At 37.8% G+C, this 72089-nt stretch overlaps 1 protein-coding gene, 1 pseudogene and 1 gene segment (V, D, J or C); 2 read left to right on the forward strand and 1 right to left on the reverse strand.

The window, feature by feature from the left end:
- Positions 1-24273: 24273 nt before the first annotated feature.
- Positions 24274-25494, reverse strand: LOC106000444 (annotated as a pseudogene).
- A 1121-nt stretch (positions 25495-26615) lies between these two features.
- Positions 26616-31393, forward strand: LOC106000421. The segment is given in 3 exon segments: positions 26616-26664; positions 26841-27228; positions 31162-31393. Coding segments are annotated over 3 exon segments (669 nt in total).
- A 33846-nt stretch (positions 31394-65239) lies between these two features.
- Positions 65240-72089, forward strand: part of LOC106000422 — a 10424-nt gene continuing 3574 nt past the window's right edge. The window contains exons 1-3 of the mRNA XM_013035689.1: positions 65240-65345; positions 65479-65863; positions 68101-68164. Coding sequence (XP_012891143.1) covers positions 65240-65345; positions 65479-65863; positions 68101-68164 — 555 coding nt within the window. The remainder of the gene's footprint in view (positions 65346-65478; positions 65864-68100; positions 68165-72089) is intronic.

The raw sequence follows: 72089 nt of genomic DNA on the forward strand, positions 1-72089 counted from the left end.
ACTATAAATAAGCTCATATTACACTTGCATTCCTATATAGCAACTAGAAAACCAGACAAAATAGAAGAAAGAATTATTTTTAGACACTGGACAAAAGAGAGAACAAGATTTTTATCCAGGAGAAAAAGAGAAACATAGTCTACCATAAAACTGGGCTTTCTGCCTAAAGAAAAGTTCCAAACCCCAACACACAGAAGAGAACCTAAAGAGAAGAGAACACTAACAGGCAATATAAGTCAGGAATAAAATCTGGAGTCAGGGAAGGCTGAAGTAGCTACCAACTGAAAGTCAGAAAACTTGAGAGGATGAAGCTATATAAGTAAAATGTTCCAAGAACCTACAAATGTGCCCTTGTGTCTTTATCTGAATAATACCCTGTTTAAGCACTAGGTAATGCCACACAGCTGGGAGAGGAACTACATGAGTAGTTAGCACCACAATCCCCAGAGCTCAAGCTAGGCTGAAACATCTGTTTTCCAGACAACCAAAGTGAACAGACTTCATTGAACACCTAAGGACTAAGAGTGAATTCAGAAGAATCAAGACTCAGCAGTAAAGATAAACTAGCCCTTATGAGTGAAGGCTACACTAGACTCACTCTAAATAAGCCTAACAGGAAGAAGGAGTGGTGATATTGTCCCAAAAGAAATGTACTACTCTGTATGGTATTTTCACAATAAAAAATGTATAAAATAAGAAAAAAGAAAAAAGAAAAAAAGGTACTCTATACCTGGCTTTCGTAACTGTAACCCCTGTCTTTATAGTAACAGTTAAAAAAATTAATTATGAATCTGAGCTCTCTCTCTCTCTCTATATATATATCTATATCTATCTATCTATATAGATAGATAGATATAGATATAGATATATCATACCTCTTTCTAGCTACTCAGGGGGCCAAGATCTAAAGTTCACAATGGAAGGTCAGACAGGCCAGAAAAGTTTGTGAGACTCTTACACCATTATTTAACTATCAAAAGCAGGAGGCATGGGTCAATTACCAGCTTTGGGAGAAAGGGGGCAAGGTAGATTGTTAAGCCCTGAGTTCTAGCCCCAGTGCCAGAACACAGACATTAGAAAAGAGAGACGGAGACAGAGAGAGAGCGCATGCAAGGAGGCTAGCTAGCTGGATGCCAGTAACCCTATTTACTCAGTAGGCTGAAATCTGAAGATCACAATTTGAAGACAGTCCAGGAAGACAGTCTAGCCCAATCAGATTTATCACTCCAATTAACCACCAAAAAAAAGTAGAAGTAATCATCACCACAGAAGCAGAGCTGTGGCTCAAGTGGTAAAGTGTTAGACTTGACCAAAAAGTTTTAGGGACAGCACCCAGGCCTGAGTTCAAACTGCAGGGCCAGCACATACACGCGTGCGCGTGCGTGTGCACACAAACACACATACACACACACACGCACACACACACACACACACATGAAGCAGAAAAAACATCCTTAAAGAAACATAATAAAAAGAGGAGGGCCAAAAAGATAAATTAGATGAGGTCAGGGACTTGGACACCATGCCTTGTCAGGCTTATGAAAAGGGATAAAGAAATTTTTTTTCTGTGTGTGTTTGTGTGTGTGTGTCTGTGTGTGTATCAGTGTGTGTCAGCCCTGGGGTGAACTCAAGGCACATGCTCTGTCCCTGAGCTGTTGTGCTGAAGGCTAGCTGTCTTCCACTGGAGCCATAGCTCCATTTCCACCGTATGTGTGTGTGTGTTTGTGTGTGTGTGTGTGTGTGTGTGTGTGTATGTGTGTGTAATTTGAGGCAAATCTCACTGATATTCCTGCCCAATCTCCTTTCAAACCATGATCCCAAAATCTCAGCCTCCTGAGTAGCTAGGACTATAGGCAGTGTCCAGCTTAATGTGGAATTTAATGGGAAATGATGGTAGAAGAGTGATATGCTTTGATCTGTAGTTTTGAAGATGCTCCTTGCCCTCATCAGAAAGATGTATGTCATTATTTATTCTTGAGCAGTGTAAATGTGTGAAGTCTGGACTTGTGGACCTAGAAAGGTACAAGGTTTTAAATATGAGGAAAATGGAAGTTTTCAAAAGTAAAGAGAATCGGCTTACCTAAAAATCCAAATATGTGTCTGGGTAGAATTTGTTGGGACAGAAAGAGAGCAGAGGAGAGAAAGAAGAAAAAAGAACAACAAAAAAGGGTAACAGGAGAGGATAGAAGAGAATCCATATTTTCCACCTCTTTGGTAGTTTCAGAAAAGCCATCTTCCTAAACCTTCCCCAGAAATTTTTGTTTTGTTTTTGTTTTTGTCAGTTGAGGGAATTGAACCCAGGATGGTTATTTAGAGATATGTCTCAGATTTGTCTGTCTGGGCTGGCTTCAAATCTGAATACTTAGATCTCAGGTAGTTAGAATTGTAGGCTTGAGCCATTCAAGCACTGGCCCCTTATCCTTCTCTTTTAACTAGTGGCTGCTACCCCATATCTGTGGCTTGAACTCATGGCCTGGGCATTACTCTTGAGTTTTGTGTTCAAGCTAGGACTCTGCTACTTGAGCCAAATCTCCACTTCTAGGCTATTTTTCTTCAGTGTGTATGTGTGTGTGTGTGTGTGTGTGCGCGCGCGCGCACACGTGTGCTTCATTGAAGGTAAGTCTCACAAGTGAAAAGCTATTTAAATAGAACAGTAAGGACTCAGAAGGGGGCTCAGTGATGGAGTGTTTGCCTTGCATGCTTGAGGACCTGAGTTCAATTTCCCAGCACCACATAAGCAAAAAGAAAAAAAGCCAGAAATGGCGCTGTGGCTCAAGTGGTAGAGCGCTAGCCTTGAGCTGAAGATCTGAGGGACAGTGCTCAGGCCCAGAGTTCAGACCCCACGACTGGACCCCCTCCAAAATAAATAAATGAATAAATAAATAAATACAGTAAAACAAATGTAGTTAAACCATTGAGTCAGAATAATAGCTCATAAGACCATAGAATTTAAGCAAATAAAGGGAGTACAATGATAACCAGCATCTAAATCAGGAAACTAATACCACTGGAGCACATCAGACCTAATTAGTGATTTAGGTGCCACCAAAGACCTCATCAAACTTCTAAATCTATATCAACAAGCATTTTCGTCCATGCTTGCATTGCTCTGGTCCCTTCTCATTATGCCATCTGAATCTCCTGGAGAATTTTAGGTGCTCAACTGATATATGAGGATAAACAGATATATGAGGATAATCACCAGGGTGCCTTTGTACCTTATGTTTTAATATTGCCACATAAAAATAGGACATTGGAAAAGTGTGTCAAATATTGAAATAATGCCTTCCTATCTTTTATCTGTTTTGTCTCAGAGTTATGGATGCTCAAAAAATACATAAAAAGAAATACGTTGTAAAAAAAAAAAGAAATACCTTGCTCTGATGTCATATTTTTTCCTACTTTTCAACAAAAGTACATTATCATATTAATTATAACATATTATGTATAATATACATAATATTTTGCACTTCAATTAAATAAGTCTTGTTATGTTCTTCTATATTTTAATACTATCCAATACATTATCATATTAATTATAACATATTATATATAATATACATAATATTTTGTACTTCAATTAAATAAGTCTTGTTATGTTCTTCTATATTTTAATACTATCCAATTATCAAATAGGAGACATTACTAAATATAAAATACTTGTTATTTCATATTATAACATTAATGGATCTTTTTCCCTTAGCAATCAGATTCATTTCTCTCAGTCTTATACAAATTAGCATCACTTTGCTAATTTCTAAGCAAAGCTCTGGTTAGTATCAAACAAGTTTTAATATAGAATTTCCAAGAATGATAAGTTGTACTCATAAACTGACATGTTGAATTGAAAACACTATGGAAAACTATTTATAGATTTTTTAAAAAATATATTACATTAAGCCAAAAACTCAATCAGAAAGCTTAAGCAGCCATAGCGCTAACCCCTAGATGGCACTGTTTCCATGGTTTCTGGGCTAATGTATATTGGGTCTAGATTGTGGCTGGCCACTTTGCAAATCCTTCTGTTTGACCTTACAGAAAGGAGAAGCAGAATCAGAATGGAGAAATACCTGAAGACCTCATTGGTAGTTTTCTGGCTTTGTTTTTGTGGTAAGTTAATGAGCAGTGGTTGCCAGGTTGGATGAACATGCCCACAGAATATTTCTTAAGATCTAGATTAAAGGCGTAGTACACTGTGGTGGAAGTAAGCAACATTACTTACTAGGAACTAGCAACATTATTTACTAGGGATTCACTGTGGGCTGTAAAGAAAGTATGCCAATTAGAAAATATTAAGATGATCGGAGAACTTATCTCTTGAATCTCATGTTCCTTTCTGAATAGGAGTGAGTGGCAAAACCAAGGTGGAGCAGAGTCCATGGATCCAGAAAGTCCTGGAGGGAGAGAACTGCACTCTTCAGTGCAATTATACTGTGAGCCCTTTTAACAACTTAAGGTGGTACAAACAGGACACAGAGAAAGGCCCAGTTTCCCTGATAAGAATGAATTATACAGAGAGTAAAAAGTCAAATGGAAGGTACACAGCAACTTTGCATTCAGAGTCTAAGCAGAGCTACCTGCACATCACAGCCTCCCAGCTCAGCGACACTGCTTCTTACATCTGTGTGGTGGGCACACCATGCTCCCCAGACACCTGCAACCAGTACCCAAACCTGCCCTTGGCGGCTGTCAAGGAGGCTTAGAGCTGGAGCAGGGGCATTGCATTTTATGCTTATTGTTTTTATTATGGCTGAAAGTAATAGCAGCTCTTTCATAGAGTTTGAGGGTGAACCTGGAAGTCTACCTCATCTAAAATATCCTCAGTCAGCATGTAAAGTTAACCAGTGATTCTGACTGTTCCTGTAAGATTGTCATGCTTCATTATTGCTGCTGAAATAGACAGGTATTTAGGTAGGATGGGAGGGAAAAAAATTCAGTCTGAAGTCCAACTACAAACAGAAAGTGGAAAGTTCAGGCAGCTGAATGCAATGTCTTGATGAATATTTCCTCTGACTATTTACTCGGGCGTTATCTCCTGGCTATTGAGATTCTCAACAAGCACATTGTAGAAAGAGAGACATGTTCCACCAATTTAGTCAGTGTAAAGGTCTTGAACACTCTTCTGTCATATTCTGTAACTGTTCCAGAGGAGATCTTTATGCTCAGACAACTTGGCAGTGTGACACTGGTAGGTGCAGCTTTCTAAAGGCAGCACAAGGCTGTCCTGAGCTCTTCAGCTACCAGTCTAAAAAAATCACTTGTGAGATAGGCAGCCAACACACAATTGTAATACTGGTTTGCACAAACTAGCTATAAGGTTCTTTATAGGAACAATTACAACATTTAAATATGATTCAAAAATCAGGTGTTTAGGTGAAAGGTAGACACCACCTAACAAAAAAATGAAACATGCATTAAAAATGATCATCTCTAAGTGGTGGGAATGTGATTTTTTAAGCTTATCATTTATTTCACAGATTCTATTTCAGTCCAAAGAAAGGTCACTTAAAAACAAAACCCTTATCTTAAAAAAATTTGAAGCACTGCATCTAACTGCAAGTCATAGAAATATAAATAAACTTAAATGTGGCTACATATTCTAGGATATCATTTAATTCATTTTGACTGTACGCACAGATTGTTGTAAGGTAAATCTCAGTTGCAAATCCAGTTGTGAGAAAACAAAGAAGCCACCTCTTGACAGATTGTATTGAGACTCTTTATTAGAAAGCTGGCATCTACAGGTTTTGATTTTTACTTTCCTCAGCAGATTTGCATAATTACTAATTCATTCAAAAATATAAATTTACATATGTATAAAAGTAGGCATACTAATGGATCTCCTCTGTAATAGTCTTCATTATAAAGACGTGACCCAGCTGTCTGCAGGATAGCGTTCATTATCAACAGCATTTCTCAAGAGAGAAACACTTCTATCATTTCCTGCAACACCTTGAAAACAATTTCACCTTTGACCTTAATTTGTGGCTAGCAAATAGAAGGCAAAAAGCAAATATATCTGGGTGACGGTGGCTTATGTGCATAATGCTTGTTACTAAGGAAGCTGAGGTCTGAGGATTTCCGTTCAAACAGCTCAAGCAGGAAAGTCTGTCTTTATTTTCAATAAAGCACAAAAAAGCTGGAAGTGGAGCTGTGCCTGCAGAGATAGAGTACTAGCCTTGAGCAAAAAAAGGTCAGGTACAATGCCCAAGCCCTGAGTTCAAGCCCCAAGACCAGCACGCGCATGCGTGCACACACACACACACACACACACACACACACACGTACACACACACACACAATAAATAAATAATAAATACATAAATAAATAAATAAGATGGGAAAGTCTTGGACATCCCAGCCTCCTAACATGCAGATTCACTCTGCTTCTTCTGTGCATTGTGTTTCAGTGTTCCTCAAACACACCCAAGGCTAAATCTCATCTCTGCCATTCTTATCCTGTCCTTTCGGGTAAAAGTGACAAGTCTTTTGTATTTATGAAGAAAATTTCCTTTAAAATCACATATTAAAATCCTACAAGATAACACATCATCTTGGTAGGTGAAGAACTTGAATTTAAGTTGAATTAAATTTCCTTTTGCAACTAATTAATTTCATAGTGCATATAGCTCTACTCCTGGACTTGTTGCTGACAACAACTGCTCTTCCTCTCTATGGGGAGACCTCTGAGTCCAGTAAACAAGTTTCACCACTATACCCTGGCAAAAGCTTACAAGTATCTGGTATATATGAACATGCTTGTTTCTCTTATGTATATATAATATATGAATATATATTCATATGACTATAATAAATATCATATATAATATGAATGCATATTCATATATATATATTATGTATTATTTTAGAATATATATTCATACAAGCCAAAACATGTTAAGAGCAAAATTTTCAATGATTGTATTTTTATTTGTATAGATATGTATTTTTAAATAATCACATTTTATAATGTTTCTAATTACCTATTGTTATGAAAATGGAGGTGGTAAGAAGGAAACAGGCTGGACTCAATCTTCCACAGGAGAGGACTGTTTATTGAGATAGAGCAGCATGAGATACAGCCTTCCCAAGAAATTGGAGACAGTGTGTAAGAATTGGGACAAAAGCTGGGTTTTTATAAGGTAAGGAGGCAGCGGTTAATGAAAGAGTCACTAGGTCAAGGGAGATGGGTGGCGGGGCTTTTTGGTTTGGCCCTAATGGAATGTTTACAGCCAGGCTAAGATAATTTGTCCTGCTGGAGTTAGGTAGTATGCACTTATCTTTGGTGGGTTGCCCGGTATCTGTATGTACCTGGGAAAACAAGGTGGGAGTCAATTCTCATCTATTATTATAGACTAAGATTTCATGAATATACTTAAGTCATACTTAAAAAATAAACTGAGATAGCTTTTATAAAAATTGAAAAGCACTGTTTTGTTCTAAATTACCTTCTCACTGGCCCCTTATCCATCCAGACATCTACTGTGCATGCCTTTTCTCCTCATAGTGAGTATTGGAACCTGTACAAAAATCTCAGGTTCTCTCTGAACCACTGAGCTAGAGTTGTGTGTTACCAAGTCCCCAGGAAAACCACTTATAATTGGAAAACCACCAATGCTACTTATTTAAATGGCTATTTAAAGTGTAACTCAAGAGCTCCCTGTGCTTTCCTCAAGAGTTTCAATGGCTTTCTATTGCTCCAAAACTGAAAGGCAGATTTCAGACAGTGATATATAAGATTCTATATTTTAAACATGGTGTGGTCCTCAGTCTTAGTTCATTATCTCTCCTTCATGGGTTCTCTTGTTTTATGGGAATTCATTTGTGAGAAACAGAGAAGCCACATTTTGAGATTGGGAGTCTTTATTCAAAAGCCAGTGACTGCTGGTAGGCTCTTGCAACCCAGAATTGAGGTAGCACAAAGCTTTGTTTGTTTGTTTTGTTGGTCATGGGGCCTGCACTCTGGGCCTGAGCACTGTCCCTCAGCTCTTCAGTTCCAGGCTTGTGCACTACCACTTGAGCCATAGTGCCACTTCCAGGCTTTTTCTGCTTATGTAGTGCTGAGGAATGGAACCCAGGGTCTCATGCATGCAAGGCAATCACTCTAACACTGAGCCACCTCCCCTGCCCCATACACAAAGCTTTTAAAGACAAAAACCACATGTTGTAGTGGAGACCAAAAGTGTTAAGCAAAGCATGTCTCAAGGACATGCAAAACTTCCCCTAAGGCTGAACAGCATGCTATTTGCATATCCTCTTCAGCAGAGTTCTAATAACTTTCTTGGAGGTAAGCATCTGTAATTCAAAGAATGGCTTGTCTCATCTCTAAGCTCTTGAAACTGGGTAAAGTCCCCATCACCCACCTAGGCTCCGGGAAGGCTATGAGGACAAGGCATATTACTTAGATCCAGTATCCTAATTTCACTCTGGGCAGAAACATCCATGGACTTCTTTTAGGTCTGATTCTCTCATCTATCTGAAATGTTCTTCCTCAGTCTTGGCAAGTCTGACTCATTTTTTTTTTGAGATTTTTTAAAAATTAATTAATTTATTTTTATTGTGAGAATACCATACAGAGGAATTACAATTACATGGGCAAGATAATGAGTACATTTCTTATCAAGCATTGTTGCCTCCTCTTTGTTTCCCCTTCCCCTCCCTTCCCATACTCCCCCCCCATGCCAAAGTCGTGAAGTTCATTTTTCTTTTTCACTTATAGAAGTTTTTTTTATTGTGAAAATAACATACAGAGGGGTTACAATTACATGGGCAAGATAGAGCTTAATGTTTATGAGACCTGAATATTGTTTCTTTTACTCATGGATTTAATTTTAATGTATAAATTAATGAGTTGTCCAGTATATATTTGTCAACTGAACGGATTACTTTTCTCTACTAGTGCTGTTTGTAGTAGGAAGACTCCTACTCAGGCAGGCAATCCCACCTAGTCATCTGGAGTGACAGAGCCTACTGCAACAAAGGTTAACAAAGAAGCAACTTTATTGAGAAGGTTCCTACACTGACTAGTCAGGGCCACAGCACAGGTTTGGGAGCTGATACTGCAACTCCAAGTGGCCCCCATTCTTTGGTTTTTAAAGGCAAAATCCATGAGGTGGAGCCCGGTCACACGCAGGTGACCAATGGCATCATAACACACACAAAAGATTGTACAGTCATACCATACCACACACAGGTGGCCAATGAGGTTACAGTTGGTCTGTAATGGCTGTTTAAACCAGCCTATCACTTTGGTTTAAAATGGTAAGGTGAGGTCTACCTTTTGGTGGGCAAAAGGCGAACTTTACTGTAAGCATGTGCAAAAGGCAGGGTTTACCATAAGCAAGTGGTGTCGCCAGTTGGAACCAGATTACAACCTATCTGTTTTATGGGTCAGTCTAAAGACTCAACAATCAAGGGTGGGTTAGGTTGTTCAGGGGAGGGAGATCAGATGTATTTTTTTTCATTCCAGGAACTAGGTCCATCAAGTCTAAAATTCCTAAAAAAAAAAAAAAAAGGCCATGCTCAAAATGGAATCATACCAGCTTGGGCCCCATCTCAGGGTCCACTTCAGTTTAGTAAAAGAAATATGTCAAAATACTGGGTATAAGGCAAAACTAATTACAGCACACTGAAGGGCTGAAGCAGTCAAGAAAACCAATTCCTTATACACCGCCTGTCCCAATTATACACCAGCTATCCCAATCGTGCTTTAGAGGCAGTAGCCCAAAACTGTTCAAACTCACAAAACAAGTTACATGCTAAAAGTTCCTGCTGACCCCAGCCATATAAAACCTGCTACAACCAGACTCTATGCCATCTCTCAGATCCTGACCAGGGAGTTTGCCTTGGAGTGTACCCCAATAAACTTTTCATTCTTTACCTTTACCTCCTCCTGAGTGTTCTTTCCTCACCCAAAACCTTACAATTAACACATAAGAATACTCAAAAGTATGCTGGTGTTCATTTTCATGCTTGTAATCCTAACTACTCAATAGGCTGAGAGATGAGGATTGTGATTCAAACCCATCCAAAGCCAGAAAGCGCATGACATTCTTATCTCAAATTAGCTATCAAAATGCCAGTAGATGTGTGGATCAAATGGTAGAGTCCTATCTTCAGTGAAAATTCTAAGGGACAGCACTAAACCCTGAGTTCAAACCCCAGTATTGGCACAAAAACTTCTCTAAAACATAGAGTTTTCAAATATAGGCATAGAGAATTGACAGTACCCTATTTGAGGAGAAAGAGATGGAGAAAAAGAACAGTCTGAAATCATTGTCACATGATGAAATGTACAGTAGCAATCCTACAAGGGGAGGGAGTTAAGTGAGGTAAAATACCAGAAATGATGAAGCAGTGGCTAATTTTGGTACAACACATGAATATATAACCATGAATCTCACATGTTCTAAGAAAATATGGGCAAACAAGTCCAGATTTATTCATACTGTAATCTGACTTTTGAACACAGGAACAAAGTGAGAATCTTGGAAACTCTGAAAGGAAAACTGAGAAATCACATGCAAGGAATTCTTAATACATTCAACTGACCCTCAGTCAGTCATCAGACATGAAAGTCAGAGATGATGACATAATTAAACTGCAGAAAACAAAAACAAAATAAAAATCCCAAACCATAACCGAAAGGATCATGCAGAGACAATCAGGCACAAGAAAAAGATTGTTATAAGGTTTATTAAAGGGGCCATATTAGAGGGAGCACATGGCACCCATCCCTATCCAGGTAGCAGGAGGATCTGGGGGCAGGAAGTCAGGTAGGAGCAGGCTTAGGTAGGTCTGGGTGGAGAGAGGGAGTGGCCAGCTGTGTCTCAGGAACTCTAGGCAGGGAGGAGCTCAGGTATGGGTGGAGCTGAAGACCAGAGGTGGGGCTAATCACTAACAATAACTACCACAAAAAAATAAAATAAGAAAAAACAGCAAGACACCTGCTCAGCCAGTGATTTATATCTTACAAATACTCCTCCAAAATTAAAGGGGATACTGAGACATTTAAAGATGAAGTGAGGTGGCTGACCCTAAACAATTTCTCACAGACATCCTGGTGCCTAGGCAGGAGAAGGGGGACTCTTCACCCAGCTCCAAGGCCTGGAAGTAAGACAAGCCATCCTTTGAAGTGCAGGTGCCTTGTTCAATGGGGTGAGCTAGGAGGGCTCTCCTTTAGAGAAATTCAGATGTCATAGCTTTAGGAAAGCTGAATGCTCTGATTCTGCATTGATTAGCTCCCTCATCCCTTACATCACCAGCCTCTGAGTAGCCTCTAAGCATACCCTATATGGAAAGTGAAGGCCTGTCTTTTCTAGGTGGAAAAGTTCTGCTGGTACCTAAGTATGTCCATTTAAGGTCTGGAATCTTGTCTTCATGGTGGGGTAGGGTGATCCTCACCCCCCTACATCCCCCTCCCCCTGCATGTGATAGCCTTACCTGGATTCTTGGAGACAGGGGTAGGCATGTGGCTGAAAGGTTGCTGAACCTGTCAGTCCAGGACCTGGGACTAGGAGTGTCCTGTGACTGGGCCCCCTGGCCTGACCATATTTAGGCATGGAACAACATAGGCACCAGAACACCTGCCACATGTGTCTCCATGATTCTTTCCTATGTCCTTTCTCCTGGCTCTTCTGCAGTAATCATGGTGTCCCAGTTCAGCTCTCCATCAGAACTGAATTGGTTTGTTGGTATTCTTTTTCTTCTTTCTTTCCTTTCTGGTCTGTTTCCTAGCTGTAGTGTATTTGGGGGCTGCAGGCCTTTGTAACAAGTGGCTGTCTGCAGCCTTCTAATTGTATAATAAAGACTCCACTACTCCATCTTCCAAAGTGTGGCTTCTCTGATAAGTTACCTTACAACAAAGACTTAAGCAAGACTTAGGATATTCATCATTGGAGATCTTCCTTCCAAGAAATCCTATGACGATCTGGATGAAATAATATGATATTGGGTGCCAGATTGGAGCCATGAATATTAGGAGAAATAGCTCATTGTCACACAGTTAACTAAATCTCGTGTTTTATATTTATATCTTTATTTCTTCTTATGCAAATATAATATAAAAACAAGCATATAAGATACAGAAATGAACATAAAAGTGACAGATGTGTTTTCCACTTATGAGCCCCTTCATTCTTGTTTCTTTAAGTAATACAATTTACATAATCCAGTGGACAAAACTGAACTATACCATTGACAGGAGTATTTGCCTTAAGATAAAATTACCTTTGAATAGAACTGGCTCTTCTGTATGCTATTGCTCACAGGACATAGCTATGAGCTCATATAGACTACTTAACAATTGGGAGACACTGTGGTTTTTCCTTTTTAATATATAATCATAGCTCTGTACTGCAGGACTGGAATGAATCATTTCTCCTTTGCCAACATCAGAAAGTTCTCCAGGACAATTTGATGTCACATGACTTCAACTTGCTGTCAATTTGACAGCACTGATTTAGTTCTTGGGTTTGTCATAATATTATATATATTTATACTAATTCATATTATTTCTGCATGCCTCATACAAACACTGTATTTAAGGCCCACATTCTATATTTAAGACTTTATATTTCTTTCTTTGTCCTGGTACTGAGTCTTGAACTCAGGGCCTAGACACTGTCCCAGAGCTTTTTTCTTCAAGACTAGCACTGTACTACTTTAGCCACACCTCCACTTTTGGCCCATTGCTGTTAAAAGAATCTCAGACTTTCTTGCTCGCTGGCTTCAAATGGTCATCCTAAAAATCTAAGCTTTGTAAGCAGCTGAGATTACAGGCATGAAACACCAGTACCCAGCTTTACATACTTTGTTTTCAAACACTTGTCAAGACTAAGATGTCTTGTTCAGCTTTCATTGCTCCTTTGGTTTTCGCAGCTACTTGAAATGACTATTTTTATTTTAATCAAGCAATAAACTCTTGGAGAAAAGGATTTCAATATTTTCTTTCACCTCAATCTATTTCCTTTTCAGTATTTGCTGTGAAGAAGTCTGAGTTTCTGACCAGCACATTTTTGTTAGGGGGAACAGAGAGAGAGAGAGAGAGAGAGAGAGAGAGAGAGAGGATTCATAACTTTCTGAGATCAACAACTCCTAGATTTTTATGATTTTATTCAAATAAAGGGAAACAAAATGTAATCAAATTAACATATATGTATAGGTTTGTTAGACTCGAACTCGAGACCTCCAAGCAACCCCCAGAAACCACGACCAATGCAAAAAAAAAAAAGAGTTGTTTATTTGCAAGCTCAAGACTAGACTCACAATCGTCACTGACCCAGTGAGTCAGAGTTGTGACCCCCCAGCCACATGTTCAGTAGGATTCTTATAGTGATTCCAGCAAATAGGAGGGGGTTTAAGGTTTGAGGGTTTCTACATAATTGGTCAGCATTTTGCGGACAAGTTTCGAGTCGCCCTGACCCTGCAGCTGCTTCTACCAGCTGACCATCCCATTCATTTTCCAGTAACTGGGGTTGTGTTTCTCAACCTTTATCTAACTGGGGTTGCTAGGGGAATAATTGCAGTTTCGATTGCAGGCTTTCCGAGAACTTTCCAAAAACTGGTTTTTCCAATGACTGTTTTGTCCCTTAAATTTAACCTGAAGTCAGTGTTGCAGGAGATAATGGCTTGTTTTTAGAATGGAGTTAGCTTAGTCCTTCAGCACTGGAGGAATTATTACTACATAACTAATACAAATGTGTCTCATTTCCAAATGCTCTATTGTTAGTAAAAATTTTCAGGAAAATATCCAAATGGCTCTAGCCTGAGGTTTATCACTCAATTCAAAAGCATATTGATATTCCATATGGACCAACTCAGATATAAATCCAGCTATATCACTCCTTGGCATATACATACAATAAAACACCCATACTTAATGTGTCCTTATTCACAATATTTGGACTGTGGAATCAGATACCTGTTGTGTGCACACATAGGAAACAGTACTCCCATATTTACTCAGAGCAAAATTTGCCAAAATCTTTAACTAAGTAGACGTATGACTTTTTTCTTTTAACATATAATAAAAGAAGAGTTTGAATTTTGAATATTTGTTTATCAGCAGACTCTGTAAGAAGATGATGTCTATCTGGTGCCCAAGTTGCAAATTCTCTAGTTCTCTTGTGCAAGAGAGAAGAGGGTTTACTGGTGCAATAGGATCTAGGGGAAAGACTATTTTTCTAATTGACAGGTGTTCCGATCTCTTTCTAAATGAGATATTTTCTTTCACAACATGCAATCCATGTCCTCAGTCAACTAGTGGGAAACTAATGGTGATATCCTTAAATGTCTTACTAGTGATCCTATGGCATTGCATGAGCTAGGAGTTTGGCATTTCTTTTTTTTTATCCTATTTTTTAAATTGTGAAAATACTGTACAGAGTGGTTATAATCACATGGGCAAGATATGAGTACATTTCTTATCAAGCATTGTAGCCCCCTCCTTTGTTTCCCTTCCCATCCCTTCCCATTACGACTCCCCCAATCTCCTGCTCCCCTTGCCCAACCTTACCAAAGAGGAGTTTGGCATTTCTATGGGAACATTAAATTCAATGTTGAGAATTATTGCCTTTCTCGGGCCTGCAAGGAGAAACATGAAGGTTCTCACAGCTCACTAAGGGAGGATGAGAGGCCCATGAAAAGGTAACTTACATTCTGTTGAAGGAGCATCCAGTATCCAACCACTGTCCTTTGTCTGACCATTATTTTTCTACACAGGGGTGAGTAGCTGAAAAAAGGAGGTGGAGCAGAGTCCTGAGTCTCTCAGTGTTCCAGAGGAAGCCACCACCTCTTTCAACTGTATTTACATAAACAGTGGTTCTCAGTAATTCAGTGCAGGCATACTCCAGTAAAGGCCCTGAGCTGCTGGTGTCCACACACTAAAAAGGTGATAAAGCTGAAGAAAGACACACAGTCTATCTATTCTGTGCATATCAGAGTTTCTCAGCCAATGATGCAGCTGCCTACATCCATGCAGTTAGTGCACAGTGCTCCTCAGATACTTTGAACCTGCACCATAACCTACAGAGGCCTGGCAAAGACTGAGATAGAGCACAGATCCCCAGGCCAAGAAATTCTACTGTTTCTAGATGACAGGGAGGAGTGGATTGATAGAAAATTTTATTAAAAGGAATTTGGTTTTATGTTGTTTTCTGGTTTTAGTTTTGGTTTTGGGTTTGGGTTTTTAATACCAGTCCTGGTGACTAGATATGGTGCCTGAACTTTTTGTTCAAAGGTAGCAATCTACCACTTGAGCCACAGATCCATTTCCAGATTTTTTTTGTTTCCATTGTTGTGTAGTTCATTGTTGATAAATATTAGTTTGTATGATCAGAAGCACATAGGCAGTACAGTGCACATTTATGTTCCTCCCCTAAGAGTAAACTACTTTGGTCTGTGTATGAATGACTAGAGTCCTGTTTAACTTATCATGTCCTGGTGTATTTTAGATCTAACTTTCACAAGAGAGAAAATATTCACAGTTTGTCTGTCTGAGTTAGGCTTACCTTGCTTAACATGGTTTGTTCTAAGACCATCCATTTCCCTACAAATAATATAATATTATTCTTTCTTTTGTAGGGAAGCTGGACTGTTTCTATAACTTAGGTATTGTAAATAGTGCAGCAACGAATGTGGTTGTACAGTGTCTTTACGGTGTCCTAGATTATAATGTTCTGCCAGATTTCCTTTTCTTTTCCTTTTCCTTTTTCTTTTTGATGCTTATTTGGGCTCCTGCAGACTGTCTTGCCTGTGCTAACTTCAAACCACAATCCTGAGATTCAGCTTCCTGAATAGCTAGGATTTCAGGCATGAACCACTAGCACCTGGCTTTTTAAGGGGATTTAAAAATATTCTATGTTAATTCTTTTCATCAGGGGAAAATAATTCTGGCTTTCCCTGTACATTACAATTTAAAACTTTTTATTGAGATATATACAGAAAAAGATATAATATTTATGTCCAAATCTTGAGGGTTTAAACAAATCACATGATGGTTTAAACTGTCATTTAAATAATACTACAAGCATAAGAGTTGCTTACAATATTGCCTTTCCTCTTTTCTTAACATTCAAGTTTCATAGATGTTAAAAAAGGTGAACATGCCATGCACCAATGGCTCATGACTATAATCCTAGCTATTCAGGAGGCTGAGATCTGAGGATCATGGTTAAAAGCCAGCACGGGAAAGAAAGTCCATAAGACTCTTATCTCCAATAAACCATTCAGAAAACCAGAAGTGGTCCTGTGGCTCAAGTGGTAGAGCGCTAGTCTTAAGCTGAAGAGCTGAGGGACAGTGCCAAGGCCCAGAGTTCAGGCCCACAACTGACAAAAAAAAAGAAAGAAAAAGAAAAGAAAATAAGAAAGGTGAACATATTTAGAGCATGTATTTTGTACAATTCAATTTCATATCACAACTACCAAATTCAAAATACCTTACTATGTGATTCTGACATATGTTAAAGTAAACAATACAAAATATCTAGGCTTCTAATCTTGACTGTTATATATATATATATATCAAACATAATTTGTCAGAGCAGTATATAAATACAAAATACCAAAATCCAGTGAATTATTAAATTATTTTTGCTTATACTAGCACTTGAAATCAGGCTTCATACTCTTATACTTTTACCTTAAAACTGATGCTTTTCAACATGAGTCAGACCTTCCATTCTAGCTTTATTGCTAGCTATTGGAGGTAAGAGTCTCTTGGATTCATATGCTTAATCTGGCTTCAAATCCTGATCATCAGATCTCAGCCTGAGTAACTAGGACTGTAGGCATGAGAGTAGTTCTTAAGGATATATGAATTCCAATTTGTTTTTAGATATTAATGATATACGAGCAGTCTATGAGTCACTGAGTTGTAACATTTCAAAAAATAAGTTATTCCTCCATGAAAAATTTTCAACAATTAATTTTATTATATCAACCAAAATACAGTAAGATAGGGAAAAACTCAAGCATTCCACTTTAAGTCACATAATTTATGACACAATGTAACATAGCATATACAACCAAAGTTTTCAGTCTTTCAAAGTACAGTAACAAAGTTAACAAGAAAATAGATCTTCCTCCCCCATGGAATAACCCCTGTTTTCACTGTATTTGATGCAGGTATAATTTGTGGAGGGGAAGGTGGATCCATTGCAACAATGAGATGTGAAAGACGTTATGCAAAAAACGAACTTTACAAGTATGGCATGGGGTGGGGGGGGGGGGGGGGGGGGGGATGGGAAGGAATGGGAAGGGGAAACAAAGGAGGAGGCAACAATGCTTGATAAGAAATGTACTCATTACCTTGCCCATGTAATTGTAATCTCTCTATATGGTATTTTCACAATAAAAATAAATAAATAAGAACACATGGAGTAGCACCTTTCTCCTTAAGGAACAAGAAGTGGAAATAGGGAACACTTCAGAAGAAACACGCCCCTGGAATCTGCCAAGGTTTTGATTCAGACCTTGTAAGTATGCAGCTGTAGCCTACCAAATCATGACATTTTTCTGAGTACTCTGGAAAAAACCTAGTCAAGTGGGAAAACATTACCAGGGTTTTGATACAATTAATAGGAAACTGACAGAGGAATGCTACTGTATATATCTTGGTACTTTTGAAAATATTCAATAAACTGCCTGTGGAACTGTCCCTGCTCTCTCTGGTGTGTGCTCAGGTATGCCATGCTCACCTAGAAGTGCAGGAATAGCCAGCACTAAGAAGAGAAGACTCTTCCTCCTCAAAGAGTTGTTTCACATACACCATTGATGGAGCTACATAACATACCAGTCAGCCAAGGAGAAATGTTTATAGAGCTCAGATTCCATTTCATAGACAGAGAGTAAAGGGTGGGTTTCTGTCTGAGAATCAGTAACTGATAACTGGCACTCTGAAACTCTTGTTTATCCAACTTCATGTACATTTCTCTATACAAATAGTCATAGCCTCTTCTAAAAAGAACACAAGTCACCTTGCATTAGGGCTAATGACCCCAGTTAAAGATCCTACCTCCAATCATAGCCACCTGCTGAGATACTGGATGCTCGGCCTTTGCCATATGAATACTGTGAAGACACAGCTTTTAATGCATAACATTAAGATTCTCTTTATGTGGCAGGAAGCCAAAACACACAGGCAGAGAATCAGCTTCACAGTCAGGCCATACAATTCAAGTTAAGATCCATTCAGTGAGTATCTGTTTATGAGCTATCTAAAAAGTAAATACTAGATAATAATAATTCAATGTTATCTTTTCAGAGTTATGGAAGGTTTGGGATGAGATAAGGAAGTAGCATTTAGAACAGCACCTGACAGTGCTTACCCAAGTCCTTCTTGCTACAGAAAACAGATCCTAATGCTGAGCAGTCAAGATCATGTCACAAATTTTCTAAAAGTTTGCATGTATGTTTCTAAATTGATTATAGAATAGTCTGTGTATAGAATCTACAAGCTGATGGAGAAGAGGATGCATTGTTTCCAAGTACTGAGTCAGTAGTTAGTTTGCAATAAAGGAAAAGCTAAGAGTTTCTTTTAAGGAGTAGCTGTAATTACAAGATGACAGAGATGGAAGGGCAGCAGGACAACAGAACTTCAGCCTGTAGCTGCCCACATTGTCTTGACTGACAGCTTTGCTAGTCCCACCAGCAGGATTAGTGCTCCAGAGGGGCCTCTCAGAGAAGAGCCTCACAGGGTGGCTGTCTGTCCTACTCAAGACTGTGGATTGGTGGAATCCCCAACAGGGTGGGGGAATTGGACTAAGAATCAAATTCAGTCCTTCTCTACTAAATCCAATGAGAGTCCATGTCTCTTTCACATCCATAAAATGATTTATATATAATTACATCATTAGGCAAAACAATATATTAATTTTCATAAAATAAAATCAGATACTTTGTTAAAGATTGTAGGAATCCTAATAATGTATCTCAAAGGTGTTCAGTAAATTTTTCTCCTGCATTGTTACTTCACTGAATTTTTCCTTTTGTTCTCTTTCTTACTCTAAGCTGGAACCAGAGATCATGAAGGCAGGAAGTGTAAAGCTTTTGCATTACTTTTCAATCCTCCTTTGCCAGTGCTTCTACTAGTACAGTGTTGTAGCTACCACCAGAGGGCAGTGCCTCCCTCGCTCCAGAAGCCCATGGTTTCAGTCATCAGTGGCTTGTGGCAGAGAGATGCTATTATGTGTATTCAAAATAAGGGAGTTGTACTGACTGGCAAGCAAAAAACTGGGGCTGGCAAAAGAGCTAGATACATTCTCAGTAACAATAACTCACTTTGTGCCTGAGGATTCTGGCTCCATTTTACGGTCTACAGGTACATCTCCTGTATTTCTAAAAGAAAAAGGGATGGAGGAATTCCTGAATGTCCTTGGTGACTATGTAGCTTCATCTGATCAGTGAGTTGTGGCTATTTGTGATGAGAACAGGGACACAAAATTTCAAAGAACTCATTGTTTAAGAGTTGAATCTTGTTGAATTTTGAATGTAGTTTGAAAAAAAAACAGTGACTAACGGTGTCTGGTTTCTAGGAGTCAACAGCCAACAAGAAGAGAAAGCTCAGACCCTGAGCATCGAAGAGGGTGAAAATGCTACCTTTAGCTGTAATTATAAAACATCCATATTCAACCTGCAGTGGTATAGACAGGATTCTTACTCTTGATTCTTTGGAAGTCTTGACATTTGAGGGTCAGAACCTGCAGTGGGGAAATAAAATACCAGGCTTAGAACGGTCCATTCCCAGCTACATGGTCTCAAGCTCATTTTCAGTGTAGTGGCCCTGTATGCCCTCAGTTTTCATGAAACAACTAAGTCCAAAATATCCACTGATTTATGACCATTTTCTTAGGAAAGGGAAGCCCTGGGCACTTGGTGAGCATGAGGAAGAACTGCTCAGGACTTGAAGATGCCCCCTGTCCTGTGTGCAGTCCAAGGCCAAGGCAAGTCTGTGAGATGCTGAGGTCCTTCTCACCTTCTGGTAATTTTGAGGACAGGAGGTGCATCAGGCATTCAAGTGAGTTGTATCTGAGGACACTTCCAGCCAACTCACTTCACGAAGAGGAATTGAGCCAGTGGATCAGAAGAGAAGCAGAGAGCTGAATCTTCAAATAATGGAGATAAAGATCTGAATCAGATCCTGCTATGTAAGATTCTATCAGTTTCTTTATAAGGAAAACATAAAAATATTGTAATTTTCCCCTCTGTTTACAAATGTATCTTCTTAATTACAAGGTCTTACTTAAAATTTCCATATTGAATTGAATTTCTTTGTACAACTACAGAAAAAAATTTAAAACATGGTTAAAAGTAAGTTAATAATAAGTAAATAAGCCTTCAGAAAAATTTAAAATGTTCTGTTTTTAAAGTTAATTCTTATAAGATCAAGTATATCAATTTTCATCCTTTTATCTTGATCTTATTAAAATAAATGCATGCTGATTATAGTTTTCATCATAGTTTTGACACTATAGAAAGTATATGTGAAGAAAATCACGGTCTTTGCTTTCATATGCATGCTTAAGGAGGAGCGAGTAGGAAGACTGGGGAGTGAGGTATAGGACAGAGGCTCTCGATAGCCAGCGACACTTTGTCCCATCAGTATTATCTATACCATAGGCACCCAGAGAGCCAGGGAAGTTCTGGCTATTCGACTCTATGCTGACTTAATCAGTCTCTCATGAAGTAAAAACAAAATATTTGTTTTATTTTGGGGTTTCTGGAGTTTTGAACTAAGGGACTTGAGCTTGATAGACAAGCTTTCAACTCCTTAACCCATAATCCCATACCTTTTATTCTTTAGTTTGCATTATGTACAGTTTTGGTACTTTTTATCCAGACCAGATTTAAACTGATCAATTTATTTTCACTCAATGTATCTAGGAATATAGGTATGGGCAACCACACCCTGACTGAGTTTTTATTTTTATTTTAAAAGTTAAATTATTTTTGTTATCTTTAGGTTCTTGTACAAGAAGTTTCAATTCAACATAACACTTTGTGAGTACATTGTTTTAATCATTGTCACTCCGGCCATCATTCTCTCCCAGCTCTTCAAACCTACCACTCCTCAACTTACCTGTATCCATTTTCACATGTAAACATTGGATTATGATGACTAAATTCATTCACTCTTCCTCTATCCATTTGTATGCCTCAGTTTATGTATTAATTAGCATTGTTTGTATTTATTAGCAACTGTGCTTTATATTATAGAAAATTGAAACAAGTACTTTTTACACAAATTTATTTTTCTTCTATGAAGCAATGCTATCACAAGAACTTAGCATGGTACACTGCTTTTCAAGACCCAGAGTCTTTCTAGATCAACATATCTTATCCTTCAGATATAAATTGTGATTTAAAAGAAGCTGCTAGGGATCCCGAAATGTTATCCACCTTCCAGGTAGAGAGAAGAGTATCATGGGGTCATGGTACTCACTGGCTGCATCAATCCTATCCTGAAGCTGCTGTTCAAGCTTCCTTTTACATTTCATTTACCAGATGATATCTGACCTCCTCTATCTATAAGGGAGACAGGACATCAGAGTGACATTTTCATCTGCTTGTGTTGCCACTTCAATTAATAAGAAATACAAGAAAATAGACATTGAATAAGGATTTTGCTACTCCTTTAGGACATTTAAGATTTCATAATTTTTTGGATCATATGTAATCTTTTCTTTTTTTTTTGGTTGTTCATGGGGATTGAACTCTGTGCCTGGGTGCTGTCCCTCAGCTCTTCAGCTCAAGCTGAGCACTCTACCATTTGAGCCACACTACCACTTCTTGTTTTCTGGTGGTTTATTTGAGATAAGAGTCTCACACTTTTGTGCCTGGGCTGGTTTTGAACTGCAATCCTCAGATCTCAGACTCCTGAGTAGCTAAGATTACAGGCATGAGCCACTGGCATCCGGCTCATGCTTATCTTTTAATTGCTATATGTTTTTGGTATCCTAGTACTGTAAAAATCTTCATAAAAATTACAATCTGATTTTTCTCCACAGCCTTATTAAAACCTCTGCCACCAGCACATAGCTCACACTCATGCACCAGTGTAGACCTTTATATTACAGGGGGAAGAATCTTTCTAGAGAAAATTTCAGGTCTGTCCAAAAGAGATTGGTCACTCCATGGCCTGAGCAAATAATCTTATGTAGACTACATCTTATGACAATACAATTTCATTTCAAATCACACCCACTAATTAGTTTGCTAAGAATTGCTTTTGCTATGCAGGGTCTTTTGCAGTTCCATATAAATTTTTGGATTGCTTTCTTTATCTCATTTAAGAGTGATGTTAGGCTTTTAAAGCCTATTGCATTGAATTTATAGATTGCTTTCAGCAGGATTGCCATGTTTATGGCAATTCTACCAATCCAGGTACATGTGAGGTTTTTCCATTTCCTTAAGTCTTCCATTTCTATTTTTAAAGTTTTCACCATGAGGGTCCTTCACATCCATGGTTAAATAAATATGAACAATAGACACAAGAAGAAATGCACAACATCTCTGGATGTAAAGAAAATGCATATTAAGACAACATTGAGATTCCACATCACCCAAGTTAGAAAGACTATCAAGAAAACAAACAATAACAGATGCTGGAAAGGATGCAGCCAAAAGGGAATCCAAATACACTGTTGGTGGGAATGTTAGCTTGATCAACCACTCTGGAAAGCAGTACAAAAGTTTCTTAAAAAATTAAACATAGAACTACTTTATGATATAGCAATTCTACTCCTGGGCATTTACCCTAAAGCCAGTATACAATAAAGCCACCATCACAAATGTGTTTATTGCAGCACTATTTGCCATGGCCAAGGTATGGAATCAGCCCAGATGCCCCTCAATGGACAAATGGATCAAGAAAATGTGGTATATATGCACACAATGGAATCTGACTCATCCATAAGAAGGAATGATATTGTACCATTTGTAAAGAAATTAAAGCATGTGGGCAAATTATGTTAGTGAATTAAGTCAAGCCCAAAGAGACAAAGGATCCATGTTTTCCCTTTTATGTAGAAGTTAGATTTAGCTTACAAACTTATAAGTAAACACATTGAGTAGTATGCATCTTAACTGGTGATTGCTTAATGTGGATTTTGAGCTTGCCTGAGGTTCATTTTGCAAGCTCAGACCTCATACCAAGATTTTTCAGACCATCACTGAGGAGTGCTTCTCTTTGGACAGCAGATCTTCTACAGTCAAGTGATGCCTCTACTGTTCTCATCTGCAGAAAGTTCTGCTTGAAAATTATATGAAAAAAACATGTTCATGATTCCTCTGGAGATACTCCTGTATTCTTGTTAACTCTGGAAAATAAAATAACTGAATAATCAAAGAAAACCTTCTAAATGGTACAACTGGAACCATACTGTAGACCAACTTTACTAATTGTAATAATTTCTCAGCTAATCCAATATTAGCAATTTCAAAAGGTATAGTCCATAAATTAATGAGCAAATATTTTCTGAGAAGCTACCAAATGCTAAAAAACTGTTTTTTTTTAAATCTGTACAGATATCCTGGGTAGACTGACTAGAAAATAGGAAATTCATTCATTTCAAAGGCTATTGTGGAGAAAGAATCTAATGCCACACACTAGAGTTTTTTGAATCTATTATGATTGATATTTTCCCCATGTTATAACTACATATGCTGTTTGGAACACATGTGAAGTGGGTCCTTAAAAAACTTTTTGAGCTAAATATTTAGCATGAAATGGCCAAGGTCTGGCACTGAACCATGTGTTTTTCAATGATTCCAATTTTTCATATTATTTTAAAGCTTCAAAGGCTTTTATGTTTATGATAAATAACAACTAACATTTAGGCATCAATTTTTGCAAAGCATCCTCACATACAGTATTCTCATTTAAGATAGAAAACATAATACAAAGTGTGCACTAGCTATGAAGTAGAATAATAGGAAGAACTTAAAGGTAATCAAGTGTGTTTGTGTGCATTTAAAAAATAATGTAAAAGGGGCTGGGAAAGTGGCTCAGAGGTAGAGCTCTTGCCTTGCATGCATGAGGCCCTGGGTTCGATTCCTCAGCACCACATAAGCAAAAAGAAAAAAGCCAGAAGTGGTGCTGTGGCTCAAGTGATAGAGCAGTAGCCTTGAGCTGAAGAACTGAGGGACAGCGCCCTGGCCCAGAGTTCAGGCCCCACGACTGGACCCAAAAAATGTAAAAAAAATGTAAAATATTAAATCCTGTGTCACCAAACCTCTGGAATACACAGGGGGAACCAATTTCAGTTCTGCCTGTGATTAAGCATCACTGCCCACCTCAAGACAACCGAAAGTTTCTCTGGTTCACATTAACTGGACATCCTTGTCAGCCATGCAGTTATTACAGCCCCATATTACTGACTGATGTTTCTGCAGTAAGGAGGCCATGTGCTTTCTCACTCATCCCAGTGCAGATGCGGTGGACCCACTTCAGACAGAAGGCCTCACAGATGATGGCACCCTGATCATCATTCACTTCATTTGTGCAAATTTCACAAGGATACACAGAGTCAGAAGACCAATGGCCAAGGAGGCTGGGGTGTAGGGAGGATTTATTGCTTTTCTTGGCACTGCACAACTCAGCTGAACCACTGGGGTGCAGTGGCTTATTCTGTGTCCCATTTGCATGGATGCCGTTTGTGGCTTCAGTGCTACTTGAATGGCTGTTCTCTGGATTGACTACATTGTTTCGGGTAACATTTTTCAATTCAATATTACTCTGACTCACCGTGTCCTCCATATTTAAGTGAAGTGGAAGAGTGGAGGAATGTTGATTTGTGCTTTGGTGGCTCCTTGGGGAAAGTCTTGTTTCAGAGGTGGTGCTTTTGCTTGGCCAAAAGTATTTGGAGGTGGAATAAAAGAATGATTCACTCTAATGAAGGGGGTAGAATGTGAGTTATTTGCAAGCAACTTGCCCAACATTCTGTGGAGGAATCTAACTGAAGTTTTCAGTGGGATTTTGTCTAAAATGTTGATTAGGTATGTTAACATTTTGACTTAGCACATTATTATAAAATGGATTTCCAAAACTGTAATTATCATGTGGCCCAAAGTTAAAAGCATGAGGTCAGTTAAAACCCATGCCCGAAGGATTCTGAAGAAATGGATGTGGCTGACTCCTGAGTAAAGGACCACATAGGGAGAAGACATTCTTACATTTTGGGGGGACCTGTGGTGGCATTCTGAATGTGTCATAACCTCCAAAACCAGGATAATTGGGGCCAAGATATGGATTTGATGAAGGCAGTGGTTTTTTAGGAAATAGTATTATAGTTGTCATCCAATGGATTACCAGAGTGGGGATTTGGTGGTGGAGCATACTCTGTCAGTGGAGGAAAAGAATGTCCCTGTGCATTTGCCTTGTGTTTTATGGTTTGTGGACTTCCTGGTTGTAAACCTGGTTCTCCTAACCCATCCAGTACACTACCACCACCGGACTCTCTTCAGCACCATGGGGTCCTTATCTTGTTCTGTGGACATCAGGGTCCATGGGGGGCATTGCTCCCAGGCCTTGTGAATCCGGTCTCCATGCTGCTACAGCAGTGGTGGCGGCTCCTCTCCACCATGGGCCTGCCCGCCCACCTCTACCCCCCCACTTCTACCCCCCTTCCCAAGTCTCCTGTGCCTACTCCACCTCTGCAGCAATAGGGCCGACTTTGCAAACTTTAGGAGGAGGCCGAGGCCCCTGCAGCTGCACGAGGCCCTTGGTGGGAGTTGAGGTGAGCTCAGGACAGGGGACCCAGGACCCGGGCCATGGATCCTGGCAGAGGAATCACGCAGACCAGGTCAGCCCTCACCACCCAGAGGATGAGGGCAAGGAGGGGGAGGAGGAGCCCAGCCCCACCTCCACAGCTGCAGCTCCAGGTCTCAGACACAAAGCCCTGGGCCAGGAAGCTGCCACCAGCACCTGCTCCCAGGCTAGCAGGCAATGGACTCTTACATAACTTGCTGGATCCCATGATTGGTGTAGTAGGAGCAAAGATTGAAAATAAAGCTCTTGCCTTCATTTTAGACAGTCACAATTCTGTGGTGACCTTTCAATTTGGTTGTGTCTAGAGAAAATGAGGCAAGTATAGCACCAGAGTCTGGTACCAGTGGTTTACTCTGGCAATTCCAGCTAGATGGAGAAGGATATGTCTGGTGAATTATGCTTTGAAGAATAGAAGGAAGAGCACAATCCAAGGCTGGCCTAGGCAAGAACATGAAACCTCATCTGAAAACTAACCCAAAGCAAAAAACAGCTGTAGCTGTAGTTCAAGTGGTAGAGTACATTCCAAGTAAGTGCAAAAACCTGAGATCAGGGTTTTGATCACCTGAGATCACCACCCATCCCAAAAGAGTTGTGTGAGATTATGACATTATTTCCAGGCCAGTAAATTATAATATATACCATGTGCTCAGGACAGGACAGCATCTCTCCCTGTGCAGGAAGCCTGTGACAGGACATAAGCAAACCTGCCCTATATCTGCTGGCTGTGTTTCCTGTTGGGTGACGTATCACAGAGCACCCAAACCTTGTAGTTTCTATTGAGCTAAAAGTTTAGATTACTATCTGGATTTGAGGCATAACAGAGTGTCTCAATCAGGGGAAGAGCACTACTATGCTGATTACTAGCCTGCTGGGGGCAGCCATTGCTTCTTTCTGTCTTGGTAAGGATTTCCACTATCACAGGGCTCAGGCTCTTCTCAGTCATGAAGTTGATAGTAAGAGGAGCTTTGTTTTCTAAGGAAACTCAGAATGGAAGGAATCACAGCTTCAAGCCCTAAATTCCTTCATCCCTTGGTTATAAAAAAAAGTCAGTCTGACTCTGTCCTCTTTATTTCAGGAACCAGCATGGCCCAGAAGGTAACTCAAGCTCAAACTTCAGTTTGGGTGGTGGAAAAGGAAGCTGTGACTCTCGACTGTTTGTATGAGACTGGGGAATCCTATTACTCCATCTTCTGGTACAAACAGCCACTAGCAGGGAAATTGATTTTGCTTGTTCGTCAGAACTCTTATGATAAGCAAAATGCAACAGAGGATCATTATTTCCTGAACTTCCAGAAATCATCCAGATATATCAACCTCACCATCACAGGCACACAGCTGGAGGACTCAGCTGTGTATTTTTGTGCACTCATAGAGCCCACAGTGAGAGGAGAGCCTTCAGGTGCCTTACATAAACCTCAGCCAGAGCAAGAGACCCAGGGAGAGAAGCAGGTCTGTGGACACAGGTGTGACTTACAGGGGAACTGTAGAGCAATTCACATACAATGTCTATAGACACACCACCTAGTAGACATGTGTGTCTAACACATCTAGAATAGTTTTCCAATGATAAAACCATACACACTACCCAATCTTGTTTAGTGTTTACTTTAAATAAACATTTAATGTGCATGCCTAACCTTGAGACATTTGCTCTGGGACTTATGGGAAATCACCTAATTTTATAGATACAGACTTCTATATGGAGTCATCCTGTGAAGAAGGACCTCATCCCCTGGGCCTGCTCCATGTGCTTGCCCAGGGTATGTACATCTATTTCTCTCTTTATTTGCCTCTCAGTCTGTCTCCCTGGCTCTCTCTATGTACACACACACACACACACACACACACACACACACACATACACATACACACACACACATGAGAGATAGCTATCTATCTCTATATGCATAGAGATAGAGAAATAATAATGGAAAGAAAACATGACACTGGAGACTAAAAAAAGCAAATCAAAACTGAGTTGGGAAATTAAGCAGAGATTGGACAAGCAACAATCAATAACAGAGCAGTTGAAGCATTATTTTTAAGTTTTTAGAACATGAGAACTTAAAATTTATATATAATATATGTAATTATATTATATATATAATATGTATAATCTGTGTCTACAGAGAACTTCTTAGCCAGTTCCAAAGCATTAATATTGAGGGCTGTAATATCACCACACTTCAGTGGATGTTTCATATTGGATATGGTTAAGGTTTCCTACAATGCAAGAATTGTGATTCCCAGTGTCACATTGTAAAAATTGTCTAACTAAATATGAATAGGATGAAAAGTTAACAACAAAGCATAACCAGCAGAACAAGTCCAAGATGTTGCTGACTCCATAGCATTATACTCAAAAGTTTGAGTCAGCAAGATCAGAAAGACAAATATAAGCATTGGTACAAGCTGAACTATTACTCTGGAGGGAAGTAATTAATATGGAATAAAATTGTAGGTAATTTCAAAGCTATTGTAGGAAGTAATTAATGTGGAATAAAAATATAGGAAATTTCTCACAAAATACAACATTTTGTGAGAAAAGTCAAGCACAAAGAAAATTATCTCATGGTTTTGCTCATAGGAATCTGGGCCTAAATAAAATATTACATGATTGCAAAAGAAGCAGTGTGTGAACATATTCAAAATGCATTATATGTGTAGCATGCTCTGTGTGCGAGTGTGTGTGTGTGAATAGCATAATGAAATCAACTAAAATGCTAAAATGAAGGGAGGAAGAAAGTGTTAGAACAGAGTAAAAGAAGAGGTTAATGTTATCAAAATATTATATGCCTGTATGGTCATCTCACACTGAGACTCCTTTGTACTTTATGCTAATAAAAAAATAAATTCTTTTTTGCCAAATGAGATATCTTTTACTTATCTCAGTTTATGTAAGAACATAGTGTCTGATTTATAATCTATATTAAGGATTCATTTTATAAACACTGGATAGGAATAAAATACCTTAAAGTCTATCTTTTGAGTTCAAAAACTGGGTGCCGGTGGCTCATGCCTGTAAACCTTGCTAATCAGGAGGCTGAGATCTGAGGATATCAGTTTAAAGCCAGCCTGGGCAGGAAAGTCTCCAATTAAGTGTGTATGAGTATGTGCACACACGGGCACGCATGCACATGCGCATGTGTGTGTGTGTGAATACAACCAGAAATGGAGTTATGGCTCAAGTGATAGAGCATTAACCTTGACAAAATAAAGTTCAGTGATAGTGTTCAGGCCCTGAGTTCAAGCCCCAAGACTGACACACACACACACACACACACACACACACACACACACACAAATACAAGTATACCAAAAATACTAGTATAATTATTACACTTACAAGTTCTCTTTGAAGTTATCATGTGAAAATTTTCATAGTTCTTGATTCTAACACTCTTTTACAGTGAGGTATAAACACAACACAATATATTCCTGTGTCACAGTGCAAATTTAGACTATTCATCTCTAGGTTTCCACCACTATCATGTGAAGAAAGAGTACATCAGTACAGTCTTTCACATGCTCCATAGTAAGTTATTTAAGGATATTTTTACATGAGGAGGAAAAACAGATCTTTCAAAAGCAGTGTGACAGATTGAAAATTAAATGGATACAGTTTACTACTATTGCTTGGTTTTCAAGGCAATCAGATGTTTCTGATTCTCAGTCTCAAACATAAGGACAAAGCAGTTTGATCTAGTTTTCCTATACCTCCTTGAAATCTAATAACATAGTTGACACCTAAAGAAAGAATATAAAAATATTTTTCTTTATATGTATTATTTGAAACAATTTAGACATCTAATCTCTGGCAAAATGTTCACACACAGCAATAAAATAAAGTGATAGAATTGGAGGTACATACTTCATGAAGAAATGTCAAAAAGAGACTTCTGGAAAGACCTACAATTTCATTTGAGAGAGTGCTTCCTATTATCCTCCTCTCAACAACTTCTGAGGTACCTGTAGCTATGAAATTTTGTTTCTGGTACTGAGTTCAGAGGGCATCTTAGCACCAAGAAATTAGCAGATTGGAAAAGATAGAAATGATGAACTTTTAGAACAAGTGTCTCTGCCTCCTTGCAAGTATTCCGTGTTAGAAAAAGAGATCTTGATGGATTTGTACTTACATCTGCTGAGACCCCTTACTGAGCCTGTACTACAGATGACAATAGTATTTGAATGATTACCTCCTTCACGAGTCACCATTTTAGAAATTATTAACCCGATCATCAATATTTAGCACCACCTAAACCCCAGATACTGAAGATGCTTCTGCTTTTTCACAGAAAACTTCTCTCTCAGGTGGCTTGTATTTTATTGGCATATTTTCAAATTAATATATATCTAACAGTCTGGTTATGAAAACATTGAAAAGGCTTTTTACAAAAAAATCACTCTGAAGAAAAAATCTAGAATCTTGTATTCTTGTATGAACACTAATATAGGAAAGTCTATTGTGATAAGCTACTGACAGAATCCCATCCAGAACATGAAAAGAATTTCTATAAACCTTGTAAGAGGACAATGCCCTATCGGAAAATTATTATAATACGTCATAGAAAAGGTGGTCCAAAATCCAACAAACCCTAACAAAGTTCCAACTTGATCAGAACTGAGAATATGCAAACTAAAAATCAGGAGACACAGATTCACATCCATCAGATGGACAAAAATTAAATTGAAATTTCCCTGCTTTGGTGAGATTAATCTGACCATAGAATTTAGGCACTGCCAGCTTTGACTATCATAACCACACTGATTGAAGAATGACTGAATGCTCAGAATAGTCAGGACATCAACACTGCTAAGAGTCTGAATGTCTCACTTGTCTCTCTATCCAGCATGTGTATTAGAGATCTCAACACATTGTATGTGTTTAAAAGCTCCATTATAATATGAATTAAGTTGTAATATGATATAAGGTCAGTATATGTAGGTAATAAAGTGTGTGTTTTTGAAGACATCATAATCAAGTAGAAAACAGATTTTATATAATAAGACTTCTGTTTTGATAAAATATATTATTTTAAAATCAGAATAACACTTGCCACATATTTACAACAATTTTCTTGCAGTTATCAGAAGTGACTTTAACCTCATTTATTCAATTATAAAATATGAGACAATAAAGGACATAGAAACAATGCTTTATTTTATTAAAAATGTAGAAAATTCCTTACTAGTTGTTTCCAATGAGTACATGATGATCAACTTCTGAAGGATTCATCTTCTAAGAATGCAGCCAGTTATTGACCCTAGAAATTAAGTGCAACTTTGCAACTTGCACACATGGGCGCTAGCACTCTCTTGACTGTCCTTATAAGCCACAATTCAGCATTGAGGTACTGTCTTCTATTCACCCTTAAGTGAATTCATCTTTTTTCCAGTCTCAGCAGGAACAAGGACAAGAAGACAAAAAAGCTCAACTACTCCACTTTCCTGGTGACAGTACTTCATAAAGTTATGTTTTCCTTATTCACTTTGCCAGCAGTGTTGACAGCATCTTTGCTGTTTGGGAATCCAAGGAACATTGCCTTTGATCTATTTGTGTCTTATGTTGAGGTTCTTGGCATGTTAGCAGCAATAGTGAACCCCAATAAGAGAGTAATTCAGAGATAGGAACAGAAGCAGGTCTAGAAAACCAGTGCCAACTCCCTGCCGCCAGCAGGAAAAGGAACTGCTATATACTTCCTATTCAACTAATCTTGCTCCTTATTACTCATCCTGTTCTCATCCCATTTTTCCCAACTTGTATACACACTCACTTGTGACTGCATGACTCTTTTCCTGGTAACACATTCTCTACTTTTCTGTCATAAAGACCAGGAAATTTTGCATGTTTGTCACACAGTGTTTGATATTGTTCACCTATTTTACCTATTTGGATCTTTAACTGTCCAAAGACCAGAAACAAGTCATGTTAATTAATTCAGACCATTGTATGATTTCAAAGGATATGACTCTTGACTGCCCAGAGTTTTATCAGCTTAACTAACTCCAGAAAGCTACCATGGGGATATGTGTCAGAGTGATTGGAAATCAAAGCATACAATGTCTCTTTTACAAAGGCAGAAAAGACAAGAACTAGAATCTAAGCATGGAGGGTTTTAGTTTTTTTGATACATGGTCTTCCTAGCTGATTGCTGGGATTACAGACTTGCATTGCCTGTAATATGCCCTTTAGTTTTAACATTTTTAATTTATTTTTATCAGCTGTGGGGCTTGAACTCAGGGCCTGGACACTGTCCCTGAGCTTTTTTGCTTAAGAATAGGCCTCTATAGCCATAGCTCTATTTCTGGTTGTTGAGTGGTTAATTGGAGATAACTTTTCATGGGGACTTTTCTGTCCGCACTGGCCTCAAAAGGTGATCCTCATATCTTCTCAGCCTTCTGATTAAAAGTATAAGCCATTGGCACCCTTCCCAACTTCCCTTTAAAATCCACATTATTTTGTGGACATTATTTTCTTCTTTAAAATTTGTATTATTTTCTTTGTTATCACCAGGCCTGTTAAAGAACAGATACTTAATAAACAGAAATTGACAGGCTGGATTTTCTCATGCCATTTAGAAATGTTTCTGTCCTAAATTTTGTCTATCCATGGGTTTGGTTCAAGAAATGCAAAATTTGCTGCTATTGGGAAATCCAAATGTTTTTAAGTTCTGAAACTAGCAAAATGGTAATGTACATATGTCCATATAAAGTGATGCTAATCAAAATGAATTCCAAGATATGGAAACAAGAAGTTTTGTTGTTGTTGTTGTTGTTGTTAATGTTCTGTGTGAAATTACATATTTTTTCTTTCATTTTTTTCCTTTGCTTTATTATTTGTCATCACTGTTTTTGATTCTTATACCCTGGGTCTTGTATATATCTTTATCTGATTTGGGGAAGGGAAAGGGAATAACAAAATGGTGAGACAAAGACCAAAGTGTGAACCAATGTAACAGTTACATTTATGAGACACTACATTGGAAATTTCCGAACTTTACAACTTGGGGGAAGGAATTCAGAGGGAGGGAAAGTGGGAGACAAAACAAGGGAGGGAGTAAGAATGTTCAACAATAACTGTACTTATTACTTTACTTATGTAACTGTAACAACTCTGTATATCATCTTTAACACAAAATAAAATAATGTAAAATAAAAACTGGAAGACTGCACAACTGAGAAATTACAGGAAGCTCATGCATGTAATCCTATGTACTCCAGAAGTCAAGATCCAGAGGAAAATAGTTCAAGGCCAGCCTAGGCAGATAACTCCAACTGTCAGCAAAAATAGGAGCTGGAGGCCTTGCTCAAATGATAGAGCCAAGCAATCAGCATAGCAAGCATGAGGCACCCTGAACCTTGAGTTCAAACTATTATTTGCTGGAAAATCCAAGATACACATGGATGTTCATAGGTCTAGGTAACAAATTGCCTTGCAACTCCCTAAAAGTTGTGTTTATGGAGAATCTGGGACCCTTATAGATTTGCTGAATGTTATCTTTCATATTCACTTTCCAGCTCTGGTTCCATGCCTACATCCCTTCTCTCTTAATTGCTTATTAACATGGACCCTTCATTAATATTTCTTATTCACACTCAAACCATAGTTATACTCGTAGAAACTCGTATGACCCCCAAAGAAAAGATCAACATATCGCTTGATTTTACTGAACTAATTTTGTACTGACTTTTATTTTCTAATGAGACTTTTCCCCTTGTACTTAATGGGGGGAAATAAGACATGTTGAAATAAACAGGGAAACAACAGGTAGCAACTCTAAACAAGAATGTTGGGCATCATCACATTTCTAGGGCTTCAGAAAACTGGCCAAGGATTTGGTTCAGTCAAGCTAGTCTGCAAGCCAGAGAGGGTCCCGTGTGATACACACACAGTCTTCTTGTACTGCACCTGGAACCTGGTATAGCAATCATGATGTGTGTAGATGAACCCTGTTTTGTCTAAGTAAAGGGGAGTCAAGGAATTATGCTGATAGACCTTCTGAGTCCTGTTAGTTGTTCTAGATTTAAAATTTGCATCTTTGGCAAACATTGAATACTCTAGATTTGAAATGTGAGCATTTGATGGACATTTCAAACCCCAAGTTTACTACATTTGGTGGAATACTATTTCCCATTATAACTTATGTTGCAGTAGTGGATTACTTTATGATAAATTAATGTCATAAGAGCCTATCAACCTGAAGATTTTGATGCCAGAAATTGTAGATGTGGCAGTGTACAAACATACAGTGAGTCCATGCAAGAAGCCTGCTTGATAGTGACTGCAAGTGTTGTAACTTATCAGCAAAGCCACATTTTGAAGGATGAAATATTGGAGTCTTTATTATACTACTAGCAGTCTGCAGGCTGCCCAGTGTAATGAAGGCCTGCAGTCCTCAAATACACATAGCACCGACAGGAAACAGGCCAGAGAGGAAAAAAAGAACAAAAATAATACCAACAAACCAATTCAGCTCCAATGGAAGGCTGAATAAGGATGCCATGATGACTGGAGATAAGCCAGGAGACAGGAAACAGGACATGATGACTGAAACACACATGGCATGGTGTATGGTGCCTGTGCTGTTCTGGGACTAAATAGGGTCAGTGCAGAGGGCAGGTCCACCAGAAATTCCCAGTGCAGGCCACTGGACTGATAGTTTTAGTAACCTATCAGCTAAGTTCCTGCCCCTGACTCCAGGGGTCAGTGCACCCATCTCCTTCCCCCAGCCAGAAGACCAGATGCCAGACCGTACATTCACCATGTGGCCAATATGGTGCCAGCCCAACCTGACCTCCTTATTTCATTTCATTTCTTCATACAAATTTATAGTAGTTTCATTACTGTGAAAGACATGATCAGATTTGAAGGATTTACTCTCAGCAACCTAATAAATAACATTATTGTCAGTTTTCCATTAAACTTGGGTAGCTTCTCCAAGTTCTTCTTCCCTGCTGTTGAGTGGCTGCACTTGCACACACATCACCACCACCATCACCTCCCTATTTCACTAGGTTCCCTGCAGACAAGTACAATGTTATGGCCATATATCTTGATTGCATAATGATAGCACTAGTTATTTACACTGAAGGAGGAAATTGATCAAGATCTGGTGGTGTTAGGGCTATTGGGTGTCTCAGAAAGCAATTGTTATAATACGGTCCACGGAAGACCCCTGATGTGAAATGAAGTGTGGCTCTTTGTAGCAGAAGGCCAATGTGGGGATTCATCCCTGCATGTGTTGGGACTGTAAAAACAATTGTTGGTATCTTTCTTTCTTTTTTTTTTCTTGGGGGTCCGGTCGTGGGGCCTGAACTTGTTGGCACTGTCCCTCAGCTCTTCAGCTCAAGGCTAGTGCTCTACCACTTGAGCCACACCACCACTTTTGGCTTTTTTCTTATGTGGTGCTGAGGAATCGAACCCAGGGCCTCAAGCATGCAAGGCAAGTGCTCTACCACTGAGCCACCTTCGCAGCCCCAGTTGTTGGTATCTTTCATGGTGGAAATAGTGCCACTATGTGGCAGGCAGTCAAAAGCAAGAGCTGCCTATTTCAATGAAGAGTGGACAAGAGGAGATTGAAAGATTGAAGCCTTTTCCAGTAGTATTATATCCATTGCATTTTCATTGTCCATCGATGGTTTAGTTGGTGAAGAGGAATAGCCTCCAGGAATGGGAGCAATGACTCAGTCCATTAGGGGAAAGTGGAACAGCACACATGGGGATAGAGGCACTGTGCTTCTACACATCAGGGATGACATTTTGGGGCCAAGAACAGTTTAGAAGGGCAGCAGGGTGTTTAAAAACTATAGAAGTAGAGGGTACCCTGGATGGAGGTGGACTGGTAGGGGTTGGACACATCACAAGTTACCCATGGTGCAATCTACAGAAGATCTGGGAAATGGATAGTGATAGGATATAGGGAACTGGCAATACTGAAACATTTAAAATGTGTCCCATTGCAGACAGATAGGGTCAGTGCTGGAGGCTGGAAGAGATCTGTTCATCACGGCCTCAGAAGGCAGTTTGGTATCCATGTGAGCAATGTCATCATATGTAGCCTCTGGTTACATGAGAAGTGACCCTGGGAACAACTGTAACAAATGCAGAGGTGGTGCTGCCAGTGCTTACATTGTTCCTGGTCAGTGGAACTGCAGTAAGGGTCCTAAAATTAAGAGCAGGGGTGGGGGGAAATCTACACACATAGGGGTGGAGGAGTCTCTACAGCAGGAAAGGCAAATGTTCAGGGGAGGTGATTTGAGGAAAAGAGATCTAGGAGGGATTGCAGCTCTCTCTATATGACCGTGGTCTTCTTTCTCATTACTTAGCATCCCCAAATTAGAAGTAGTGGTACAGAGAGTAACAGGGTCTGCAGAGGGAGCTAAAGGGGAACTTAGGACATTAGGTGTCAGTCCCTCTTTAGTGTTTGATGAGGATGCTTGCAGGATCTCATCCTCAGCAGCCTGCTTGTCCACCGTAGTGACAATGGGAAGATGTGATGTATAGGAGGCAGAGACAGATAGCCATAATTCCCTTCATCAGGTAGAGGTAAAGAAGAGGCAGTCTTGGTGCCACTGCCATCTATCACTACCTCAGTTATATCCTCCTAGGTTTCTGTCTTAAAGATTTTACTTTTATAAAAGTGTTCTCACAAATGTCCAAGTAATTCTGGACTTCCATATGAGGAAGTTTGGCAGGTGGGCACTTGAAGCGGCAGCAGCAAAAGCAAAATGGCAATGATGCTTTATTTTAGGGGCTCTATATGCAACTGATTCTGATGTCTCATGGCTTGCTGGTTGATTGTCTGTAGGCTTTTCCCCTCCTCCCCCTTATATGACTCCTGAAAGTCTGGGAAGCTGGGGAGGTTGTTTTCACCCAACCTTTCCATGATGGAGCTTTGAAGAGAATGTCAATTGAGTACCCATAGAACACACACACACACACACACACACACACACACACACACACACATCATTTCCTCACTTTTAACAGCCTTGGGGAAATTGTCTTGCTGGGGACTAGGATAGAATCCCTTGAGAGTAAAATTTCTTCTGATATTCGCTGCACTTCATGATGATTTTTCAGCATTGCTAGATGCCCCTCTCCTCACTAGCCTTTTGGGCTCTGCTCGACATTTGTCCTCTGTGTGCTTTGCATGAGGAAGACAGAGATCATAAGATTTCAACTCCACAACTTGAGCAAGCAGCTTAGGTATTAAAAATAGAAGCTAGGATCTAAGCCAAGAAGGGGTTTTTGCATTTATGGGGGTTTCCAATGCCCCCAAATAGCTAGCTGGCAGCACAATCATATTGTGTGTGTGTGTGTGTGTGTGTGTGTGTGTGTGTGTGCTTGAGAGAAAGAGAGAGAGAGAGAGAAAGAAAGAGAGAGAGGAAGAGACAGAGAGGGGAGAGAGAGAGGAATAGGGAGAGAGAGAGAGTGAGTTGTTTCAAAATGCCAAAGGGACATTCCCCCAGAGTGTAGCTTCTGGCAGAGGATGCTTCCTCTTAGGACCCCTTGGTGAATACCCGAAGAAGGCAACTGCCTAAGATCCAGGTTGCTCAGCTTTTGAGCAGGTCAGCTTGTAGGCCCAAGTTCTACCTTGTAAACACTCGTAGCTAAGGCTGGGCAGTGAGATCCATGATTATGTTTATTGACAATGTTTCCCATTACAGGGAATCATGTGTGAATGATCAGCAACATCAAGCAGCAGCCAGAGCTATCATTCTTCCTTTCTCTGGTAGCTAAGGACGCACGGCACAGCATGGCCCTTTATGACGAGGTGACACAGACAAGGTGGGCATGTGGGCTGTGGGCACGTGGCAGGTTCAAGTCAAAACATGCAGAAAATGGTCCAAAACCAGTTGGCCAAAGGTTGCCTACTGCATTTCTAGCTCCTGTATTCTTCCCCGATGCCCCTTTCAGGTATTGGCACCAGAAAAACAACTGCCTGATCCTGTGTCTGGTTAATATTTAGACCATTTCAGCAGCACAGGATGGCCTTGAGCTAAGTGCACCCTCTCCAAAGATAAAGTCACCTGCTCTTCTGTGGTTTCTGGTTCTGAGTAGAGGACCGGTGCCTTAAATTGACTGAACACTCCCCATCATCTTTGCTTATCTTGTAAGTTCTGTTCACTTCCTTTCTTTCATTTGGTAAGGCAACATACATCTTCCTTCTGGTCCCACAGATGTTAGTGGCCCAACCAGGCTCTACTTCCAGGCTGAGTGAGTCATGCTCTGCACCTATCTGTCTCTTGGTAATGAATGCTACTGGGTCACCATCTCCATTTCTCTAGTCCATCCATGACTTTCACCGCATTATCTACACTGAATACAAGCACTGTCTAGGGGAGTCAGCCAAATTACCAAAGATCCTGGAACCCTGAGGAGGGATGGAACACCAAATTTTAGCACAGCTTCATTCCCCAACTTTCTCAGACTTGAACCTTGCAGACTAACTGTGCTTTGGTTTAATTTGGAAGAATTCCACCATGCATAGATCATATAAGATTTAGTTGTGTATGCTCTGAAGAAATTCAGTAGCATATTTTTTTTCAAATATAGAGTCAGTTGTTTTTGGTCTTTATGGAATGTGTCCACAAATTATCTACCTTTGTTAATTTGCTAACAAATAGTGGAACAATGTATTAGGTGAAAGTAGGATCCATATAACTTGGAAATTGTGATCACACAAGTTGGGTCCACCCTTACCTAACATTATTGTCCCATTCAATGTAGATCTCCTATTTCCTTATGCCCAAGAGAAAAGTACTCTTCTTGGAAATGCTGACAAGGAAAATACAATTATCCTAGGAACTGTAAGTTTCACCAGGATAAGGAAGATTGGAAAACACATATACATGGAATTCTCTATGTTGGATCTTAATGCTTTGGCTTCATTCCAATGACTTTCACTCAAAGAAGAAATATTTGTGTCATGTTTTACAGTTTAAAAATTATAAATGACAAAGCTGTAGAAGTATGTACATGCATATACATATCTGTGGTTGTGTACATTTATATGTATGTGGATACTTATGTTTCCTGCAAATAACATACATAAATAAAATATACATACACATGTTTGAAAATGTTGCTTTGTTTTCTTTTTGAGACAAGGTCTCACTAGGCCTAGAACTTCCAGTTTTTCAGCCTCAGACTCACAAGTGCTAGGATAACAAGAGTGCATTATTATGTCCAACTTACTGTTTTCATGTACAAAACCATTTTAATGTACAAAAACTTTTAAAATATTTCATGTATTAAAAGTAAGTTTTATCCTTCCCCTTAGAAGAATACTTTCATACTATGTAAGAAAATAATTGGACATATTGAATAAGAGACAAAGTTTTGTTTAGAACCAAATTCTCTTTTACAAATGGAGAAGTATTTCAAGGCAACTTTACACTTTTAAGCGCCAAAAATAAGCTAGAATTATTAAAATTAAACATAATTCTTGAGATTTTACTGTGATAATTCTCCAGGCACTGTAGATAATTCTGCAGGAAAACTACACATAGAGTTATTTGAACAAGTTCATCCCTCTAATGCCTTAGCCGCCTTTCTTTTCATACCACTTTATCAAATAGTATCTGTTGGGTTTGAATATGCTATCTTGTTGTGTATATAGATAATGTACTTCAATCTTCTTCATTCCCCTGGTGTAGTCTCTTTCTACTTCCCCAATACTGCTGATCCTTACAAATCTTTTTATACACATATCCCATTATCAGCAGCAGCAACACAAACATCACCATCATCATCACTTTAGGTTGAGATTCCACATGAATAGAAACATATTTGGTTTTTGAGCTTGACATCTCATTCACTCTGATGGTTTCCAAACTCCATTCATATTCCTGCAAATAATTATTTTGTTCTCTATAGATGATTAATAATATATGAGAAATAGACTACATTGTCTAGCTCTATTCATTAGTTGTTGGGAACTTAGAATAATCCTATTGTGAATGGGCAAAGATAAACATAGATGTGGAGGTATCTGTCTTGAAAATTGATTTATGCTTAGGGATATGTGCCAGAGTAGTCAATATAGGTCTCCTTTTAGTTTTTAGAGGAACTTGCATACTAATTTCCATAATGGTTGTACTGATTTATATTCCCATCAGAACTGTATGAGATTTCTTTTGTCCTGCATCTTTATTTATTTTCCTGGTGAATACCATGACTAAGGTAAGAATCTCAGTGTAGTTTTGATTTGTATTTCCTTATGGATAGCTATGTTTAACATCTCTTCACTTTTTTACACCCTGTTACTTATTCTGAAAACTACATGATCATTTAAGAGTTTTATTTTAACCTCTGGATATTATTCATTTTCCTGATAAACATCTGGCAAAGATTTTCTTTCAGTCTGTGGGTTATGTCTTCATTTTGTTAACCTTTTTCTTTGATGTACACATGCTTTTTTAATTTGATCCAGTCCCATATCTCAATTCTTGCTTGTATTTCTCATCCAGAAAATAATTTCTTATGTTTATATTCATTGCCCCCCACAAGTTTTCCTGAAGTAGTTTCAAAACAACTTTCTACACTGATGCTCAATTAAAGAGAGCAATTGGCATGGGAAGATAACAAGAAAATGTGTTTTGTTTTCTCTAAATTTTGACCCATATGAAACCAAAATAATTGTGTATTATTCATTCCTTTATGCTTTTATTTCCATTTCTGGGCTGTCTATATTAAAATCATTTTGTGCTTTGTGGTTATTATAAATTTTCTTGACATTTTCAAATTTTCCTGTCCTTAGGAAACTTCTGTGTTCCCCATACATGCTTAGATATATGTTTCAGGAAGAAACATGTAATAGGCAGAAAGGACATAGCTAGCAATATCAATAGAAAGCCCACAGATCAAGAAAGGATCTTCACTAGCCATACAACAGAAAAGAGTCTCATATCTAAAATATACCTGGAACTCAAAAAATTAAATTCCCCAACAATAAATCCTCAAGGAAACAACTTCCCTATAAATAAGTGAACTAAAGACTTAGAGAGAAACTTCTCTGAAGAGGAAAGAAGGATGGCCAATAGACACATGAAGAAATGCTCAACCTCCCTAGCCATACAAGAAATGCAAATTGGAACTTAGAAGCTTCTTATATAGGAATATGACACTTCTAATGCACAGAATGAAGTAGTAATCTGTCACATCTTTCTTCAAAGACAAGAAACCTAGCAATCAAAAAGATACTATGGTATTTTACACTTGCTGAACTGTCAACTTTCTATCAGCTGGGACTCAGAAAGACAAGTTCAGTTTTCTACCCATAATTTCACCCTTGTTGTCTACCTATTTTAGTGGCAAGTACAATTACAGAAACTTGGTGTATTATCATATAAAGGGAATTTAATTAATTTCCATTTGAAAAAAAAGAAATAGAACTGTCCTTAAGCCCTGTTTCTGAAATTTTACTCACTGGCTAATTGGTGTGAAGCATGCCCATGGCTGAGAAGGTAATTAAATATATTCATAGAGAAGAGCACTATTTTCAACAGTGATTTTTTATTTACTCAGTGGTGGGAATCAAGCACAGGTCCTCACCAATGCTTTCTACAACTGATCTAAAGATTCATTTTTAAGAATAATTTTTAAAAGGAAATGAGATAAAGTACGATGCTACAGTGAAATGCTTGGAACTTGTGGTATTTCTGCTTTGGGACAATTTTAGATTTTGGAATAATTGAATACATGAAATATCTTGGGGATGAGACCTAAGATGAATATGGAAGTCATTTCTTTCATAGACATTTATTTTTGTCAGTTGTGGGGCTTGAACTCTGGGTGTTGTTCCAGAGCTCTTCAGCTCAAGGCAAGTGCTCTATCACTTGAGCCACGGCCACTTCACATTTTCTGGTGGCTAATTGAAGATGAGTATCTAAGACTTTCCTGCCAGTGCTGGCTTTGAACCACCATCCTCAGATCTCAGACTCCTGAGTAGTTAGGACAGGCATGAGCCCCAATGCCTGCCTCATAGACACTTTATATACACAGCTAAACTTAATTTTATACTACCACTTGTGCATTTTGACTGAGATTTGTCATATGAGATCTTGTGAGGTTCCTGACTTGCCAGGTAATTTCAATTACTCAAAAAATAGTCTGATTTTTTTTTTTATCATTTTTGAATTAGAGAGTTCTAAGCTGTATTTCCATTTTAAATATGGAAGAAATGACAATCCCAAAAATATGTCTGAGCATACAAAAACTTGATCTTGAGATTACCTGTTTTCTATTTTTAACTTACAATATTTGAAAATAATATTTATCACTCTGTTATAAAATACTGTTAATTTAATCTTTCCTTTTGTTGTTAAAGTATCTCTCAATATTTTCATCCTGTAGCCCTTATTATTCAGAACTAATTTTGCAAATACATTCTATCAAAACATCAGTGGTTTCTACCGATGTGTGATATAAATATATGAGTCAACACAAAAGTATGAATGTGAATAATTAAGGGGATGGCTTAGTGCATACGTTTCCTGATAATTAACTAGAATAAAAGTTTAGTTCAAGTCAAGTGTGGTGGCATATTCCTGAAGTCTCAGTATTTGGGAGGCTGAGACAGGAGGATCATGAATTTGTGGCTAGCTTGGGCTACACAGGTATTTCAGGACAGTTTGTACTTCTCAGGGTGATTCTGTGTCAAAGAAAAATAATAATTGTCAATTGCTCAAAAACATTTTGATTTAGGGTGTTGCCATTTTAAATTGTATTGAAATTGTAAATATAGAAGAAATGAAAATTCCAAGAACATGAATCTGAGCATACACAAACCACATTTGAGGATTACTGGTTTTGTATTTTTAACTCATTAGAACAGAACATTTATGAATAAAGTTTACTCATTGCTTTTCTCAGAACACATTTAAAAACATATGTGCATAAAGCTTTAAAACATTAAAAAATCAGAAAAAAATTCTAAAATTCTGATAGTAACCTTGAGTTTTTTAGTTATCTCCTTTTGTAGCACAGAACAATATGCCTTCAATGGATTTAGCCCACCTTGTTTGTGGTTACAAACTCCTGGTTTCTCTGATTCTATGAAGTGCTTTTCATTCTGCCATTACCAGTTGGAATGTAAGTGATAATGCCAGGTACTTGACATGCAGTTAAGCTCTCAAGAAATGGAAGCAGAGGAGATGGAGAAAGTAGCTGGGAGCTATTAAGCTCTCACATAGAAAGAAATTTTAGTGTTCCAGTGAAAAGTCCTAGGCTAGAGAGTCACAACAAGTATGCCATCAAAGTAGAGAATTTAGCCAGAAGGGAAAAATCGAGGCAGCTTGGTTAAGGAGACAGATTAGAGCATTTGCCCATGTCCGCAGCAGTGGCAATGGTAGCTACTGCTACGGCCACAATATCAACAGCGAAAGCACAGGAAAAAGGCACAAGTGGCCGTGCACAAGTGGATTCTACTCAATGCCAGCAAGAACTGACAAGGAGCAGAAATCTTCATCCTGCTGACAACAAATAGACTCAGACTGTGGACTAGGATGGCCTGGAAACCAAGGGATAGGCGTGAGTACCTCCAAGACATCCTTACTCCTCACAGAGCAGCAGTGGGAAGGGAGGCCCTCCCCCACAACCAGAGAAGAACTCCAACATTAATATGGACAAAGACCCAGCCAGAGAGGCTAGCAAAAAACTCAGGCCTTAGAAGAAGACAATAAGAGCCATTCAACAGGTCACAGGAACCTGACCTGACTGCCTCAGCTCCACCCAGGAGAAAGTTGCTCTTCCCAGGCAGAGAAGCATGAATGAGTGACATTCTTCACTGGGTAAACAGAGCCAGAGATTGCCCCTCCCCGCTGCAGCCTAAGCAGTGGACCCAGCAGCAGGAGGGGTAAAAGAGAATAATTGAAACTCAGTAAACATAAATCCTGAGAATGGCTCAAGGCCAGGTTCTGTGAGTGTCTCAGGAGCTAGCCCTTCAGGGAAAAGCTACTGATTGCTGACAAGTCTCAACCCTACCCAAAACCTAGCTCCATCCCAGCAACTCCAAGCTAATGGAAACAGCCATCTCCCTCTTTTGTGATACTCAAAGCAGATCTCCTTCCACTGAATTAGCCTGGGAGGAGGGTCATAAAGTCCTCATAAGGCAAAGCTTCTTTCTGCCTGTTCAAACTGACTTAAGAAACAAATGAAAGCAACAGGAAACCAAACACCACAAGCAAACCAGACACTCCACCAAGAGTGATTATGAACACAAAGGTGAAACAAGATACTCCCCCCAAAAAAATTGAACTTTTTTTCTACCTATTTTTTTTAAACTTTTTTCAAAAATTCTTTTTTCTGTTCATCATATTTAATTTAGGTGTGTGTTTTTAAACTCTTTTTACTCTTTTCCCTTTATGTTCTTTTTGGGTTATTTTTGTAAGACTTAATGTTCTGCTCATCTCCAGATATATACCCATCATCGATTATTTGACCTTATCCTTCATTATGTGCATACCTAATTCAGAAATTGATTACTCAATTCACAAAGTCTCAAACTTAACTGCTTCAATACTAATATTATTTCTTTATACTTATATAATTTTTATGTGGATCATTTTTAAATTTTGTTTTGTTTTGTTTTGTTTTCTGTTTTTGGTTAATCGTGGGCTTGAACTCCAGGCCTGAGTGCTATCCCTCAGCTCTTCAGCTCAAGGCTAGCACTCTACCACTTGAGCCACAGGACCATTTCCAGCTTTTTCTGCTTATGTGGTACTGACAATCGATCTCAGGGCCTTATATATGCTAGGCAAGCACTCTGCCACTGAGCCACCTTCCCAGCCCCATTTTTAAATTTTTTGTTTTTTATTTTCCTTATTTCTTTATCTCTCTCCTCCTTTCCTTCATTCCTGTTCCTCTCTAAGTATTTTTCTTTATACTTATAAAATTTTAAATGTTTATTTTTTATTTTCATTTTTCCTTATTTCTTTATCTCTCTCCTCCTTTCCTTCTATCTGCTTCCTCTCTCTGAGTTTATGTCTTGGTTAAATTCCCTCTCTCCTTTTTCCTCCTCACATTCTTTTTTTAAATTTTTTTTTATTGTGAGAATACTATACAGGGGAGTTACAATTACATGGGCAAGATAATGAGTACATTACTTATCAAGCATTGTTGCTGCCTCTTTGTTTCCCCTTCTCATCCCTTCCCAGACTCCCTCCCGCCCTCCACCCGATCCTCCCACCCCACCAAAGTTGTAAAGTTCTTTTTTCCACATAACCACTTGTACATCTCATTGTTGCAATGGGCCCACCTGTATCCCTAATTAACCTCCTCACATTCTTATAATCTGATTTTCTCCCCACAATTCTCCCTAAACCTATTAATTTCTGGTCTGCTGACTCCTTCGGTGTTCTTAGTAAATTAACCCATACTTGTTTATTGATGAACTAGATTGTATCTGTTGAACTAGATTGTATCTGTACTAATTTTGACTGTATCAAACAATCTGTGCAACTACAGGGTTCTGGTTGATGTTTGCCTTAAAATACTAACACAAAAATCGATTTTGCTTTCATACCAAATGGGCAGAACAAGCTGGAGAAACACAAGAAAAGTGGCAAGTACAAGTATCTCAATTCCCACTCATGATAATCAGGCGACAGAGCAGTTAATGAATAATCCTGAGGTGAGTTCCCAAAGTGTTCTACAAACATTACTGGTAAATATGCTGAATGAAAAGATTGAAAGCTTGTAAAGGACTCTGTGTGAGCTATTCCTGGTTCTTCAGGGAACATGGGACATGGGCAAAGTATCAATGCAATTATTGTCATCTCCTACAAAATCACTCGATGCTATCATATAAATTAGTTTTCAGTGTTGTACTGTCCACAATCCTTACACTGGAATTTCCTACTTCTACTACTCCCCAAATCTTTATATGTCCCAAGAATAGAATGGTTCTTGGGAGTACATAATTGATTCTATATTTTAAGTTTCTCTTATATTTGCATTCAGGAGGCATAGGTGTGAATTACCAGATAGAGAAGTATGGACTGTTGTACCATGACAAAAGAATGCATCAAAAGTAGAATTAATCCATCTCCCCTGTGTGGTTTCAATTTAAACAAGGTGCGTACCTTTCCATGTGCAGCAGAGCCAGACCTTTATTCATGAGGACCCAGGAGATAGCAACTTCATTTTCAACTTCATCTTTCAAAGACAAAACAGTCTTCAACTACCATTGGTTCTGGCCGGATCCTAGGGAAAGCTCCTAGCTTTAATCTTAATTCCAGCTCTGGAGAAACAAGAAGACACAAAAAAGATAAAGAAGACAGTCCATAGTGTTTTGAACATCCCAGCCTCCCATCCTGCAAAGTCACCCTCCTTCAGTGTTTTACAACTCACTGTTTCCCAAACACCTGAAGCCTGAAACATATCTCTGCATCTGAGCCACATCTCAGATCCAGGGCTGTTCTTGGGATGAGAGTGAAGGTCTCTGTACTTATGGTGGGGTTTTCCTTTATAATCAGTCTCCATGCAGTGTGTTATAAGATATCAACCAGTTCATGAGAAGAATCTGAACTTGTGTGGATTTTACTTTCTTTTTTCTTTTTTTTTTAATTGTGAAAATACTGTACAGAGGAGTTACAATTACATGGGCAGGATAATGCGTACATTTCTTACCAAGCATTGATGCCTCCTCCTTTGTTTACCCTTCACATCCCTTCCCAGCCTCCCCCCTCCCCCCCAAGATAATGAGTACATTTCTTATCAAGCATTGTAGCCTCCTTCTTTGTTTTCCCTTCCCATCCCTTCCCATCCTTCCCCCCGCCCCCCCACCCAATCTTCCCCACCTCCTTCCCCCCCCTGCACCAAATTTGTAAAGTTTGTTTTCGACATAACGACTTGTACATCTCATTGTTGCAATGGGTCCACCTGTATCCCTATTTAAGTGATTTGTTTTTCCCCTTCCCCTCCACAAATTATACCGACATCAAATACAGTGAAAGCAGGGGTTATACTTTCTTTTTTCTATTTCATTCTTTTAAATGATAAGACAGTGATTTCTCTGAATTTTGCCTTGTTTAGCACAACCCAGCTAGACCTTGCAGAAGCAAGTAACATGGAAACATCAATTAACTCAGAACTGCACACCTCCACAAACTTTACTTAATTGCCATGAAAAGGATAGCCTAGTAAGACAGAAAACATTAAGACAGCAACTATTTACTCCAGCCAAACAAAATGTATGCTTATAGCAACTGAGAGAAAAAAACAAGAAAACAGAGAAGTAAGTGAATCCTGGTGTGAAAATTAAAACTATGGAGATTCTATCACACCCTAATAAGAGTGTCTATAAAAAATACCCAAATACAACAAGTGCTGATGACATTATAAGGAAGGTTGGGGAAGGTATCCTTATGTGCTGTTGCTGGACATGAAATTAATCAGCATCTATACAAATCTGTGTGGACATTCCTCACACAATTAAAAGTAGACAAAGATATATCATATGATCAAGTTATGCTTTCTCTGGGTATATGACCAAAGCAATAAACGTAAGCAGACAATAAATGGACCTAAACACCCATGTGTATTGTCACACAATTCACAATGACTAAGTTGTGCAAACAGTCTTGGTGCTCAGGAATGGACAAATGAATAAACAAAACACAATATCAAGCACAAAAACTAAAGTGAAGTCTTTTTGAGGAGAATGTGATGACTAGAAATAATTATCCAAACACAGAAAGGAAAGTGTGACACATTTTCTCTCATATGTGAATTCTAGGAAAAGAAGAAAAACATGGAAGTAGAGGGTACTCGGAAGGAGAGGAGTCAAGAAGTGGAGGAGAGTTATGGACTGGTATAATAGTAATGACTGAAATACATTATATGTATGTATTAAAACATCACAGAAATCCATTATTTTGCAAAATAAAATTTAAAATGAATGTTGCTCAGACAGTGAGACTAAATTTTAATACTTTCTGTTTAGAAAAAAATATTTTTATTCCCAGGAATTTCCTTTATTTGAAGATATGAGAGTGCCTTGGAGATGCCTAGGCTGGTATGAAGAAGAGCCTTGCAAAGTGAAATACTCTCCTATCCCACAGACCTCCCCCAGATTTCTACAGTATAAGAGTTATGCATGACTTTTAATGCAGGAGAATAGGTTTGGAAGTCACTGCTCTAATTCAGAAAAGAGCCAAAATCTGATAAGAAATGCATATACACAGAAACAATCCTCAGATTGATGTGGAGAAAATGTCTCTTAAATTTTAAGTTAACTTTATGTCCAATTTTAACTATTTATCCAAGAAGACCCTGAAATTTGTGTATCTCTTTGAACATGATTGGGAGACCACAAGATGGCAGTGTCTTTTCAGAGTCATACAAGAAACCTTTCAAGTGTGTGTGTGAAAGAAAGACAGAGAGGAGCTTGTTGGTGAAGGGAAGGTTATATAATGGCTCACTCTTTTTTCTAATTGGTAGACCAGATTCCTGCTGTGGTTCAGAGAGCCCAGGAATTGTAAATACCTGAATGAGACTGATTTCCTTTAAGGCTTGTTTTCCAGTCGTCAGTGAACCAGGGAGATGAGATCTTTGAATGTCTTTTTAGTGATCCTGTGGCTTCACATGAGTTGTGAGTTTTGCATTTCTGTGAGAATATTACGTTTGCAATATATTGCTGGAAGTTTCCTCTATCTGAGAAATGTCAGGAGAAACATGAACTATCTCATCCTTCTTCATGGAGAGTAGATTTAGATTCTGTAGAGGGAGCATGCGCTATCTAACCACTGTCTGTGTTAACTTTGTCTCTGTGCAGGGGTGAGCAGCCAACAGAAGGAGGTGGAGCAGCATCCTGAGTCCTGCAGTGTTCCAGAAGGAGCCACTGCCTCTCTCAACTGCACTTACAGGGACAGTGGTTCTCAGAACTTCAGGTGGTACAGACAGTATTCTGGGAAGGGCCCGGAGCTGCTTGTGTCTGCATACTCTAATGGTGATAGAGATGAAGGAAGATTCACAGTGCATCTTAATAGAGCCAGCCTTTATCTTTCCCTTCACATCAGAAGCTCCCAGCTCAGTGACTCAGCCACCTACTTCTGTGCAGTGAGTACACAGTGCTCCCCTGACACTTGCAACATGCACCCAAACTTACAGGAAACCACCAAATACTGAAATAGAGTACAGATCCCAGGGCAGAGCAATTCTGCTGTGCTGTAGGTGCCATGGGAGTTAAGAGTAATAACATGGAAAGTGTGATTGTCTATTTTCCTTAAGGTAAATTAAAAACACAATATTGATCTAATCAAAATATTTTTCTATCTTCTATTTTCTAACTTACATTATTTTTTGTGGTTGTCCTGGACCTGGGTCCAGGCTAGTACTCTACCACTTGAGTTACAGCAAAACTTCTGGCATTTTCGTGATTAATTGGAGATAAAACTCACAAACTTTGTTGTTCAGGCTGGCTTTAAATTGCAATTCTCAAATCTTAATTTCCTGTGTAGCTAGGATTACATACATGAGCCATTGATGAATGGGAACTTAAATTTTTATTTGTTCTATGAACAAAAAGGTGCACACATGTAACGTTTACATTTTTGTGAAGTTTAAAGAAAGTATCCATAAACCTGTCACTATACATCACCTGTACATCTAAAAAAGGCCTAATATCCAAAATATAAAAGGAACTCAATAAATCATCCCGTTCCAAAGCTATTAAACCAGTCACTAAATGTGCAAAGGAGCTAAGGAGAGACTTCTCACCAGAGGTAAGAATGGCAAAAAAAGCTTGAAGAAATGCTCATCATCCCTGGCCATAAAGGAAATGCAAATGAAACAAGCCTGAGATTCTATTTCACCCCACTTGGCAGGAATGTAAACTAGTAAAACCACTCTAAACAGCAGTCTGGAGGTTTCCCATAAGTCTTAACATAGATCTTCCCTAAGACCCAGCCATTCCATTCCACTTCTGAGTATTTATCCAAAACATCACAAGCAGGAATATCATAAAGACACTTTTGAATCCATGTTCATTGCTACTTTTCTCAATAGCAAAGTTATAAAAAAAAAGACCAGCTACCTTACAATAGATGAGTGGAAATATGGTACTTATACACAGTGGAATTTTTCATAGCCATTAGAAAGAATAACATCATGACTTTTGCAGGGAAATGGATGGATCTTAAACAAATCATATTAAATGAGGTAAGTCAAGCTAAGAGAGACAAATAAAGCATGTTTTCTCTGGGGAAATGGTAAATTAGACAGGACACTAGGCATTCACACACAGTGAGATGAGACCAAAGGCTCATAGGGAAGAAACACAAAAGCACACCATCTATGTTCCTCTAATCATTTAAAATATCTATGGAAATGAATTCCAGGAAATGGAAACAAATAAACTGTCACCATAATTTTATAAACATACACTTTTTCTTTAATATTCTCTTCTTTGATTTTCTTTATTCTTTGTGTGAGGGGGGAATAAATGAGCATCTTTGATTATTGAGGATTTTATTGAATGATACATCAAGGATACTCCAAAATACTCAATCAGTCATTCAATTATCCATCCATTGTTATCTCCTAATAAATATCCTCTGATTCTTCAGCAAAATAAACTTCATGCTGGAATGTCTTTATTAATTCTTTCCTTTTGTATTTTGTAATAATCATGAAAAGTAACACCTAGTTTTATTTTTCTGTTTTCAAGAGTACACAATTTTATAATGGTCAATTTCAGGATTCCTTACAGGAGGATTTACAGCTTTGTTACTTTTGTTGTGATGATTCACCTGTTACCTGAGTGTAGACAGTAGCTTTACTGGCAGTGACCAGTCACCCTAGAGCCTGAGCATGTCTCTCACCTCAGTGTCCCTCGTGCTAAAGCAATTTCACTCACCCGTCACATCACTCACTATTTTAGTGTCATTAGTCAGGTATTTTGAACAATGTTTATGATAGCGGCTTGAATATTTGTGGCAATAGACTACTGATACTAGTAAGAGTAAGTTCCTGAATTCAGGTACACCAGTCACAGCTTGAGAAACAATACACAAAATTCTTACAGGATGTTATAAGAAGGGGGACAGATGCACACACATGTGCGTTGGGAGAAGAGGTGACACTGAGAGAAGAGGTCTCCAAGTTCTCTTATCAGTAGGTGGGTGCCTACTGGTAACTGGGAGTTATCCAAGCACAAGTCAGGTGAGAGAATGGAGAATCTAAGCAGAGAGAGTATCCCCTGGTTCCAGACCATCTATTCTTTTTTTTCTAACTCTGACATTCATATTTTATTATGTGCAGTTCAAATGCCCTTTAACTTAACAGTTATCATCTGTGAGGTAAGCCTAAAATACAATATCAAGAGCAATTTTTCAACTGACAACTGATTTGTATTACTTAGTTCTTTTAAAAATAATTTTTATTGTAAAAATACCATTCAGAGGGGTTACAATTACATGAGCAAGGTAATACTACATTTCTTATCAAGCATTGTTGCCTCCTCCTTTGTTTTTTCCCCTACCACCCCTGCTCTCCCTTCTCCAAGACTACATTCTGTGCCCTCCCAACCACCAAAGTTGGAAAGTTTGTTTTTCAACATAGCATTTTGTCTGGGATGAGCTGAAAATGTCAGATAACATGATATTAGGTGAAATGATCCCCAAGATAAGGACACAAGTAGGTTTTTTTTCTTTCTTGCTATTGTTTCTAACATATTTATAAGGTGATTGTTTTGTCACTTTGTATGTCCCTCCCCCACACTATAACCCCTGTTTTCACTATATTGGATGTTGGTATAATTTGGGGAGGGGAAGAAAATAAACAAATTGCTTAAATAGGGATATAGGTGGTCCTATTACAACAATGAGATGTACAGACCATCTATTCTTGAATATATCAGGAAGTTTTTTTCAGAATGTGCTGTGTTATGCTCACAGTAAACTATAGTATGCTTCAAATAATTTTATGTGATTGGACATTTGATACAGGGCTGTATTGAATTCAGGAGGCCATACAACCTGACAGGTGAAGAAGATGAAAGAGGAAAGACCTATTGTTTGGGACTAATGTACCTCTTTGAAGTCTGGTAATATGTAATGTTTGGTGTTTTCTGCCTTTAGCCTCATCTTGACCACAAACATTCTTTTCTTCAGGTGTTCATGGCACTGCAGATGCAGAACAGCCCAGTAAGTACAGACTGATTCCACTGTGTGTTTTGTGCACACTGAGATACCCCTCCCACTGGCCTTGCACTTAGCCTATCAGAAGATCTGAAATTTAGACATATTACACTGTGGAGAGCCCAACATATTTTTCTTATCATTGCATTTCTGTTCACATCTCTTTCCTACATTGGTAGAGTTTCACACACAATTGTTTTGGCCTCATAGATTTGAAACTTTGGTCTTGGTCTTCCCTTTTCAGTCCATATCTCATCCAGCACTACAAATATGTAACTTGGAACTAGCCCAGTGGCTGATAGAAAATGACATCAAAATAAATTAACTACTGTGTGCTGGATTCTAGACGGCTAAAGAGTAAAGGCAATAAAAAAAGAAATAGTCATTTAAATAAAGAAACTGTGACATTGATACGGTTTAATGAGGTATGTCAAACACATTCTGGCATTCTTACCGTGTGCCCACAATTCCAGTGAAGCAGAAATAGAAAAATGCTCATGTATGGTGAGTACATGGTGAGGAAAAGGTCCAAATGTTTGTTCCACTCATCTAATTCCCATTTGTGGTTTTGAGGTTTGAATTATCTATAGCCTATAGAGTTCCCTGCTTGCATGAAATGGATGTGTATTGTAATACTACATGGAGGTGACTCAGAACAACTTTCTATATAGTCTTGTTGTTAATCTGTCCAATTTCTCTACTGTTTATAGAAAGCAAAGTACTATATTCCAAACTATTGTTGAAATGTCTGTTTCTCCCTACAATTCTCAGTTTTTGCTTGGTTTTGTAGGTCCGTTGTTACAAACTTATACATTTATAAGTATTATATTTTTATAATTGATTAGCTTTTTATCATTAAAAATAGCCCTTCTTATTTTTTCATTGTTCATTTAAACTATTTCATCAAATATTACTGTAGCATTTCCATCTCTCTGGCTCTACCACCAGCATACAACTTTCATCATTTACCTTATTTCTGTCAGTTTCATTTGGATCAGGAATGTCCTAGTATTGGTAAATTTGAATTATGTGAAGATAAAAAATTTCCTATCTCAAAAAGCTTTCTGAATATTTCCAATTTTCATCATAGAAGTCCTTCACTTCTTTGGCTAATTCATTCCTAGGTATTTTATTTTTTGTGGGACTATTATACATGGAGTTGCTTTCCTGATTTCAGCCACGCTATTTTCATTATTAGCATAGAGAAAAGACATTGATTTTTGAGGGTTAATTTTATACCCTGCAATTTTGCCAAATTTTTGAATCAGCTCAAGTAATTTGGGAGTGGAGTCTGTGGGATTCTTTAAATACAAGATCATGGCATCTGCAGAGAGGAAGAGTTTTACTTGCATCTTGTCTTATTGCTGTAGCTAGACGTTCTAATACTAGATTAAAGAGAAGTGGAGAGAGTGGATATCCTTGTCTCGTCCCTGAATTAAGAGGCAATGGCTTTAGATTTTCAGCGTTGAGTATAATGCTAGCTATAGGTTTGTCATATATAGCCTTTATTGTATTGAGGAATGCGACTTGGATTCCTGATTTTTCCAGAGCCTTCATCATAAAGCGGTGTTGGATGTTGTCAAATCCTTTTCTGCATCTGTTGAGATAATCATGTGGTTCTTATCCTCGCTCTTGTTGATGTCATGAATTTTATTAATTGATTTGCATATATTGACCCACTTTTGCAACCTTGAAATGAATCCTGTTTGATCATGGTGTATATTTTTTTGATGAGTTGTTGAAATAGATTGTCCAAAATTTTGTTGAGAAGTTTTGCATCAATGTTCATCAAAGAAATGGTCTATAGTTCTCTTTCTTTGATGAGTCCCTGCCTGGTTTTGGGATGAGGGTTATGATGGCTTCACAGAAAGAGTTCAGTAGTGAATTTTTTCTTTCAATTTCATTGAAGAGTTGGAGGAGTATTGGTGTGAGCTCTTCTTTGAAGGCTTTGCAGAATTCCACTGTAAAACCATCTGGTTTTCTTAGCTGGGAGGTCTCTTATTGCTGTTTCTATTTCAATGCTTGGTATGGGCCTGTTAAGATGGTTTAACTCATCTGGATTTAGTTTCAGCATGTTGATATTTGCTAGGTAATCATAAATTTCTTCCAGATTCTCAAACTTATTTGCCTAAAGCTTGCAGAAGTATTCCCTTATAATGTTCTGAATCTTGGTAATTTCTATGTTGATATTTCCATTCTCATCTCTGAGTTTATTTATTTGGGTCTGTTCTCTTCTTTTTCTGATAAGATTTCTTAAGTGTCTGTCAATTTTGTTAATTTTTTTGAAGGACCAATTCTTTGTTATGTTGATTTTTTCTATTTTTATTCTAATTGGTTTAATTCTGATTTAATTTTAATTATTTCTTTCCCTCTACTGGATTAGGGTTTATCTTGTTGCTCTTTTTCAAGGAGGTTCAGATGTCTCATTAAATTGTTGGTTTCGGATCTCTCCAATTTGTCGATGTAGGAAGTCAGAGCTATAAATTTGCCTCTGAGTACTGCCTTTGATGTGTCCCAGAGGAGCTGGTAATTTGTATATTCATTTTTGTTGAATATCATGAACATTTGAAATTCTTTCTAATCTCTTCCATGACCCACTGGTGATTCAACAGTGTGTTAGTCAGCCTCCATGTGTTACAGGACTTCTTTGGTGGCTTTTGGTTTTAAGTTCTAATTTTATTATCTTGTAGTCTGAGAGAATGCAAGGCACAACTTCAATGTTTCTGAATTTGGACAAGTTAGCTTTTTTCCCTAAATGTGATCTCTTTTGAAAACTGTTCCCTGTGCTCCTGAGAAAAACATGTATGCTCATACTGCTGGGTAAAATATTCTGTCGATATCTGTTAAATGTAGTTGATCTATGAAGTTGTTTAGATCTGCATTTTCTCTGTTGAGTTTTTGCTGAGTTGATCTATGTAGTGGGGATAGTGGTGTGTTAAAGTCCCCAACAATTAATGTCTTTGGATCTATGTGAGATTTGAGGGAAAGTATTGTTTCTTGGATAAATTTGAGTGCTTCCTTGTTTGGTGAATAGATATTTAGAATTGTAATATCCTCCTGAAAGAGAATTTCCTTAATTAGTAAAAAAGTGACCTTCTTTATCTCTTTTCATTAATTTTAAGTTGGTCTATTTTATCTGATATTAGGATTGCAACTCCTGTCTGTTTGTGGAGCCGTTTGCTTTTTAGATTTTTGTTCATGGTTTTCACTTTCAAAATATGGTTTTTTTTTTGTTTTTATGGGCAAGGTTTGACTCCTGATGGCAGTAGATAGAAGGATCTTGCTTTTTAATCCAACTAGACAGTCTATGTTCGTTAATTGGAGATTATGTCCATTAATTTTAAGAGTTATGACTGAGAGGTATTTGGAAGTTCCTGCCATTTTATCCGCCTTTGGGGGGCTGTGACAACTGGGTTCTTCCTATGGTTCTTGGATTCTCAGTTTGGGTTTGATTTCTTGGCCTTTATTGTGGTCTTGTTGGTTTTCTATGTTTAGGACTCTTTTCTATATTTTCTTTTTTTTTAAATTTTATTTTATTTTATTTGTGAACAAACTGTACAGAGGGGTTACAATTGCATGGGCAGGATAATGCGTACATTTCTTACCAAGCATTGCAGCCTCCTCCTTTGTTTATGAAGGATAGTGTAGCTGGGTACAGTATTCTTGGTTGATAGTTGTTTATCTTTAGGGCATGGCATACATCATTCCAGGCTCTTCATACTTTAATTGTCCCTGCTGAGAAATCTGAGATTATTTTTTTGGTTTCGTTTTATAGGTAATTGATCTTTTCTCCTTGACAACTTTAAGGATCCTTTCCTTGGTCTGAATTAATCCTGTGCAGATTATAATGTAACGGTGGTATGTCCTGTTATGGTCTGATCTATTTGGAGTTCTAAAAGCTTCTTGTGTCTGGGGGCTGGGAAGGTGGCTCAGTGGTAGAGTGCTTGCCTTGCATGCATGAGGCCCTGGGTTCGATTCCTCAGCACCATATAAGCAAACAGAAAAAAGCCGGAAGTGGCGCTGTGGCTCAAATGGTAGAGCGCTAGCCTTGAGCTGAAGAGCTGAGGGACAGCACCCAGGCCCCAGAGTTCAAGCCCCATCACCGGACCCCCCCCAAAAAAATACAAGCTTCTTGTGTCTGAATAGGCCTATCTTTTTGTATGTTTGGCAGTTCTCTGCTAGGATCCTGGTAAACAAATTTCCTAGACCATTAACTTCTGTCTCTAGGTGCTCCTCTACACCCATTATCCTCAGATTAGTCCTTCTGGTGGTGTCTTCCAAATGTTGAATAGGTCTATCATATTTCTTGGATTTGTCTCGGATACTTTGATGTTCTTTTTTCTATATTATCTAGACTGTCTTCAATCCCCAAAATTCGATTTTCTCCATGGTATAACCTACTGTCAATACTTTTTACTTTGTTTTTTATTTCTTTTCCTTCTAATTGGTCAGCTTTGATGGCTTCATATTCTTTGTTGGAGCTTTGTTTTAAATCTTGTATGAACTTCTTTACTTCCTTAATTTGGTTTTCAGTGTTTATTTTCAAATCACTTAATTGATTGGTTATGGTTTCCTTGGACTCCCATTCCTTTTGTAGGGCACCATTCAACATTCCCTTTGTGGTCTTCCTGGATTCCTTCAGCTATCTGTTTATGGCTTCCATGAATGCCTCTCTTGATTTTTGTCTAATCTCATGCCACTCATGCAATTCCTGTATATATCTTTGTCTGTTCTCATCCTGGTCATCCAATTCCTATGCTTCCCTTTGACTGTTATCAGCCTGCACACGCAATTATTGTCTTTCTTTTTCACTGTTGTCAGTCTGCTCACACAATTCCTGTATTAATCTTTGACTAGTTTCCTCACACTCATGAGATTGCTGTATTAATCTTTGGTTTGCTTCCTCTTGCTCCCTATCATGCCCACACTGAGTCCTTTGCAGGTTTTCAATCACCATGTTTACCAGTAGTGTTTGTAAAGTTTTTTGGAAACGCTCCTCTGGATTATTCATTAACTGTTTTGTCACCTGATTATCATGAGTGGGAGTTGAGATGCCTGGACTTGCCATTGCTCTTGTATTTCTTCAGCTTGTTCTGCCCATTTGGTATGAAAGTATCACCAATCTTTGTGCGAGAACACTATTTTAAGGCAAGCATCAACCAGATTCCTGTAGTTGCATAGTCAAATTGGCTGCAGATATAACCTAGTTCAACAGAGACAATCTATTCAACATCAAACAACTATTGGCTAAGAACATCAAATAGGGATTCAACAAACCAGAAATTATTAGGTTTAGGGAAAATTGTAGGGGAAAATAGAGTTAGAGGGATGTGGAGAGGTAAAAGGAGAGTGAATTTAACCAAGTCCTAATCTCAGAGAGGGCAATGCATTAGACAGAATAATAGGAGAGAGATTTAAAAAAACAAGAAAAAATGGAAAAACAAAAATTTAAATTTAAAAATGAAACCCTTAAAATTATGAAAGTATAAATAATGATATTGGAAGAATAAAACAATAGGATGAGGGAAGGGAAGAGATAAAAAAGAAAAATGAAAAAATAAATAATAAACATTCTTAAAAGTGGAATACATGAAAACTATATAAGTATAAAGAGATAATGCTACTATTAAAGAAGTTAAGCCAATGAGGATGTGAATTGAGTAATAAATTTCTGGATTAAGTAGGTACACAATGGGGGATAAGGTCATAAAATTGCTGAGGGAGATATATCTGGGGATGAGCAAAACAGCAATTAAGTCACACACAAAAAAAAGAAACAGAGCAAAAAAAAAAGAAGAAGAAATGAAGAAAAAGAAGAAAAAAATGCCAAAAGGTCAAAGAGATTTTTTTAAAGCACACATACAAATATATACCTAAAATAAAATTATGAGAGAAAAAAATAATAGGAAACATTTTTAATAATTTTAAAGGTAGAAAAAAGAGTTCTTTATTTTTTTTGGGGGGGGAAAGATCTTGTATCTCCCCTCTGTCAATAAGCAGTCTCTTGGTGGAGTCTCTGGTCTGTTTCTCGTGTTTGGTTTTCCTGTGGCCTAATTGGTTTTCTGCAGGTAGTTAGTTTGACCAGGCAGAAAAATGTTCTGCATTACCTAGGATTTTGTCATCCTCTTCCCAAGCTAGTTTGGTTGGAGGGAGATCTGCTTTGAGTATCAAAAAAGAGGAAGATGGATGTTTCCTTTAGCTTGGAGTTGATGTGATGAGGCTAGGTTCTGGGTAGGGTTGAGGCCTATCAGCAATCAGTAGCTTTTCCCTGAGGGGCTAGCTCCTGAGATACTCACAGAGCCCAGCCTATAGCCATTCTCAAGGTTTATTTTTACTGAGTTTCAATTGTTTGTCTAGGCTGCAGTGGGGAGGGGCAGCCTCTGGCTCTGTTTACCCAGTGAAGAAAGTCATTCCTCCAAGGGCAGAGCTATCCCTGCCTGAGCAGGTGCCTTTCCCCTGGGTGTAGCTGAGCCTGGCAGGTCAGGTCAGGTTCCTGTGACCTGATAAATGCCTCTTTTTGTTTTCTTCCAAGGCTTGAGTTGTAGCTAGCTGCTTGGCTGGGCCTTTGTCTGAATCAAAGATGGAGATCTCCAGTGGTGGGAGAGGAGCTACCTTCCCACTGCTGCTCTGTGAGAAGGAATAATGATAGAAAGGTTCTATTCACACCAGATTCTTGGTCTCTGGGCCATCCCTGGCTTGGGATCTGCACGATAAAGATTTCTGTTCCTTGTCAGTTCTTGCTGGTGGTGAGTAGAATCCGCTTGCATACCATGTCTGTCGCCTTTATCCTGGATTCTCTCTGATGGTATGGCAGCCAAGACACTGCCGCTGCTGCCATTGCTGCCACTGCCTCAGTCCTGGCTACCAGCAAATTCTTAGATCTATCTCTTTGCCTAGATTTTCCTTCTCTGTACTGTGATGGCACACTTGGTGTGATTCTCTAGCCTAGGACTGTTCACTGGCATACTAAAACTGCTTTCTATGTGAGAGCTTTTTTAGCCTCCAGCTTGTCCTGTGCCAACGTCCTCCAGTCCCATTTTCTTTCATTTAAGAGATGAGTTTTGTAGCACAAAACTGCTCACTCTACATGTACTATGACTCTAGAAAAGACATGGAAACCAAAAGAACTAGGAAAAAGGAAGATAATGCTTGTCACAGAGATTTGAAAAAAAGATCAGAGGAAAAGGGTATGGAGAAAAGTGAATGTGAACTTAAGAATTATCCAGACCTAAATTCCCTAAACCAAGTGACAGGCTGTTAGTGTTTACATCTTGATACAGGACAAGGTAGTATGCTTTTTCTTATTGTTAATATGTAGATTTGTTAACACTCACCTATCTTCTGTTAGTATTTACACTTAGATGTGTGAACATTCAGCTGCCTTTTCTGCATTCATGGAGGGTGATATTTCCTGGAAGCACACTGAAAAAGGCATTCATTCAATAGAGAAAATAGTAGTAAAATAGTCTCATTTTGCAGATGGCATGATCCTATTTTTAAGGAACCCTCTAGATATTTTCCCACATTACTTGAAAGAGTCCAAAACTTTGGGAAAGTAGTAGGATATAAAATGACCCACAGAAATCAGTACCTTTTCTGTATTCCAACAATGAGAAGTTTCAGACTGAAATCAGGAAAGCAACTCCAATTGTAATAGACTCAAAAAAATACGTAGGCATTAACTTAACCAAAGGTGTGAAAGACCTCTACTATGGAAGTTTTAAAAACCAAAAAAAGGACTTAAAGCAGATTTAAGAAGTGGAGAAACCACCCATGCTCCTGGATTGTGAAAATGGCAAAAATGCCCAAAGCAATTTGCAAATTCAATGAAATATCTATCAAAATTCCAACAACAATTTTCAATGATATAGAGAAAGCATTCCAAAATAATAAAAGACCCAGAATATCAAAAAGAATCCTTAGCAGAAAGAACAGTGCTGGAGGAATATCAATACCATACTATTGCAAAGGCATAATAATAATAATAATAATTGCTTAATACTGGCACAAGAACTGGCCTAGAACCAATGGAACAAAATAGAACAACCAGAAATAAATCCATATACGTTTAGCCACCTAGAAGAAAGACAGCCTCTTCAAATAGTACTGACATAATTGGCTATACACATGAAAAAAACTGAAACTAGATCCTTATATATCACCCAGCACCAGATAAATAGAAAGCCCACAATGTTTGACAAGAAATGTACTTATTACCTTCGTCATGTAACTGTATCCCCTTTGTACAGCATTTTTATAATAAAATAAAATTTAAAAAAAGAAAAAATTCCACAGAATGGGAAAAGATCTTTACTGCATCACACAAGTACCTCGTATCTAAAATATATATTTAAAGCTCAAAAACTTAAGGCTCCCCAAATTAAACCCTCAAAGAAACAACAACCCAATTTAAAAATGGCTAAAGACTTAAAGAGAGACTTCTCAGAAGAAATAAAAATGGCCAATAGACGCATGAAGAAAAGGCTCAACATCCCTGTCCATAAAAGAAATGCAAATCAAGACAACATTGAAATTTCACCTCACCCTAGTTAGTTATCAAGAAAACTACTAATAACAGATGCTGGTGGGGATGTGGCTGAAAGGGAACTCTCATACACTGTTGGTGGGAATATAAACTTGTTCAACCATTCTGGAAAGACTGAACACAGAACTTTGCTATCACCTAGCAATTCTACTACTGAGCATTTACCCATTTGACCACAAACAAGGCCACACTAAACTAACAGCACAGCCATGTCAAGATATAGAATCAACCCAGATGCCCCTCAGTAGATGGATCAAGAAAATGAGATACATACACAATGGTATTCTATGCTTCCATCAGAAAGAATGATATTGTACCATTCTTAAGGAATGGAAAGACTTGCAAAAAATTATATTAAGTGACATAAACCAGACCCAAAGAAACATAGGTTGCCTGGTTTCCCTCATTTGTTGTAACTAGAAAGTGCCTATAAATTGACAAGTAAGAGATGGTAAAAGAAAAAAATACACAAGGACATGATAAATTTTGCAGGACTCTTCACATTTACACAGTGAGATCAAAGGAGGATATTCTTAGGGGGAAGGTCACAAAGGTTCAATAGCTATAGACATATTGTCATAGAAAATGTTGTTTATTGAACTCCAAGAAATGAAAACAAATGGGTTTTTGTTATTTTCTTCTTTTTCTTTCTCTTTTGTTACTCTTTTTGATATCTGTACTTTTTGTCATATATAGTTATATATAGTTTAACAGTTTGGAGGAGAGTAAGGAGGTCACAGAAATTATGGGACAAAGGATGAAAAGTGCAGCAGTGATACTGAAGAGACACTATGATAAAAATGAACTGTACAACTTGTCGAAGAGAGTGGTTGGAAAAACTGGGAGAAAACAAGGGAAGAGGTGACACTGACACTGTTCAAAAAGAAATATACTCAATTACCTGAATTATGTAACCATTATCCCTCTGTACCTCACATTATAATAATAATTTAAAAAAGTAGAAAGAGAGAGATAGAGAGAAAGAAAAATAAAGAACGAAAGAAAGAAGGAAAGAAAGGAAGAAAGAGAAAGAAAGAAGGAAAGAAAGAAAGGGAGGAAGAAAGGAAGGAAGGAAGGAAGGAAGGAAAAGAGGAAGAAAGAAAGGAAGGAAGAAGAAAGAAAAGAAAAGAAAAAGAAAGAATCTGTGTTCAAGGGTAATTCGTAGTAGGCTTGGCAGGAAGATATCTTTCTCATCCAGCCTTGGTCATTTTGTCATAAGGTGATTGAGGAAGAATAGTGCAAGTTAGCAGTTTTTGTTTCTCTGTTGTCACACTAGCACCATTCTGATAGTGCACTCAAAACCTATGAAGATTCAAGGTTCTTCCCATGTAAACCCCAGAGATGCTTCACTGAAACTCTGACAGTCTACTTAGTGCAATGATCACTTATAGATCTGAGTCACACATACACATTGTATTGTAAGCCACCTGAGGAGGTTCTTTCTTTCTGAAGAATAACTAATTCTGAAGGTTCATTTTCTTGTTGGAGGGATCTCTGAATTTGTGTACTGAAATTGATTACCAGTTAACTTGTTAACTTGTGCATACAAACACAGACACACACACACACACACACACACACACACACACACACTGATACTGGCACTTGAACTTAGAACCTCACCAGCTCAAAGCTGGTGTTCTGCCACTTGTGAAATACCTCCAGCTTAACTTCGTGCTGGTTAATTGGAGACAGAGTTTCCCAGGCTTTTCTCACCAAGTTAGTTTTGAACTGTAACTTTCCAGGTCTCAGCCTCCTACATAGATAAGGTCGCAGGTGTTAGCCTAGCTTACCAACTAACTCTTAAAAAGAGATTTGAGAAGGTCCTCCAAACCAGAGGACACATAACTCCTAACCCTCCTAACCTGACAGTTAGCTCATTCTGATGTCTCAAGAAAAATGTGCACTACTTCTGGAAGTATAAAAGGGCTCATTTTTCCCCCAGAATTCTCACCAGTATCTGTTGTTTCTTTTCTTGCTGATAGCCATTCAGACAAGGGTGAGATGAATTCCAATGTTATTTTGATTTGCATTTGCTTTATGGCTATGAATTTTGAATCATGTATTTATTGGTAATCTGTACTTCTGCTTTCTCAAATAATCTGTGCACTTATTAATATGATTATTCTTTGGGGTGTTTAATTTTGTGAATTATATATTGTGGATATTAATCTGCTGTTACATGAGTAGCTTTTAAATATTTTATCCCAACCCCTTTGTTATGTCTTTATTATGATTATTATTTAATTTTTAATCTGATGTAATCTCTTAATCAATTCTCACTCTTTCTTGACTATAGGAGTCCTGTATCATGAAAGGTTTTCTCTATGTTTTTCTCCTGTTACTTCAAAGTTGGAGTCTTCCTTTAAGATCTTTGATTTGGAATTGAGTTTTGTACAGAGATAGGAATCTATTTTATTATCTGTATGTGAACATCCAGTATTCCCAGCATCATTTGGCAAAGAGGTTCTCTTCTCCAGAGTTTGCTTTTGGAATCTTTTGCCAGGAATAAGATGATGGTGGTTGTGTATATTTATTTCTCCAGAATTTGCTTTTGGAATCTTTTGCCAGGAATAAGATGATGGTGGTTGTGTATATTTATTTCTGTGTCCTCTATTTTGGTCCAATGGTCAATGTGTCTGTTTTTTGTTGGTCCCAGGTTGTTTTTGTTATGAAAGTTAAATATTGTGATAGTGTCAACAGGAATCTGACATTTAAAATGATTTCATTACTTCAACGAAGAGTATTCATTTTACTGGGTAAAACAATATTTGTTCATTTATTTATTGTATTTATCTACTTATTTTATTTATTTATGCTAACTAAAAAGGCAGTGTTTGTTATGGGTTCCTTATATGTAGCCTTCATTAAATTCATTTCTAAGTTTCTCCAGAACTTTTATCATGAAACAATTTGAATTTTGTGAGGGGTTTTGATGTGTCAATTGAGATGATCTTGTGTTATTTTTTGCTGATTCTATTTATGTGATGAATTTCATTTATTGATCATGTTTGTTGAACTTTCCTTACATTCATGGAGTAAAGCCAACTTGCTCATGGTATATGATCTTCTTAATGTGTTGTAGAATTCTGTGTGAAAGAATTATTATTAAGAAATTTTCATCAGTCTTCAACAAAGATATTGGTCTATGATTTTCTCTCTTTTTATTGTATCTCTGTTTAGTTTTGGAAAAGTGTAATACTTTCTTCATAGAATAAGCTTGATATTGTTCCTTTCTTTTCTATTTTATGGAGAGTTTGATGACTATTGGAGTTAATTATTGAAGAGTTGATGAAACTGGCTATGAATTCATCAGGTCCAAGGTTTCTCTTTATTAGGAGATTATTTTATGTTCAATCTCATCCCTTATTTTAAATCTGTTTATGTGGTTTATAGCTTTTTGATTGAATTATGGTAGTTCAAATATACCCAGGAATTTTCCATTTCTTCTGAATTTTCCAATTCATTTAACACAAGTTTTCAGTTTTCTAGCAATTATTTGTATTTCTTTGATGGTTATTTTGATATTTTTTCATCTCTAACTTTATTAACTTGAGGGTTTTTCCCCCTCCTTCTTTTGGTCAAATTAGCTAGGAATTTTATCATTTTTTTTGGTCAGTTGTGGGGCTTGAACTCTAGGCCTAGATACTATGCCTGAGTTCATTAGCTCAAGGCAAGCAATCTACCAATTTGAGCCGCAGTGCCACTTCTAGTTTTCCGGTGGTTTATTGAAGATAAGAGTCTCACATACTTTCTTGCCTGGGCTTGCTTTGAACCACAGTCCTCAGATCTCAGCCTCCTGAATAGCTAGGATCACAGAAATGAGCCACCTGCACCAGCAATTTTATCAATCTTATTTCTTTTAATCTTATTTTTCATTTTAGTGATTCTTTGTATAGAATAGTTAGCATCGATTTAATTCATTTCTAGTCTTTAGTATTTATTCCTGGCCAATAATTGGCAGTTTACTTTGCTTTCATTTTTCTAAAAGTGCAGCTGCTGATTGAAATACCTCTATGGTCCCATTTACTTCTGAGTTTTCTTTGTTGAGATTATGATTGACTGATTTTTATGCTGATGAAAATGGGAATTTGAAGTTTCCAACTTTTCTTGAGGCAGTCTCTCTGCATAAGCCATGCTGACTTGGAATATGCTATGTAGCCCATGCTAGCCTATAACTGAAACTCTTTGTGTCTCTGCCACCCATGCGCTGGGACTTCATGCAAGGGCCACAATCCCATGCTTAAAGCCATCCATTTATTTAAGTTTGCATTGAAACATATTTTTGAATTACCTATCATATTTGTGACGCTGTTCCAAAAGTAGCACAGTGAGGCATAATTTAATACTCTGTTAAACAATATGAGCTAGTGACCAAACATGTTCACATTCCTACAGCTTTATCCTAAAACTTACTTTTATATTTTTCAGTAAGTCACTGAGTTGCAAAAAAAAAACCACCTAAATACAAATAATAAACTTAAAAACTTAAATCTTTTAAGAATTTGGCAAACAACATAATGACTCAAAATATAAAAAATATCAGCTATTCTTAAGAATTAAAAAGGATCAACAGAAGGCTAATAGGTATCTAACACACACACACACACACACACACACACACACACACACACGGACACTAACCATCAGAAATGGAGATGCAGCACTGGTCTTTAAGAGGTTAACAGACCTCCAGTTTTGGTATCTTGCCCACAAGGGGGCACATTTTCCTAACACACACCCACTTCCTGCTGTCATCCTCAGCTCACATTTTATCTTTTCCTATGCCTTCACCTTTACTTACAACAAGAAATCAAGATTCACAGATTGCAAAGGCTCTGAAAATGAGCTGCTCCCCAGGACCAGTGATGGTACTGCTCCTATTGTTTGGTGAGTGATATGGTGCAAAAAAAATGTTCATGATGCTGAGGGAATCTTTACCCATGGTTTCTCTAAGAAACAGAAGGGTCATGACCAAGCATATCAAGGTAATTCTCGCTGAATTCTCATATTTTGTTTTCAGGAGGAAGCAATGGAGAATCAGTGACCCAGACACAAGGCCAAGTGGCCCTGTTAGAAGGGGCTTCCCTGACTGTGAACTGTTCCTATGAAACCAAAGGGTATCCCACCCTGTTCTGGTATGTCCAATACCCTGGAGAAGGTCTGCAGCTCCTTATTAAAGTCGCCAAGGCCAATGAGATGGGAGGCCATAAAGGATTTGAAGCCATGTCTGATGAAGAAAACACCTCCTTCCACTTGAAGAAAGCCACAGTCCTAGTGTCAGACTCAGCTGTGTACTACTGTGCTCTGAGAGACACAGTGGCAGAAACCACAGGAGGAGCTGAGCACAAACTGAGCTGCAGCAGGAGCCTGGCTTCTAAGTTTTTGTTCTGCAATAGTACTCGTTGGTAGAGGATGAAACAGTGTAACAATGTATAATGTTTGCATTCACCACAGGTAGCACTAGGATCACAATAGAGAAAAATGCAGACATTTTTCACATAGGTGCTCAGAGAAAGAATGAAATTGTGTTTTAAAAGTATAAAACCTCAAGATGAATGAAATGCTCTATATGTTCATTCTTTTTTCTTTTTATATTTTGTATAAGAGTAAGGGAATTAAACGCATACACCACTACACCTGGCTTGTATATCTGAATATCTGAATATCACTCTATCCTCCTGAACTTGACCTGGGTCACAACTTTTGTATTTAGATACAGAGTTGTGCCATAGTCTAAATACTAATGTCTGCTTAGTAAGCTGCTGGTGCAAGAAGGGGTCATTTCAGAAGGAAGAATCATAATAAAGCTGAGTTTATGCCAAGAAATAACACATTCTTAAAAAAGAAATATAGGAAAGGAAGGAAAACAGATTTCTACATATGACCACACACATGGAAAGAAAAGATGGAATATTTCTTAATTTTGTTTTGTAAAATTTACATGACTAGAGACTTGGCGTTCTTGAGAATGTTAATTCTCAGGGCTCTAAACTAGATTCCTCCCACCCTTATCACACGCAAGCTGGATCATCCTCATAAACAAGACAACTTTTGAGGGCACAGGCAGTGTTTAGGGACTGAAGAAGAAAAATTATTGAGGTAAATTTCTTTCCCTGATCCTTGGAGATGTTGGTCTTTGAATTCTACCTTCTCCAATATCTGCCAAGTCAGAAAAGAGGAGCTAGAGGCCAGTGCTACAAAGCAGTAAGTATAGAAAAGACAAGAATATGAAGATCTGTTAGTCTTCTTCAAGACAGTAAAGATTTTCATTTGTATTGTCAATACTAAGCATGACATTTCCATCAGTTTTGTGGGTTCCATATGGTACATTTTTTCCTTGTGAGAAGTGTTTTTGACCCAAAAAGTGAGAGTCAGGGAGGTAAACAGGATTCACTGTGTCAGAGCCCTTAGAAAAATTATACCACACACATTAGTGTGGATCTCTATCTGTCTGTCTGTCTTATATCTATCATCGGTCAATCACCTATCTTTCCTGCATCTGTCTATCTATCTATCTATCTATCTATCTATCTATCTATCTATCTATCTATCTATCTATCTATCTATCTATCTATCTATCTATCTAGTGCATTTTTTGATTCACTGATTAGCTGTAGGGAAGCGAGGCCATTTTCATTGTTTGATTATTGTGTCAAGTGCTACAATGAATATAGGTATACAGATGCCTTTTTTATATCCAGTCTTACATTCTATTGGGTAATGCTTAAGTGATATGGTGGAGTCATACAGTAGGTCTACTTTTCATTTTCTGAGGAAGACCCATACATGATTTCCATAGTGATTGTTGCAGTTAGGCTCCCTTTTTCCTTCACTTTCTCACTGCCTTTGTTGTTTGTGTACTTGATATTGATCTTTGAGTCCTAGCTTCTCCAATATCTGCCAAGCCAGAAAAGAGGAGCTAATGGCCAGTGCTACAAAACAGTAAGGATAGAAAAGACAAGAATATAATGATGTATTAGTGCTTTTCAAGATAGTAAAGATTTTCATTTGTATTGTCAATATTAAGTATGCATTTTCATCAGATTTGTTGGTTCCATATGGTACATTATTCCTTGTGAGAAGATTTTTTAACCTAAAAAGTTATTGTGGGGGAGGTATACAGGATTCACTGTCCCAGGGTCTATGGGAAAGTTATACTACACATATTAATGAAATATATGTCTATCTATCTGTCTATCTCTCACCTCTCTCTTTCTCTCTCTCTTTCTCTCTGTCAGGTTTTTGTGAGGTATTTGTGTGCTGATATGGGGTCTTAAACTCATGGTCTAAACAATGGCTCTTAGGTTTTTCTACTCAAAGTTGGTGCTCTGCCAATTAAGCCACAACTGTACTAAGGCTCTTTTTTCTGGTGATTAATTGGAGAGAAGAATATGATGCACTATTGCACCTGGTTGGCTTCAACCTGTGGAGTACCTATGATTATAGGTATAAGCCAGTGGCACCCAACCTCTCAATGGTGTTTTAATCTAGATTTCTTTTATGGCTAGGAAAATTGAGCATTTTTCTTCATGTGTTCACTGACAAGTTACACTTCTTTTGAAAAATATTTATCTCCATTGTCCATTTATTATGTTGTTGATTTTTCAAGAGCTTATTTTTTAAAGCTCTCTGTATATTCTAGTTATACAGTCCCTAATTGGATCTATAGTTCACCTCCAAAATTCTGCTTCACCATTCTACAAAGGGTGAGGAACCACATGCTGCAATGCCCATAGCTTTAAATTCTGAGAGACGATTACGCTTAGAGAGTGTTTGGAATTGCTGAAAGAATTTACAAGTTTAACCCTCACATTTTCCACCAAATTTAACATCAGCTGTCCCTATTCACCATATGTGACAGAAAGGAAAGGCTAATTCCATATCAGATCTAAAGTTGCCTTTTAAATTTCATGGACTATCTAATAAATGTGAAATCTAGTTGACAGTTTTTTATATTGAAACACATAAAAATGAACTAATAGTAATTAATTATTGAATATCTACTAAGATCATATTATACTAGATGAGTATTTTCCACTAGTTTTGGTGTATAGCATTTAATTGAATATTTCAGGCCCCAAATTCAAATATTCTTAATTTAACATTTCACCTCAAAAGTACATCAAAGAGCTGTCTTTATGATTCTTCTAAATATTTTAACAAATTTGAATCCCATTAAATCACAGATCTTCTGATTTCAGAAGTAGAGTATATACATATGTATCTTCACATAAATTTGCCTTATTAAAGGTAACTTCATCATAAAACTAATTTAGATATTACATATTACTACAGAGAGAAAGAATAGAGACAATTTCTTATATATAAAAGAAAGTTAGCTTTTCCTTCTGAAGTACATAAAATTAAATCTGAATGGATCATGGATTAGATATGCAACAGCAACATTATTTTTTAAGAAAACATAAAATAAATATCCATGGCAGCGAATTCGGTAAATACTTAGCTATGACACCAAAATGCCAACCAACAAAATAAAGACAGGCAAATTTGACTGCATCACAAATATAGATGCTTGAAACTACTTCACCAAGAAGTCTCTCCATTAACGTGAGAAATATTCATAAGTCACATGTCTGATAAAGTCCCTTCAATGAGTGTAGAGAAGTAGCTCCTAGAACTCAGTGATAAGTATAAAATCCCTTTGTACAACAAATGTATGAAGAAATTGAATGATAAGAGTGTAGAACAGGCTCTGTTGAGGGATGGGTACATCATAGAGCATCATGGAGAGGATAAATGAGCATGAATATAGTCAAAATGTTCATCATCATGTATGAAAACAAAACAATGAAATATATTGAAACTATTTTAAGAAGCAGGGATATGAGGTGATGGAGATTGGGGGAGGAGGTAAGTTTGATTGGAATAAAATGCATGTATACACAGAAATGTCATAATTGAGTCCTCTTGTACAATTGATGTATGCTAACAAAAATACTTTAACAAACAAAAATGAGTGTAATATAAAAAGACAAAATGTCCTATTAAAAATGTGCAAAAGGCCATGTATTGGCAATGTACCTCATAAATATTAAAATGGGTTTGTGACTTTAACTAAGTATCACTATCCCACAATACTGTGAAATTTTTGTAATCACTTAATCTCAATAAAAATTAATTTTAAAAAATGAGCAAAAGGAGTAAATAGGCATTACAAACAAAATGAGGTACAAGTGACGCATAGCACTAGAAAGAAGTCATTACACTAGTGTTTAAGGAAATGATAACAAAAACTATTCTGGTATGTCACTTAACCCTCACTATGGTAGGTAACATAAGACACAGATAACAAAACACATGTTGGCAGTGCTGTGGAGAATCTGGGGTCCTCCTGCATTGGTAATAGAAAGGAAATATGGTGCAGTTGCTTTGGAAAACAGTATTTCTAATCCTAATTATATCCAAGAGAAATGAAAACATAATTATACCACAAAAAATGTTATACAAGTGGCTGGGAATGTGTCCTAATGGTAGAGTGCTTGCCTAGCATGCAAGAATCCCTGGGTTCCATTCCTCATTACCACATAAACAGAAAAAGCCAGAAGTGGTACTATGGCTCAAGTGGTGAAGTGCTAATATTGAGCAAATGAAGTTCAGGGAAAGTACTCAAACACAGAGTTCAAGACCCAGGACTGGCAAAAAAGAGATATACAAAAGTGCTCATGCTATCATTAGTCAGAAAAGGCAAAACATATACAACTAACCCAATGTTCATCAGTTGATAAACAGAGCAATAAAATATAGTGTATACACACAAGGGAATATTATATAGCAAAAGGAATGCCATATGGATATACTAAATACAGCATGAATGACTTTAAAAAAAGTAAGATAAAGATGGTAGTCCAAAAGGCCACATAATATAAGGGAAGTCTGTCATTCTTTCCTTTGCATAATTAATAACATTTATAAGTAATTATATTTATAATATATATTTATGTATTTATTGAAATTATCTTTTATTTTATTACTTTAATAACAAGTTGATGTGATTCAATAATTGATAGTTGATTAATACATTAAAATTAATTAAAATCAATAAAATAATTGATTTAATAATTATGTGATTGTGTGATTTTATGAATAGTAAGAATTTACACTAATAAATATATTAAACCTAGATGCCAGTGACTCATGTCTGTAATCTGAGCTACTCAAAAAGCTGAGATCTGAGAGTCCTGGCTACACACCAGACTGTGCAGATAAATTTGGGATTTCATCTCCAATTTACCAGCAAAAAGCCAGAAGTGTAACTGTTGCTCACATGGTAAAGTCCAGGCTTTGAGGGAGAAAACAAATCAAGAGCACAAAACTGTGTTAAAACACCAGTAGCAACAGAGAGAGACAGAGACAGAGACGGAGAGAGAGAGAGAGAGAGAGAGAGAGAGAGAGAGAGAAAATCCTGAGTTATTTTATCAATGAAATGAATAATCCTGACTTTTCATATACCTCCAATCCCCTCATATACCACAGATCCCCTCATATAGCTAGTCTAACTGAAAGTCAAAAGAAGCTGAATACTGTGTTACAATGTGTGCCTGTGTGAGAGAGTACCATCAGAAATACATTTGATACAGTGGCTGCTACAACATCTATTCTGAATCTTGAATTGTTTGAAACACAATTTCAGTTGTTTGAAACCCAGTTAAAAAATCTTTTACTTCGATCAAAGTTTCTTCAATGTGAGTTTTTATATGACCTGCTTGTTTCTCATCTTCCTGATTTAAAAATACTACATCCTACAGCTTCTCACCAGAACAAAATCTAATGGTCAACACTGTATTGTACACAAGTCTTATATACAAATTCTCTTCTTTGTATGTTTTTCCTTCCTTCCTTCCTGCCTGCCTGCCTGCCTTTCTGCCTTTCTGCCTTTCTTTTTGTTTTCTTAGTTTCTTTCATTTTTCTTCTTATTACTTCTTCTCCTTCTCCTAAACCACCACTACCACCACCACCACCACCTCCTCCTCCTCTTCCTCCTCCTCCTCCTCCTCTTCCTTTTCCTGTTTTTCCTCTTCCTCCTCCTCTTTACTGTGTTTTCCTTAAACTAGCCAATCTATGGACTAATTATTGGAGAAAATGTAAACATTAATAAAGTTCTTGTACCCAGGTATCTGTTGTCTTCCATTCTGTAACTTACTTTTCCTAATATCTATAAATAATAAATATCATTTGTGCTGTGAGTAATAAATTCCACCTGCTCCATGTACACCTGGTAAAACACTTGAATGTGACTTTCTCTGGGCAGGGCTCTCATGGAGAATGTTTGGCGTATGACTATTCTAAGGGAAGAGACTTCAAGACAATATTAGAAATAAACCATGACAATAAGAATCACAACAAATACTATAAAAAGATGAGGCTATGTTTTATAGAATTCAGCATGAGTCTTGAATCAGAGACAATCCTATGAACTGTCTGCCACATTGCCAAAATATTTATTAGATATTTAGTATATTGAACTACTTCTGTTACATAACAAGCATATCTTAGCATTCATCAATAGAAGAAGGCCTATAAAACACATGTATGCTTCTCTCAGGGTCCTACTCTTCCCTATTGTGTGCATATATATGTATTTTATCCTTTCCAATAAAATTAATAGAGTCC

The sequence above is a fragment of the Dipodomys ordii genome, unplaced genomic scaffold, assembly GCF_000151885.1.
Source record: "Dipodomys ordii isolate 6190 unplaced genomic scaffold, Dord_2.0 Scaffold218, whole genome shotgun sequence".
Classification (NCBI taxonomy): Eukaryota; Metazoa; Chordata; class Mammalia; order Rodentia; family Heteromyidae; genus Dipodomys; species Dipodomys ordii.